Raw genomic sequence first — 72,089 nt, 5'->3', positions numbered from 1 at the left:
AATGTTCCATAAATTCAGATAAAGAATAGAAGCAGTGGTCAAGCAAGAACTGTTTTAACTTAATTTTAAAGGCATTTAATGTTGGTATGCATTTTAGGTAAGAAGGCAAATGGTTATATAACATATCTCCAGTATGATACACTCCTCTTTTGCATAAGTTTGTATTTACTGTGTTCATGTGTATGTTCACCTTCTGCCTAGTTTCATATGTGTGTATATCGTAGTTGTGTCTGAACAGATTTTCCTTTTTTAACCTGCTACCTTTTGCAAAAAATAGTATTTTGTATATATACAAGCAAGGCAGTGTCAATATTTTGAGTTTTAAAATGGGATCTACAGAAATCCTTGCATTTAGCTTTTTTATCTCCCTGATAATATTTTTCTGCATTTTAAATCTTTTTGTAGAATATGTCCCGCAAAAAATTATTTCGCACATAAATAGCGACTGTATACTACAATGGTACATTGTCAGCACTGATGAGTAGCTTGTATTCTGAGTGAGGATTCTAACAGCATATGCTAGTGAATTCAGTCTCTTATTTAAATGTGTGAGGATACTTTTAGGGGGATGTTTCCTAGAAAAACATAGGGAAAACTACTATTACAGAGACAAAATTCTGAGTGAAGTGGCAAAATGGTGAGTAAAGAAACCAGAGGTCAATGACTTAGAACCAGTCCCAGGCCAGTCATTGATGGAGGCCAAGTTTCATGGTGGCTGCTTGCAGAACCATGTCACTCTAGTGCCTGGCATAGTTGTCCCCTCATAAATGGTGCAGCCAGAATGAGATCCCTTTGGCCAAAGATGGTCGATATTTATACAGATTTGGAATCTACTTGTTTGGACAAAGCACAGCTTCCAGCCACATACACTAAAACATGCTCATAGCTTGGTGATGTAGTAAATGGCCTGCTGATCCCACAATCTTCTTGCCTGTCTGCTATATTGATGTTACTGCCTTGACAGCCACTGCTCAGCCTGTCATGGGGAAATTGGCTGGTGGTGTTATTGCCTGTGCCACTGGACTTTCCAGCTCCTGTGGCCTTTTTGCAACAGCCAAGGTAGTACTTCTATTCTAGACAAAAGTGCTGTAAAATAGTGGTGGTGCTACACACCTCCCCTCTCTGGTAGGTCCAGATCTTGGCTCAAGGACTCAACATATATCCTCAAACTGACAACTGTGTACATTACTATTCCTTAATATTAACCAGTTTGACCTAAAACATTTATTGACAATATTTAGCCTATGGTATTAACCCACTGATTTCTCATTTACACACTGTCAGTAACTTCCTCAAATGTTCACTTACAAACTAACAGGATACTGTTACCCAATTATTTCTTAACAACAACTTTATAGTAAATTGGCTTAATGAATTCCCCACAACATTAGACAAAACACAAAAGAAATGCTAATGCTGCCTGTCACTGGTGCTTGTAATCAATGGCAAATCTTCATCATGTTTATACTCATAAAGTAATGAGTGTTACTGACGGGGGATGTCAAATTGATTCCATATTTTTAGATTTCCAGAAGGCTTTTGACAATGTTCCTCACAAGCTTCTTCTAACCAAATTGCATGCCTATGGAATATCGCCTCAGTTGTGTGACTGGATTCATGATTTCCTGTCAGAAAGATCACAGTTCATAGTAATAGATGGAAAGTCATTGAGTAAAACAGAAGTAATATCTGGCGTTCCCCAAGGAAGTGTTATAGGCCCTCTATTGTTCCTGATCTATATTAACAATGTAGGAGACAATCTGAGTAGCCATCTTAGATTGTTTACAGATGATGCTGTCATTTACCATCTTGTAAAGTCATCAGATGACCAAACCAAATTGCAAAATAAATAGATAAGATATCTCTATGGTGCAAAAGTGGCAATTGACTCTGAATAAAGAAAAATGTGAAGTTATTCCCATGAGTACTAAAAGAAATCTGCTAAATTTTGATTATGTGATAAGTCACTCAAATCTGAAGGCTGTAAATTCAGTTAAATACTTAGGGATTACAATTACAAATAACCTAAATTGAAGTGATCACATAGATAAAGTTGTGGGTACAGCAAACCAAAGACTGTGATTCTTTGGCAGAACACTTAGAAGGTGCAACAGGTCTACTAAAGAGACTGTTTACACCATGCTTGTCCACCCTATTCTGGAGTATTGCTGTGCAGTGTGGGCTCCGCATCAGGTGGGACTGACAGATGACATTGAAAAAGTTCAGAGAAGGGCTGCTCATTTTATATTATGATGAAATAGGGTAGATAGTACCACAGATATGATGTGTGAATTGTAGTGACAATCATCAAAACAAAGGCATTTTTTGTTGTGACTTGGTCTTCTCATGAAATTTCAATCACCAATTTTCTCCTCTGATCATGAAAACATTCTGCTGGCATCCACCTACATGGGAAGGAATGATCATCATGATAAAACAAGAGAAATCAGGACTTGCACAGAAAAATTTAAGTGCTCGTTTTTCCTGTGCACCGTTCAAGGGTGGAACAGTAGAGAGAGAGCTTGAAGGTGGTTCATTGAACCATCTGCCAGGCACTTTATTGTTAATAGCAGAGTAATGATGTAGATGTAGATGTAGATGTCATAACTTGCTTACAACCTCTATCTTTAGGCCTTTACCAAAAACCATATTTTTACCACTAATTGTAACAAATGGTCATGTGTAATACTGAACCAGCAATTAAAACCAAACTAAAGGTAATAATGGAAAACTCTTTATTTCTTAACAAATTATCCTTAACAAGTCATCTATAAAAGTACATGATCCAAGTTCATAGGAAGAAATGATCATCACGATAAAATAACAGAAATCATGCACAGCATCACCTTTTGTCTATCCTGTGGTTTCTTTACTCACCATTTTGGCACTTTGTGTCTGTGCCAGTAGTTTCCTTTATGTTTTTCTAGGAAACATCCCCCTATGACTATCCTCACACATAAATTTCATACTGTACAACCACACACAATATGAAGCAAGTGGTTCAACTTATTTCCCCATAATGCTAATCATAAATTGAATTCTCCTCATAATGCCAGGTTTTCTTGTACCATTGCTCAAAGTAATTTCCAGGTGCCTTGTGGCACTATGTCATGAGAATTAAGCCTTAGTCATTTTCCTGCAGTTTACTTGGTGTGACTCTTGAGATAGGCGAACTTTGCAATAGTATTTCGCTTGCGACAGTTTCCCCTGGCTGAAACAATGATGTCCCATGTGTTGCCGAAGGTCATATTGGGCTTGATGATTGAAAAGAAAGTTAACCCCTAATGCTTCACACTACCTACACCTACATTACAATTGTTGTGCACAGTCAGCTGTGGCTGTGTTGCAACCAACTTCCAGATGGCATCAGCAGCCCAGTGACAACACATCTGTAATCTTCCAATGCTCAGGCACACAGTCCTCAAAAGATTCAACCTTGTCAGCTTGATCATTAACCTTACAAATGCATTTCCTCTTTATCAAATTCTTGTCGGGCTTCCAGCCGGGTCAAACTGTCATCTGAGCCAGATGACAGTTTGATCCGGCTGGAAACCTGACAAGAATTTGATATACTAATACACCAGGAAAATCTACATAGTCGCATTTCCTCTTTCTTTTTCCAGCTCTTCCCTGCATCTGAGAAGGCAGCACTACCATGGGTGGCTAATCTTCATGCTTCAGAAATAAATGCATCTGTATCACTTCATTACTCACAACATCTGCAACACAATCAAACTCATTGATAGTTTCCTGTGCAGCCCTTTGCAATATTTACAACAAAATTACTGTCTGTAGTTTCAGTCAACATGATACAAAAATAATCTGCACATACACTTTCCTGTACACATGGCCCAGGCTGCACAAGCTCTAAACAACACCCATTATCAGATACTACTATACTTATATCACCCATTTTACTATCCTCACACTTATTTACTTTGGAACATCACACATTTACTTCATCTGACTACAGACGGTTCAGGCACTGGATTTTCACAAGATATTAGAGTTGATACTTCTACATTACTCTCTGTAACTTCTACAACACTATTACATCCACACAAGTACTACCCTATCTCCTCCTTTCAAGCTCCTTCAGAATGTTCATATACCTTTCCCCTTGAAGCCCATTTTTAACCTCTACTTGTGGAATTCTTCCTGCCCCTTCTCTGCTACTCTTCTGCACAAAGCTCTGAGCCTTTCCTCAGCCTTTAAATCATCAAATATACACGTATTATTAGCTTGCATCCAAGCTAAAATTCACACACTATCCACTCCTATACAATGAGCCACATCTTTTGCTCATGATAAGACATGGTGCCCATATTAACCAACAAAAACTAAAACTTATATTTACACATCCATATAACGCTTCCTGAGTTCACCTACCACATACTGAACCTACAGATGCACTTCAACCTCTGGCAAATGACTCACCCATTTCCCATGATACTTACAGTCAGACAAAAACATGAAAAGAACATGAAGCTCTCCCAAATGCATACAGATGCTGTGAGTTGCAGTTGGATACAAGATTCTTGATCCAGCTGCAGACATTGATTCCATTTCTGACACCAAAATGTAGAGGATGAGCTCTGTGGTGGCAGGGTTGAGTAGAGGTGCTGGGTTGATGTCAGGATTATGACTGGTGATTACACAAAGAATCATTATTAAGATGCATACATTTTATTAGCAAACAAATACAATTCTCGTTGCGGTGCTCTACAGAAGCAGCCCCCCCCCCCCCCCTCCAGGTGGTTGCTGACACCAGTGGCTCTGATGCAGCAGGTGACCAGAGGCCAGACTGACAAAGGTGTGGCAGGAATGCTGACATGTGGAGTACACAGTCTGTGACACACTTCTACCATGTCAGCAAGGTTCTGCAGCTCAGGGCAGGATGCCATGATCCTTGTAACAGAAGAAGACAGCCCTCAGCAGTGGCGCTAGCTCTTCCAAGTGAAGGTATACAGCATCATTCATGTTTAAGTTGTAAAGTGGCTTTACTGCCCTGGACTCAGACAGCTGCCCCTCCCCCCCCACCCTCCTCTCCACACACCCACTCCCACTATGGGGCAGAAGACTGGCTGTGGCCAGAGAGAGCCTGGAGGTGACACCACACACTCGAAGGTACAAAGTTCACAGTGGTGAACTTAGAACCAGTAGTAGGCCCATCTCTGTTGGACACCAAGTCTTGTAGTGGCTGCTTGCAGAACCACCTCAACTGGCACCTGGCATAGTCCTCCCCTTGCAGATGGTGCTGCCAGACTGACGTCCCTTCAGCTAAAACTGATGGGCTTTTATACAGTTTTGGTGTCTACTTGTTTTGCTAAACCACCACTTAAAAGCACACACCAAAACGAGCTTGTACCTTGGAAGGTGTAGTAAGTAGCCTTACTATCCCACAGTTTCCTTGATCTATGGACATTACTGTATCGCCAGCCTCCAGTTTGGCCACTATGTGGAAACTGACTGGTGGTGTCCCACACTATTGAATGGCTGTTGTGCCCTCCTGCTGAAGAAATTCATTACATAATTTATGATGTACAACTATAGGATCAGATCCCATCTCAACTGTGGTGCCAACTCCACTCACAAATCACATCAGAGATGCTACCTGACGTCATTCTGTGGACCCTTCAACTGGTTAAATTACCGTCTGATCTTCAACTACATCTCCTGTCTCACAAGTCTGCTGTTTTATAAGAGAAGCTCCACTTCACTGACAAAGCCTACAGTATTATCCAGCATTGCTAGCGCCTTCCATCTGGCAGCCCCCATGGATTCAAAGGTTGGCAATATTCTTCCTGCCTCGGTCCAGATGACTCCTCATTTGGCAGGTAGAAGTTGTGCATGTGGTGCAGCAGCTACCTCCAGTGCCACCTGATGGTCAACTTCCAGCATTACCTGCACCTCCAGTGCCCACCTCCCTCTCTCCTCCTGTGGTTGAGCAATCATGCAGTTTACCAAGCACCTTGGGGTCACGCAGCAGATGCCACAGCCTGTGTGCCTATTATATTGGTACCATGTAACTTTTGGCAGTTAAGCAGAGTCTTGTTTTCTACCATGTGCATACCCAAACTATGAGCACGAATCTGTCTAGGCACCACGACTTTCAGAAATACTGTAGGTTACTACCCCTCTACTCAGTCATCTTATGCACTGAATTCTCTCACAGCCAGGCTCTATGTTTTCAATCCTGCCAGCACTCTCCACTTCCTCATTGACACCAGGGCTGATGTCAGCATCATCTCACCACTGTGCACTCCTTTGAGTCTTCTCCCTCTGTGCAGCCAACAACTCAGAGATGCCTGCCCACAGCTCGGCAGACCTTCATCTACAATTCCCACCAGACCTGGTATTCTCTTGGACCTTCCAGGTCACTGATGTCAAACACCCTGTCCTTGGGATCAACTTCTTCAAACATTTTAGGCTCTCATCGGACCACCAATCCACCACTCTGCTTCACCATGCGTCAGGCTCTCGTATTCCAGGTATCTTTGCCTCCTAGCCCCTTTCACCCCCTCTCAATGCAACATGCTCATCTGTTCTACCTTCAAGTACTCATGTCTGACAGCAGAGCTTGTCAACTTGTTGACCCATCTTGTGACTCAGTGCCAAGAGATCACCAACCTTCATGCCAACAACAACAACAACAACAACCTGCATCAGCTCATCATCAATCCATCAGCCGATTTGGCATGTGCTCTCCACACAGTCACCAACCTCACCACATCACAGCCACATGACATCACTGAGGTTTTGTGTGCTCCTGACCTGCCTCTGCCTCTGCCTCCGCCTTTGCTGCAATCTCCACAGGTCAATGACAATCAAACTTACAGTGTTTTGTGTATCTTAATTTTGTCATCCAGTGTTATTACGCATGGGCCTGCCTCCATTATAGGTACTACTACTAATGGAATCTGTCACAGGTTATTTACTAGCAAGGGTCCCAGTCCAGTATAAGGCTCGCCACCTCAATGCCACCAAACTCCACCACACTAAGGCCACAGTACAAGATCTCTTAGATTCTGGAATTGTGCATCTTTTGGACAGTAATTCATCATCACCTATACACCTTGTGCCTAGAAAAGACAGATCTTTCTGTTTTTGTGGGGCTGTCTCAAACTCAGTGCTTGGATGATCCTTGATAATCGTCTAATTCCACATATCAAGGATTCAATGCAGCAAATGCATGGTGCACAGATTTTCAGCATTGCTGACTGCCAAAAGGCTTATCATCAAATCCTATGTACAGTGGAAAAATACTTAAAACAGCCATTATATGCCATTTTGCTTCTTTTAATACTACTACATGTCTTGTGGTCTTAAAGACATTGCACAGATGTGGCAACAATTTATTAACTTACCTTATTCCCTTTCTGCTATGCTTACCTTGATGATATTCTCATTTACTCTCCTTCTGCTGAAGAGCACAAGGCCCATTTATATTGAGTTCTCAAACCAGTTACCGCCAATGGTGTGGAGATAAACCATGTTAAGTCTAAGTTACATGCTACTAGTGTCACTTTCCTGGGCCTCACCATATCTACCAATGGTATTCACCCTACTGTGCCATGTTCAGCTGTGGTTTGGCATTACTTGAGATATTTCACATACTCCATTGCTTCCTAGGAATTATCAGTTTTTCCAGTGGCACATCCCTCATGCTGCAGTCCTACAAGCCCCTCTGACAGATGCCTTGGCAGGCAAGAACACTTCCAGTGCCCTCAAAGTATTATGGTCTGATGAGATGCAGTGCACTTTTGATGCACTTAAAACAGCACTGGCCAATGCTGTCATGCTAACTCACCCCATGACTGGTGGACACATTTCTATAAGCACCGATATGAGCAAGTCTTCAATTGACGTTGTCCTACAACAGCATGTAAGTGACTCGAAGCAACCCTTTGTTTCTTTTTGAAGGAATTGTCTACCTCACATTGTAAGAGGTCCACCTTTGATAGTGAACTGATGGCAACATATGAGATGGCCTGCCCATTTTATGTTGACATAGAAGGCTGGTCTGTAGCTATCTACAGAGATCACAAATCACTTGTGGATGCCATCCGTAATCCTGCTAACAACTTGCTGCCTCAGCGCCCTTCGTCACATGGATCTCATTTGCCAGTGCACCACTGATGCCTGTTAATATAAGGAGCCAAGAATGTTATTGCTGACTACATATCTTGTGTACACACCATGTCTTCACTGTTGGACTCGGACAAATTGGCATGGCTTCAACAGGACGATCCTGATATTGGCCATTTATTATGGGACAACACTACATAATTGATTATCGAGCTGTGACGCCTACCTGACTCTTCACACCACGTGCTATGTGATACCTTCAGATGTACCCTCTGCCCCCCTTGACCCTGCCTCCTTACACTACAAAGACTTCTCTGTGATCCACGACCTTGTTCATCTGGGTATTAAGGTTACTAATTGCCTTGTTACCAAACGTTTCCTTTGGATGGGCATTAAGTTAGACTGTCACACCTGGACACGTGCATACCCTCCTCCATTCTAATGCACTAATGTTGGCCACCACACCCACACCCCTACCCTACCCTCCTTGATAACACCAAAGGATCATTTCAGCATGTTCATCTCGACCTTGTTGGTCCTCTGACCACCTCAGATGGTTGCAAATACATTGCGTCCATTATCAGTCGCATCTCTGGGTAGGCCAAGCTCGTTCCTTTCCCAGATATTATTGCAGATATGGTTGCTCATACATTTGTTGCCTCTTGGATTGCTCACTTCAGTTGCCCATCTTCTTTTACTACTGATCAGGGGCGACAGCTCAAATCCGTCCTTTTCGGCAGTCTGTGTGACTTTTTCTCTGCCAATAAATTTTGCACTATGGCTTACCACCCCAGAGTAACAGGTTATGGTGATCCCCTGATATTGCCTGCTGAATTTGTTGAAGACTGAGCCTCTGCCCCCTTCTGAGCTCTCAACTTTGGTTGAGCAGGTCCACACTCACACTGTTCACATGCACACCTCACCTCCATGTGCCCAGACTGTCCCAGGTGTCTTTATTCATAAAACCTTACAACACTGTGACTCTCTAAAGCTCAGCGCAGCACCATGTGGTCCTTTCTCAAACAGCCTTACTTGGGCCCCCACAAAGTGCTCCATCACACCACCTGCACCTTCAACATCCTAATTCATGCTGCAGATCCTCTCCATCGAGAGACTCAAGCAAGCTTGGACTCTTGATAATGACCTTCCACCCATCAATACCTTGATATTAGCTTCAGCAGATGAATTAGTTCCTCCCTCCTCCTCGCTGTCCACCTCTCCCAATGCTGATATTGCATGTGATCTCTGTGATTCATGTGTTCCAAGTGCTTCAGGTACCACAGGTGTCATTCGTTCCCTCTGACACTACCTCCATGAGTACTCAGCTTCAGCTTTCCACATTGCTTGCTCCCTCCTGCATTACACACTTCTACATCAATGTCTCTTCTCTCCTCACAGCTTCATGATGGCACTCTCTTTGTGCTTCACTTACCTCCTTGAATGGTTGACAACTCCACACATCATGTCATACTCCTGTGTGCCTTCAACATTCCTCGTGATATGGAAGAAGATGGCATCACTGCCACGATCAACACCCTCAGCCACCTTACCATCTCTGTGCCTCTTGCCGCACGCAGTTGCCACGGTATGGGACCAACTGATTTCCATCTCCTGCACCAGTGGATCATTCCAGTGACTGACACAGAAGTTTGAGAATATCAGCCTTGCCCATAGAGTTTCAACGAAGCTCAGTCTGCAGCATTGTCCCCAGAACAGATCATGGTCCCCTTGTTCTGAGTCAAGTGGGGGGCTTGAACCAGAGACTGCAAACTCTCTGTGTCAAGAATGCTACTGAAGTGCGTAGGACCCATGCAATAAAGGACTAATAGAGGATACTGAATGGAGACAAAGGAGAGCAGCATGAATGGTCACAGGCTAGCTCAACCCATGGGAGAGTGTCACTAAGATGCTGAAAGAAATCAACTGATAAATGCTTGAAGATAGACATGAACTATTCTGTGAAAGTCTCCTTAGAAAATTTCTACAACCAACCTTAAGTGATGAATCTTGGACTATATTACAGCCCTTCATGTATCACTTCCATAGAGACTGCCAAGACAGAATTACCTAATTATGGCACTGACAAATGCACTCAAGCAGTCATGCTTGCCATGTTCCATATATGAGTGGAACAGGAGAAAGCCCTGATAACTGAGAGAATGGGATGTACCCTCTGCCATGCAATTCACAGTGGTTTTCACTGTGTAGATGCAGGTGGTGATGTAGGCACTGATTGTATGGAGAAATACCTTTGTAGAGAAAAATAAATATATAGTGTAGCTAAAAGAAAACAGCATAATATTATTGTTTATTTAAAATGAGTTAGAAATTGATTTGTAATATCATTTTCACCCCTATACATTAACATTCAATCAATGGAAATTAAAGTACTCAGATCACCAATTTGATTAGACAAGACCATGAGAATACTAACATTATAGAACTTAACACTTCAGTATTAAGCAGCAATAAAAAAATTCTAACCACCTCAGCCATAGATAATTTTAATTAAATTTGCACTAATAAGTAAATATTCATTGAATAATTATATACTAGAACAGAAGAATAAATAGCAGATAAGGATTATATGTGCATTAATACAAAATGAAGGTTATAAGTAACACAGATTAATTGTATTGAAGCAATTGCCTGTAAAACATCTATATCATCAATCATGCAATAAATCTCCATAACTGAAAATATTAATAAAAAAATAAAGAGAATAATAATGATAGTCAGCTATCAGATTATAGATACACAGCCTAAGTTTAACAGTTTTTATCATGGCTCCTCACAAATCATTTCTCAAAATCTGATATACACTGAAAGGTCAAAGCATTATGACCACCTGCTTAATAGTGTGCTGGTCCATCTTTGGAACACAATACAGCAGCGATTCTGCATGCCATGGACTCAGAAAATCCTTAGTAGTTTTCCGATGGCATGTGGCATGAAATGTCTTCACACAAGTCACAAAATTCCCATAAATTATGGGTTGGTAGGTTATGGGCACAGAGATAACATCTAATAGCATCACAGATATATTCCACTGGGTTCTGATCAGGCTAATTTGACAGCCAAAACATTAATGTTGGTTCTCATTATAATCCTCAAACCACAGTAGCACAATTATGGCCATGAGAGATGGACAGCTATCCTAGTGTAAGACGCTAAATCTACCAGGTAAGGCAACAAGCATTAAAGAATGTAGGTGATCTGCAATAACATTCATGTAGTCCATATCTGTCATGATGTCTTTAATTACAACCACAGGTCTCATGAAATCCAAGATGAATTTCACCCATAGCATAGTACTACCCTTATTGGCTGTGCCCATAGTGAGGTGCATTTTGAGCATCCATTTTTCTTGATGACAGCCTACTATAACACAACCAACTACCTTGTGTAACAAGAAATGTGATTAAGTTTTACCAAGCACCAGGTCTCCATAGCTCGACAGTCCAACCTCGATGCTCCCGTGCTAACTGCAGTCATCACTGGTGATGTCCTTGAGTAAACATTGCAACATATGGACTTAAGGTGCACTGTCTATGGTGCAACAGTGACCGGCAAAAGCAATAGGACCCCCTATGGTAAGAGGTGCTGCTTGCTTGCGCATGTGCAGTTCAAGTTTTGGCTGCAATGTGTGGCTGGTACTGATCTGAGGATGTGAGGCAGTGCTGTGATGGAAGATGTACATCAAAGGCCTTCCATGTAGCGTTGTCACATGAAGTGTAGCCAAAAACTGTAATGAGACATGTACAGGATGTAATACTTCATGAGTTATACTGATTTTGAAAGACTATCTATGATTTAAAGCACCTTACGTAGAAGGGCACTGTGTTCCAGTACCGTCACAGTTTGAAAATTGCCATTTGGTCAGAACTTCTTTTGAGTCCTCTAGAATTTTTTCTGTTGAATGAACTGGCAGATAAATAGAATAAAGTTTCTAGACAAATGTGGACAGAACTTCTTCCACAATTCTACTGATGTATACTGTTGTGATTCAGAAGGAAAATACTAAAAATGGGAAAGGTTCTCCAGTTGCCAATAACCTGAAAAAAATATAATTAAGCTAGTATTATTTTATTTTTAATAAACCAATACTTCATGGTGTTTTAAGTGAAATTTTCATGAACATTTGGAGAAACATTAAGGACTAAAATCAGAGAAATATAAGAGAAAGAGAGCTTGGAACAGGATCTGATGTCTCTGTGAAACAAAGAAATGGCCTCTGTATAATCATTTGGCTTTCCCGGATACAATTCAGCATGAAAGACAATGAGTAAATTTGTTGATTTTAAGCATGTAACGTTCATTAGCCAATTGCTTTCACTTTTTCACCTCTGGGAATAACAAATCTGGCCTGTTAGTGATACATTTAGTGAACTACAACAAGAAGTATTTTGTTGCAGATCTGTCTCCAATATTTGACTCTCTCTGTCAGAAAAATAGAGTGACAGTATTATTTCAAACATTGTGACTGATTCTAAAGACAACACAGAATTTGAATACATATAACATAATCTGAAAGGCATGAAATGTATTTACAGTTGTGTATATGGACAACCATCAGTTGTATAATGGAATGGTGACAATGAAAATTTGTGCCAGACCAGGACCCGAACTTGGATTTCCTGCTTATTGTGAGCAATCACTTCACCATTAGGCTATACAAGCATGCTTAACAGCCAGATCCAAACTTAACATATGTCATCAATAATGTGTCTAAAGTCTGCACTCATACATCCATTATGTATAAAAACATTGCATTGTACTTCTGAACAACACAGGCACTGCAGTATCATATTTATTGGCCAACACCTCGCAAGGCAATTTCAATTAAAATGTCTCCCCTGGATGAGAATACACATCACAGATGTATGAGAGCAGGTTGTAGGTACATTGCTGATATTATATGGAAGTTTGGGTTTGGCTGCGAAGCATGCTCAGATAGCCTAATGGTAAAGTGACCACGCACAATAAGTGGGAAATCTGGGTTCGAAGCCTGGTCCAGCACAAATTTTCATTGTCATCATTCCATTATACAGCTGATGGTTGTTGATATTTGCAACTGGGAATACATTTCACATATTTCATAACAGCTATAGTCACCACAGTGCCTGTTCTTTTGGACATTGTGTCATATTCCTGAACAATACAGGCACTGCAATATTGTATTAATCTAGAAGAGCTTAAGAAGCTCCATCAAATGTTTCAGACGAACATGCAACTTGCCTGCAGAAAAACAGAGGTCCTGGTCCCAGCAGCACAAATTTATGGAAGAGGAAGAAAATGAGCAGTAAGGGCAAGATGTATCTCCTGCTTATAAAAAAAGACTGACTGAAAGGGAGAAAGCATCTTCAGAATTACTTAGGCAAATGCAAGACAGATGATATAAATTTATCTTTATCTCTACTGTACATAGGTATGATAATGAGGGCATCCCACCCCACTACAGTAGAACTTTATTCGTATGTTTTTGAAGGGATATGATAAAATAAATGTACAAATGAGATTATTTTTAATATTAAACTTTTTGATATATTTATATTAAGTTTAAATGCATGCAAACAGAAGATACATATCTGTAAATTAGTAGGCACAGTAGCCCAAATAGGCTTATGCCTAAATTATTGACAATGAAGACTACCTATACCTAAAGAATGACTCAATTGTGGTTTGGTTTTTGGAAGTAACACTGTATTCATAGAACAAGTGTTCATATGCAATTACTATGCACACATTGTCATCACTAATGTTTCTTGGTATTATGTAACACTGTGTTGCTTTCAATTTGGTACAAACTAGGACAGTCTACAGATTCATCATCCAATTCTCGGATTCCTCAGAACAATTTTTTTTTAATGTTAATTTTAATTTTTTATTTATTTATTTCTTTTTCAACTGATAGTGGCACAACTTCTTTAATTATTTCAACATCATTTTGCACACAATACACAGGAATCTCATCATCCAATCACCAAAATCATCAAAATCAAATCTACATCAAAATCTTCAACATTTTCAGGCTCAGCTTGAGTTCAACCTTCTGTGATGCCACCTTTTTCAAAAGCACTTCTGTACTGTGTTTGGCTTCAACAGATTCCAAGCAGACCTTAGGTACTGCATTGTGTAGATATGAAAAATAAATTAAAAATCAACATACATGTATCCACACCACATTTCATTTCATTTATGGATCTATTTGAAAAATTTTAGTGATGTTCAGAGGGAAATGTCTAATGAGTATTCTAACCTACAGTGCTATTCTTTGGCTTGCCTGCAATACTTCCAGTTTAAGATCTTCTTTCCCGAGATGTGCAGTGACAGACTGAATCAGCATTTTGCTGTATTTTGCTTTTGTGGCAGCAGTGATGCCCAAGTACAGAGGTTGAAGATGGCTCGTGCAATTTGCTGGAAAATATGCCTGTTCTCCACTGTCAAGTCACACTAATGTGACCCCTTGTCAAGAGCTTGAATAAACACCTTTTGCATCATGGACCACTGTGAGATGTGTAGGAAGAGAGTCAATGAGTTTGTGGAAGGTACCGATAGGGATGTGGAGCCGTGCCAACTCCAGTGACAGTGGCTAGCTGCGGTAGGTGCATGCAGCTTGATTGAGGTGGTCCCACTGATTCTTGATTGGGTTTAAATTGAGGAATTTGGTTGTTAAGGGAGTATGGTAAAGTCATCTTGGCACTCTTCGAACCATGGACATATGCTGTGAGCCATGTGACACATTGCAATGTCCTGCTGGTAGATGCTATCATGCCAAGGAAAAACAAACTGCTTGTAGGGGTGGACCTGGTCCCCAAGGATAGCTGCATACTTGCGTTGATAAATTGTGCCCTCCAGAATGACAAGATCACCCATGGAATGCCGCAAATATGTTCCTCGGACCATAATTCTCCCTCCTTTGAGTTGTACTGTTCCAACAATTGTTGCAGGGTGTTTTCTTACAGACATTTCATCCTGTACATGCCAATGACTATCTGTCCAATGGAGCATGTGGAAAGACCACCTGTCATCACTCAGTGGACAGAAAGGCCACCTGTCACCACTCAGTGGGCATACAGTTGCAGTACTGGCATGCAAATTCCAGCCTTCAATGTCAATGAACAACAGTCAGCATGGACGCATGAACCATGCACTACTGCGGAGGTCCACAGCAATTGCTGTATGCTCATTGAGAAGACACTGTTAGTAGCCCTTTGTTTCGTTTGGGGGGTCAGTTTCTCAATAGTTGCACATCTGTTCACCTGTATACATCTCCCCATCTGTCATTCACCCCTGTCATCTATGATCTGTGGTTCCCCACAGTTGACTCAGTGCCAGTTTTGAATAGTGCCATTTTACCATCACAGTATACTTTAAACCTAGTGGCAAGTGAACAGTTTGCATACTTAGCCATTCAGAAATGTTTCCACCCTTGACCCGAAAGCCAGAGATCATGCTTTTTCGGACATCAGATAAATCAGTCTATTTCCACACTATGACAACAACCACACTGTTTTTCCTGTCCCACAACACAGTTTATGTACCCTGCATTGCTAGTTTTGCCACCTGGCATCTGTGAGTGGTTACTGTACATTGATGTTGAATGTAGGCTGTGATCACATTAACGGTACTGGACCATGTATGTTGCTGAACTGTAATGCTGGAGGGTGAGCCAAATATTTGTCAGAAGCAAAGCTATTTTCCTCTTCTCATGATGCTTTTCAGGGTGACTCTTGAAAAGGTTTGCAGTCATCCATGCCTTCTTGATTTGACTCATAGCTGGTGGGATACAATTTTACACCAGGCTTTGCTGACTTCCAAGTCAGCAGTACTTAGAATTTATCAGAGCCATTTGTGTTTGCAGTAAAAAAAAATACCATCACTCTTTGCTTGCTTCTCTTTCCTCCAAATCAGAGGTCACTCATAAATGCCAATGTTTTGTCTGACAGTAAGTTAGAAAGAATGTCCCATTTCTGTGTTGTAAATATATTTCAGATGGTATTTTGCAGTTAAACTGAGAAGATCATGCTCTTTCCAACATTCTGCTGTGACATTATCTATGCTGTTAGCCTCCCCACAAACTCTGTGACCAGTAATGCCACATTTTAATTTGAAGTGGTGTAACCACCCAGAAGCAGGATGAAAGTTTTCAACATTTAACTTTTTTGTGAATTCTAAAGCCTTTGCTTTCAATATTCGGCCATGAATAGACAAATAAGCTGCTCTAGGCATTTTTCCAAGTCTGAAAACTTTCAGCCCTGACATGCTTGCATTGCTCACCACTTGGCCCCACTTTCGAAGCACAAAATCTGATCTGCATTTCATTGGCAATGTGGTAGTTAAGACAGACTATGGGATTTTGAGGCACTTAGCAATGCTCACATTACATTCACAAGGACTTCTTTGCACTTCTTCAATTATGTTTATTTTATCCTGTATTGAAAGACATCTTTTTTGTTTTTTAATGCACTCATCATTTTCACATACACAAAAATTGGAAACTACACTAAAAAACTAAATGAGTTCCAACCCTTGCAAAATCATTCATTGTTTCACTCAATGTACTCTGCACCTGCTCACACTACCATCAAATGCAACTACACACAACAGCTATAAACTGCCATTATTTGATGGCAGGCTACATTCCTCCTCCTTATCTCTGAAACCGACTCCCACCAGATCATGAACAACAGTGCCACCATGTTTACTGTAGCTACAGCCCACAATAATGACTGCAAGTTGGCATGCAGACAGCAAACCAACAACTACTGGCAACACCATATGCTAAACATTTCAGAATGACTTCTTGACCTTTATAATGTATAAGTGTGACAAAAATGACTGGGGGGGGGGGGGGGTGAGTAAAAATAATAGTGTAAAAATGCAAAAACATATTTACGGAGAATGTGAAAGAAGGGTAACTTCACATGCAAAACTGAAAAAGTGCACAACATACAATGTAGAAGTGCAACAAAAGGTAGAGGTGACAAACAAATAAATGTGATTTCACTGTATTTTACAATGTGCAACAAAATTAAAGGATCACTTTTTTGAGCCCCATAATTGCCTCCCATTGAGACTCATAAGTTTGAAATTTGGCTCATAGGTACCTAAAACCTTCCTCTGTAATGGCGAAAAAGCATGGTGCCCCCACCCTTGGGCTCAGTGACGTTTCAAACAGGAGGGCGTTGATGCATGCAGGAAAAAGGTGGTGTTGATTCCCAAACATCTCACAGTTGGAAAAGACAGTTTTCAGTGCTATGATCAACAGAGCGATGAGCAACAAGATGATGTTATTGACATTGTTTGACACTGCTGCATCCCCTGGGCATTTCAATCCTTCTCTAAGGACATCTTGGGGCTGTAACACCAGTGAATGTGATCTGACCACTTTGGAGTGTAATGCAACTGCAAATTTTGCTCTGGTATACAGGGTAAAACTTACTATATTTCATGATGACCTTTTCACACTCTGTGATGCACATGATTTTAACTCAACATTGCTGCTCACAAGCCATAAATTTCACTCACTTTCAGTTCACAGTTCACTTCCTGGTGCACCTGATTTCAAATTGCATTTTTTATCCTTAACATAGATTTTTCAATGAAATAGTTCATGTGCAAAATTCACTATGTCCACTGCCTGTGCTATCTGTAATGTTTGTTTTTTAGCAGGACTTTTCCCACACACAGGATGCCATGTGCAAACCTCTGTCGCAGTACCAAATCTTCCTACTAGTTTCTCAGTTCAGCAGTGATTCCATAAAAAGTGGTATTGGTGACATACAGTATACTGGTCAAACCTTCCCACCAGAGTGTGGTAGTTAAGATGACCCTTTCATGGATTACCTTAGTGAACCACAATGTAGTGTTTCCTTGTACCTGTTACCCGTGAAACCCTTCTGGATGTTATCTTTCAAAGCAGCTCTTGTAGTGCATTGGATTCTTCAGAAGATGTAAGCAGGCAATCTGTGATTTTATTTCATGTTGCAGATAGCTAATTTATATGAAATAATTCCTTAGATGCCATTCCAGTGCATTTCTTTGCAAATCCTGTAAAATAGTAACAGTTCAGTGTTATGAAATGATTCCCCTCAAAAAGTTAATAAAACCCAAGAGCATAGTAAAGCCAACTGTAACATAAGAAGAGGTTCAGCGTACATCTCATCACTGACTGTCACCTTTGAAAAAGTTCCGAGTACATCCTATTACAAACTGGTGTCATTGGTGGACAGCCAAACTCTCTTGCTTACATCATAAAACTTTGTAGCCCTTCATACATCTTTGATAAGTCAACAATATTCATATATTTACTGAATCTACTGGTTTACTGCACAGTGTTGATACTGTAGTGAAGCTCTGATGACCCACGGGCTTCTCCTAGCACCATTTATGCCAACAAAGGACTTTAATCATTAATATTCAATAAAGTAAAATCAATGTTTCTCCCAAAAACACTAGTGGTTCCCCTACATATTGTTGCTCTTCCACCATGTGTCATATGGTCTGATCGCTACCTCTGCTTCTGTGGGAACCAGTTTCCTACTTATTGCAGTCTTGTTCTGCAGCACTGCTTAATGCAATGAACTGACTTCTGCTGTATGCTGAGTTCCAGTAACTGTAAAATTTTGGAAAATGAATACCTTTCAAAACAGAGAAAACCAACTGCTTAATGCAGTGAATTGGCTTCTGTCTATCTGCTGAGTTCCCGTAAATGTAAAATTTGGAAAAATAAATACCCTTCAGAACAGAGGAAACCTCACAAGTCACTTGCCAGTTGTCTGGTATATTTTTTGTTTTCCAGATTCCTTCAAAGATTATTTATTCACTATACACACATCAAAAAAAGTTTTGCATCACCCCGACTCCCAGAACTCCTGAAAATAGACGTTGACTGTGGATATTGTATCACAGATGTAGTCCCTTTGACTGTTCAGAGATGTCACCAAACCTATCCAAAGATGTAAACAACCATGCATGAGCAGCGCCTATTAGACGGAGGGGGTCCGACAGCCAATCACTTCCAGTCATTCCACCAGGAAGGAGGTAAACAGCTCATGTTGTCTGTAGTTCAACAATGCCTTGACGGTCAATAATGTGCTTCTATCATGTCCGCATTGTTACTTTGTGCCAGCAAGGGCTCTTAACAAGAGAAGTGTCCAGGCATCTCGAAGTGAACCAAAGCAATGTTGTTCGGACATACAGGAGATACAGGAACTGTCAATGACATGCCTTGCTCAGGCCACTCAAGGGCTACTACTGCAGTGGATGTCCACTAACTATGGATTATGTCTCGGATGAACCCTGACAGCAATGCCATCATGTTGAATAATGCTTTTCGTGCAGCCACAGGAAGTCGTGTTACAACTCAAACTGTGCGCAACTTGACTCCTGACGTCCATGGCGAGGTCCATGTTTGCAATCACGACACTATGCAGTGTGTTACAGAGGGGCCCAAAAACATGCCAAATGGACCGCTCAGGATTTGCGTCAAGTTCTCTTCACCAATGAGTGTCCCATATGCCTTTAACTAGACAATCATCGGATATGTGTTTGGAGGCAACCCAATCATGCTGAATGCCTTGGACACACTGTCTAGTGAGTGCAGCAAGGTGGAGGTCCCTGATGTTTTGGAATGGCATTATGTGGGACCAACATACGCCGCTGGTGGTCATGGAAGGCGCCATAACGGCTGTACGATACATGGATGCCATCCTCCGACCAATAGTGCAACCATATCAGCAGCATACTGGTGAGGCATTCATCTTCATGGATGACAGTTCGTGCCCCCATTGTGCACATCTTGTGAATGACTTCCTTCAGGATAACGACATCGCTCGACTAGAGTCACCAGCATGTTCTCCGGACATGAACCAATCAAACATGTCCGTGATAGATTGAAAAGGGCTGTTTATGGATGACGTGACCCACCAACCACTCTGAGGGGTCTACACCAAATCGCCATTGAGGAGTGGGACAATCTGGACCAACAGTGGCTTGATGAACTTGTGGATAGTATGCCAAGACAAATACAAGCATGCATCAATGCGAGAGGACATTCTACTGGGTATTAGAGGTACTGGTGTGTACAGCAATCTGAACCTCCAACTCTTAAGGTCTCACTGTATGGTGGTACAACATGCAATGTGTGGTTTCCATGAGCAATAAAAAGGGCAGAAATGATGTTTATGTTGATCTTTATTCCAATTTTCTGTACAGGTTCCGGGACTCTCGGAACTGAAGTGATGCCAAACTTTTCTTGATGTGTATAGTTTTCATTCATTACAGAATACTCATACACTTTTAGAAGTCACTGGATGAATATCAGTTCTATTGTGTACAACATGTTTTTTTTCTGTCACCTATAAAATTTAGTTATTGTGGCACGAAAGGTCTTGTAACTCACAAACTCATTTATATGAAAATTTGAAATTGTAGAGTCTTCCCCTTTCTACCCTGGATAAATTTTTGGAGACACTCATGAATATGGGTTGTATACTTTAGGACCCAAGGGTCAACAGTGTCCGCTTAATAATTTTCCCCCAAATACTTGAGCTACCACCAGTATTGTACTCTGTTGTCAGATCTGGTACCAGCTGCCACCTATCCTGCTTTACAGAGTGAACAAACCTCCAGTCTCCACATACCATCATGTGTGGAACTTTTCATCTATATGTAGTTTCACTGTACTACAACCACTTTCCATAGATTCTTGTGACATTATCACATGCGTAGCGGACAAGCTTCACCATTTCCCAGAGCCTTGTTCCAAGGCACTTGGCCATAACATCCTTACTGCATCACATGCTGCAATGTAAACCAGATGGCATTTAATCATACAGTGGGCAGCAGTTGTAATGGCTTGGCTCATTACTGTATTTAAGCTATTAAATTGAACAGTAAATATTAGTGCTATAAACAAATGATGATATAGAAATATTCCATAAAAATGAATGATACTACCCTTATAAATAATGCAGTGTACATGTTTGAACAACATCAAAATCAACTTATATTATTTATATTTAATAGAATACTTTGCAAACTAATTTTAATTAAGAAACTGCATGCATATTTGATTATTGAAATGGTATTTAGTTCTGTTACAAAATTCATTAACCAGGTAATTAATTTTGCTCAACTATGACCATTCTAGGATCTCAGTAAATTTACTCAGGCCTGAAGATGGTCATTATTGACCCAAAGTAATTACCTGGTTATTAAAATTTGATGATCCTTCAACGGATTTGATAACAGAACAAATATTTCCCAGAACTCTGTAAAACCTTATTGTGAATATGTTGCAGCTAATGAACTACAATTAGCATTTGACTAATTATATCATTGAAAATTAATATCTTGCAGCTATTGTAATTTTCAACAAAAATAATATGTGATAAACCTGAACAACATAGCCGACCACGGCATAACAGCCCGGATAATTATAATGGACATATAATGGACATAGCCCATGTCTATTAAAGATAATAGTCTTATACAATCCACTCAATAGAAAAATTTCATCATAGAAAAATGAGGTAGATTTCATTGGACAAAAATCAGACAATGGAAAATCCAGGGTAGCACGTAACAATATTGTGGAAAGAAAAGTTACCATTCACCATATAGTGGAGATGCTAAGTTGCAGATAGGCACAACAAAAAGACTGTCACAAATATAGCTTTTGGCCAGTAAGGCCCATGTCAAAATTAGATAACAAACACACACGACTGCAGTCTCAGGCAACTGTGACCTCAGTTTGCATTAGTGTGTGTGTGTATGTGTGTGTTTGTCGCCTAATTTTGGCCAGGGCCTGACTGGCCGAAAGCTATATTTGTGACAATCTTTTTGTTGTGCCTATCTGCAACTCACCATCTCTGCTTTATGGTGAGTGGCAACTTGCCTTTTCACAATATCACTGGACAAAAAGTGTGAGAACCCTCCATATTCCAGAAAGAACTTTTCTATTATAAATTGTAATCTGTAAATGTACTTCATAGAGTTAGAGATTTAATGAAGCTTGGGGTATGCAAACTAATAAAGTTTGGCTCATGAAATTTTAAAATGATGACATCCACTAAGGAATTATAGAAGAAAATTTAAACAAATTTATGATGCTTACAAAAATAAATAATGTAGCCAATCTAACAAGTAAATTACAAAAAGAATCAACCAAAAACAGTTGAAATATACTGACATTGGAAACCCTAACAAAAAATCCAAATCAACAAGTAAATTTAGGAAAAGTTGAAAAGTCTACAAAAATTCATAGTCTTAAAATAATAAATGGACAATATCATTATGAAAATCAAAACAGTCAATAAAAAGTTGATGTGTAAAATGACAAATGAATAGATTTCCTAAGAGTAAATATAGTTTAATAATTTTACATTTAAAGTAAGTAATGTTTTGCAAGAAGAATAAAAACAAATTACAATATCACACAAACATCATGATATACAACTAGACACGCGTGACAGGGGGGAAGAACCAATCTATAAAGGATGTCCTATGGGGGGGGGGGGGGGGGGGGTCAAAGAAATCATCATAAATTAGCACTTTAGCATTAAAAATATATTGTATAATCTATTAAGGCTGCAAAAGCTGTAAAATAAAAAAAGCAAGAAATTCATATCCATCAGCTCAGTCAATAAGATATATAACAACTACCACAAATAGAAAGGAAAAATAAAGCACATTAATCTCAATAAATTTGTTCATGGATGTTAATGTTTAATTCAAACTTATCTAAACTACTTAAAATTTGTAATTATTAAAAATGGAATGTAAACACTAGATTTAATATGCTACAGAAAGCAATGGTACTACAAACTGAAATAAGATTAATTCTGATTTAAATGGTGAGAATATGGAAATTTTAATAACCATGATTCATAAGATAGGAACTTTTTTTATATATACTAGCTTTATTCAAGTATTGATCGTTTCATGTAGTTCTATAGAAACTATTGATATTAATAATACCACTTTTTACCAATATTTTTCTGTACAATTAAGAACAAGAAAACCATTGGAGAGGTTATGATCTTCATATAAATAAATAAATAAATACAATACAATACTAGAGAAGGAAAGTTGCTACTCACCATATAGCGGAGATGCTGAGTCGCGATAGGCACAACAAAAAGATTCATACAATTTAAGCTTTCGACCATTAAGGCCTTTGTCAGCAGTACACACACACACACACACACACACACACACACACACACACACACACACACTCCTCACGTAAATGCAACACACGTCTGCAGTCTCAGAGACCTGAAACCACACTGTGTGGTTTCAGCTCTCTGAGACTGCAGACATGTGTGTAAGTTGCGTTTACGTGTGTGTGTGTGTGTGTGTGTGTGTGTGTGTGTGTGTGTGTGTGTGAGACTACTGCTGCCAAAGGCCTTAATGGCCGAAAGCTTAAATTGCATGAATCTTTTTGTTGTGCCTCTCGCGACTCAGCATCTCCGTTATATGGTGAGTAGCAACTTTCCTTCTCTGGTTGTTACACTCCATCCTGGATTTTCCATTGTTTGATATATTCTATTACTAATATTACTACATGGGATGCTAATATTTCCATTTGTAATGAATTTTGATGTTATAGTGCATTCAGCAGTAAGTAACTGTAATTTAGAAGTTTAGTAGGGAATCAGTATAACAATCTTAATTATTCCTGAGAAATTAATAATTTTACACTTTTGAAAAAATTACAAGTATACATATCCACATAATTAATAAGGAATAATAATCCATCTTGAGAAATTACATAGTACAAATTAATTTTTAATATTATTATAGTTTAATGATAATAATTCAACCATTTTAGCATTGTTAGCAAAGAACTAAGAGATATTATGCTTCCATTGTTAGATTATTTTCAGTTATAAAAATAATTAACAGAATTACTGCTGCCTTTACATTCTACAGGAAATACTGAAATACCATTTAGAGTAGTTTACATTTTTGACTTGTTAGGAAAATTAAAACTATGACAACTCTTCATGCTTCTGGAGCATATATATTCAATCACTTGAATACATTTAGGATGTGATGTATTGCAAATTGTAGTTGTACTCTCTTGTCAGCAACTGAAATTAATATTGTCTTGTGAGCTATATTATCTGCTTTTTTATGATATACATCCTGCCTTGAGGACTAGTATCATTTTCATGTCCAGCCGTCTATAAAGTTTTCATCAATTATGAACAAATTTACTTTAATGGGTATAAGATTAACTGGTAGTAGATACTAATACAACTTTCAATCTGTTTTATAATTTAGGATTGCAGTTCAGTAAGTAAATGAAACTAAAAGGCATTTTGTCATGGAAAGAAAGTTTTTGTAAATAAATGAGATTAAGTTTTATGTATTCATCTGACAACAAGGGAAACAGTAAAATTGCTCAAATATACAAATATAAATGCAAACAAAATATAAATGTGTACAAAACACTCCTAAAGAATTGCAGCTATAAGTATACTCACAATAACAATTTTAGGCACTTCTGTTAATGAAATTACATTATATTTTGCAGTTATATACTGAGTACTAAATCTTGATACTTTCAAATTTACTTTCAGCAATTTCAAATGTAGTTAAATCATGTATTGATAAATATGAAGTTATACAAGCTGATGGGAATGAGATACTGAAAATTCTACATGTTGATAATTTTTAAAATCAACTATCGTATAACTCTGAAACATATGAGGGTAATCCCAAAAGTAAGGTCTCCTATTTTTATAAGTACATAGACCTGTTTATTTCTACAATGGTTTACATCAGTTTACAGCTTGAACATTTAGCTATTTTTCGACATAATCACCATTTTTGTTGATGCATTTTTGTAGAGCTGTGGCAGTTTTTGTATGCCCATGTCATACCAGCTCACCACCATGCTGTTCAGAATGTTATGAACTGGTGTGATTGTTGCTTAGTCTCGGGTGTAAGGTTGTATACCCAGGTTTCGTCACCTATGACAATTGAGTCCAGAAAGTTGTCTTGTTCGGCTGCAACGTGGTGAAGAAATGCGCAGGAAGCATCAACTCGTTGCTACATGTGGTCCTCAGTCAGCATGCATGACACCCATCTTGCGCAGACCTTCTGGTAGTTCAATGTTTCTGTTAAAATTCTGTGAGCCGTGCTTCGGGAAACCTGAGGAACCAACGTGCAGAGATCATCCAGGGTGATCTGCTGATCTTCACACATGCTTTGCTCAACCCTCAACACTGTCTCCTCAGAAACTGATGGTCTCCCACTCCTTTGTTTCTTGTGAATTTTGGTGTGACCAGCTGCAAACTCTCTACGCCACTTACAAACATTTTTGACATCCATGAGTGAGGTACCATACACTTCAGTCACTTGGCGATGGATTTCAATCGGCACAGTGCCCTTTGTGTTCAAAAACTAAATAACCGCGCGCAATTCGCACTTGGCGGTAACATCCAATGGGAGCTCCATTCTCAATGGCTGCCAAGCCAAGACTGAGCGCCTCAGCGTAGTGTGTGCATGTTTACACACAGCGTGTGAAGCACTCTTCATAACAGTGTGACCAACTGCCACACAAATAGAGTTCTGTACTTATAAAAAAAATAGGAGACCTTACTTTTGGGATTACCCTCATAATAACTAAGGACATTAATATAAAAAGAAAACTAATTCACATGACATAATTTGGTTAATAGAACACAAAGCTGTAAATAACACTTACGATGAATTTGATTAGTCTAGCAGTCAGTGTAGTACAAATGTAAAGGTTAGCAGAATGTGAGAATATATACACACAAAGTCACATTAAAATACAGCAGGGAACAACTGGTTAATTATTTATGGAAATCATACAGTTATAAACATGAAAACAATAATGATGAAGTCTTCTTGGGTTATCAGCTGAGTCAAGGCGTTGTTCTGCACCAACATTTTAACAAGTTTCCTACTTGTCATTTTCACCTTAAGATGACAATCAGGAAATTTGTTGAAACACTGTCACAGAATGGTGCCTTGACTTGGCTGACAATCAAAAAAGACTTTATCATCAAGATTTGCTGAGAAAGTCTAAATTTGCATAAGGGAAACAATAACTACACAAAATGAGATTAAGTTGTTCCTTGCCAATGAGCAGTATAGCATTAACAGGATGTGATTAACATCTACAATGCTTACATCATTTAGCCTCATCCAGTTTTGAATAGATAGATAGATATTCAGTGATCACAGGCCCTGCAGACTACGCGCTGTTTCCACAAACTGCCTCCATTCCTTCCTGTTTTGTGCCCAGTTCCTCCAGGTGTCTTCAGTTCCCAGGGCTGCTAGGTCCTTCGCCTGGTCGTCCATCCAGCACTGCCTTGGTCATCCAATGGGGCGTTTGGTATTTGGTTTCCCCGCTAGTGCCATCTTCGCCTGTCTTCCATCTGGCATATGGGCTACATGGCCCACCCATTGTATTCTTTTGCTCTTTATCTTCTTTAGGATAGTTGGTTGTCCTCGTTTTTCCTCCTCCTCCTCCATTCTCCGTTATCTAAAACTGGTCCCCATATCTTCCTCTTTACTCTTCTTTCAAATATTAATAGTTTTTCCCTTTCTCGCTTAGTCACGCTCCATGTTTCTGAACTGTACATTACTGCTGGGCATATCACTGTGTTGCAAATTTTCATCTTAGTGTTCACTGAGATCGATTTAGAGCCAAGCGTCTCTCTGAGGGAATGCATGCATTTCGTTCCCATTGCTATTCTTTCCTTGATGTCCATTTTTATGTTGTTGTCTGTGGTAAACCAAGATCCCAAGTATTTGAGCTGGTCTACTCTCTTGAACCTCTTGCCATCTATCTCAAGAAATTCTACCTGCTCTTGTCTTCTTCCTAATTGCGTGAACTCTGTTTTGTCTTGATTCACTCTGGGCCCTACCTTCTGTGCATAATTGTCCATTTTCTGGTACATTTCTTTCAACTCGTGCTTTGATTCACTTAATAGTACTATGTCATCAGCCTATGCGAGACGATTAAAGTTACCATCCATCTCTACTCCAGCTCACTCCTGTTGCTTACACTTTTTTATTACTTTCTCTAAGATGACATTGAACAGAACAAATGAGAGAGCATCCCCTTGTCTGAGACCTGTCACAATCTCAAATGTTTCTGATGTGGCTCCTTGGAAACATACCGCTGCCTTTGACCCTTCCATACAAGCTTGCACAATTCTCACTAGCTTCTCAGGGATTCTGAAGTCCTGCACTGCATTATATTGGCTATTCCTGTGGATGCTGTCATATGCATGTTGAAAATCTATGAACAGGCTGTAGATCTCTTTATCATATTCCCAATGTTTTTCAAACAATTGTCTTAGTGTGAAAATGTGATTTATTGTCGATCGGTTTAGTCAAAAGCCAGCTTGGTACTCCTGTATGTTGTTCTCTATGAATGGTTGCAATTTTTTGAGGATAATGATGGACAGCACCTTATACGTTACTTTCAACAAGCTGATTCCTCTGTAGCTACTGCATTCCATTATGCTTCCTTTCTTGTATATTGGGCATATTATAGCCAATTTCCATACTTCTGGCAGTGTATCCTTCAACTGGATCAGTTTATATATCTCTAAGTGTAAGCTCTCACCTCCCTCCTTTCCTGAAACTTCTTCTTGTTTTGGCTCTCTGCCTCAACTTGTTCTAGCAAACTGGTTAGATATATTCTCTTCTCTGCTCTTAGGATTTGCTTTGTCTCCCTTCTGATGTTGATAAAATGTTCCCTTTCCTGCTCATTCTCCCTGTCAGCTAGCCGCTTCTCTCTCATCTTACTTCTCTCTTCTGTAGCCGTCTGGCATGTTTCGTTGAACCATTTCCTGTTCTTCATTATCTTATTTCTTTCCAATATATCCTCCGCTACACTTAGTACCATGGACTTTATTTCTTTCCACCTTTCCTCCACATTCTCTCATGGTTCTAGGGTCTCTAGGACCTCAAAACGGTTTTTGATTTCTATAGAATATTGTTCTTTAATGGCACTTTCTCGTAGTTTCTCAACATTTAAAGCAGTTTCTAGTGTCCCCTTCTTCTTAAGCATGTAGGTGAACATGAGTTTAAGCCTGCAAACAATGAGGAAGTGGTCTGACGCACAGTCGGCTCCTCTATATGACCTGACGTCCATGACTCTATGGCTATAGCACTGGTCCACCAAGGTGTGATCTATCTGGTTGGTGGTTCTTCCATCCAGTGAAGACCATGTTCCCTTATGTATTCTCTTGTTTTCAAAGTAAGTTGAACTTTCTCTCAAGTTCTTTGAGATAGCTAAGTTGATCATCCTCTGACCATTCTCATTGGTCTCATCATGCAAACTGTGCCATCCTATAGTTAGTGTGTAGAATTCTTCTTTCCTGTGCCGGGATGGTTCCTCTGAAAGGGCACGGCCGATTTCCTTCCCCATCCTTCCCTCGCCCGAGCTTGCACTCCGTCTCTAATGACCTCGTTGTCGACGGGACGTTAAACACTAATCTCCTCCTCCTCCTCCTTCTTTCCTGCTTTTCCATTAAAATCTCCCAGCACTATCCTGATATTTCTAGTTGGTGTGCTCTCAATTGTTTGTTCTAGTTGGTGATAGAACTCTTCCTTTTTGTCATCTGTTTTATCCTCAGTTGGGGCATGAACATTGATGAATGTGATGTCTGACTCTTGGTTCCCAAGTACTATGTAGGATATTCTCTTGTTAACAGCTTTGAATTCCTTCACCGAATTTGCTGCTTTGTTGTGTATTACAAAACCAGTGCCGAATTCATGTTTATCTACACATCCACCATAGAATAGTGTGTATCCATCCTCTTTGTGAGTTCCTTCTCCTAGCCATCCTGTTTCTTGTACCACCACCAGGTCCAGTTTATATTGTTTAATTTCTGGGACCATAGTCTGGATGGTTCCTGGTCTATAATGGCTGTGAACATTCGAAGATCCAAAACTAAAATTTCTAAATCATGTGCTGTTTGTCCTTTGCAGTTTTTGTATTCCATTGTATCCATCCACGTCCAGGGCAAGTTTTGAATACTGCATAAAAATTTACATTCTAAGAGATGAAAAACATTTTCTTAAGTAAATGAATAAGTTAATATACAGAAATTTAAATAAATTATAATTCACCAATACAATCACAAGATATGATCAACACAAATAAATACTAAATTCAGCGTAGTAATCTATCAAAACATTGTAAATATTTCATCAAAATTATGTTAAAATATTTCATCTGTATGCACTTTTTGTACTTACTGTGCACAACATATTTCATTGTTTAGATATTGAATAAATATAATTATTGAGCTCCTCATCATACAAAATTGTATCTATTGCAGCTGTGCAAGCAGCCACTGTCTGAAGAGGTTCAGAAAGACTTTATTCTAAATTTTCGTGCACTGGAAGAATTTTCTTTTTATCTGCTCAAGATTTATTAGTTGATGGGAGACTGCACCCACAGCTCATGCTGATGCTGGAGAAGCATAGTTCTCAAGATTAATGGTTGCTGACCATTGGATGCCTAGCAAATGTCAGTGTAGTCGTTAATCAGTGGGCATGTGGGGGTATACTCACATGACGCCATGGTAGATGGAAGCATAGTGCCAAGCCCAGTCTCTGCAACCATCTCTGAAACTAGCAACATGCCTTCTCCTGCACTCTTCCTTCCTGCAACATATTTCCATCATCAGGGCCCCTTCAGACGGTTGACATCTTCCCCACATGTGCCCTCCATATTCCTAATCAAGAAACTTATCAGGCCATTTATCTAACAGACTTCCTTGTACTTCTTAAACACTATCCTCACTGGATTTCCTCATCCTGGTGCCAATCAATGGGATCTGACTCACCTTAAGGTCATTTAACAAGCTATACTTTTTTGTGACTGGATGCTGCAGGATGCATGCCGTCATGTTGAATTCCTGTTTGTTGCAGGATGCAGACATGCTGGCTGACGATGCATGTTACTCTAACACCATGTTGGGGTAGAACCCAGCCCGTAGCATGGTATGCAGTGAAGCCTCACCACATGTGAGCCACTGCCTGGGACTCAGACCCAACTGTTGCGGGATCGGGGGATCGAATCCGAGACTCCAGATGGCAGAGCTGAAGCCGGGACCCACCAAGCAAGTTCAAGAGCATCAAGGTGCAGTGCAGAGTGATACAGTAGTATTCGGTAACATTTGTTTATTCTGATAATTTACAGTACTTGATGGGTGAAGCGTAGTGTCAGCATGCCGTCCGCATGCTGTCCCGCGAGTCCAGCCAGCTCAGCAAACTCCTGGAATGCTGACACTGCTGCTGTCATCATCAAGGTTTCCCGCCAATGGAAGTCGGCCACGCTCTCGCAGTTGCCACCCACCGAGGCACTGTGACTGGTGCCGCTCCACTGCCCGCGATTCTGGAGACTTCTACAGTCCCTGGACCTTGCCGCCCTCTGCCCCACTTGGTCTGCTCTGTCCGACCATGGGATGAAGGTGGGTGTACTGGTCACCCATGGCCCTCGGGCCGCCGCTGCCCCCAGAACAGGACCGGACTCAAACCCACACCCTGCTGGACGCTGTGCCACAACTTGCCACTAGTGGTGCTTGCTGGATGGCAACATCTGCCATGGTCTCTAGCGCTGTCACAGCGCTGCTGTGCCTCCTGCAGTGTAAACTTCGCCCAGACCCCTGTACGCCAGGTGGTAAGCAAACATGGCCTGTAGATTCGAGTGGAACCGAGTCCCTCCTGGACCTGCTGCAGATGACTGTCACTGCCCTCCTTCAGGCAGACCATGCGATCTCCAAGTTCCAGGCTGCCGTTCCGTCCTAACCTGGTGTTGTGTCCCCGGAGGCGGAATATAGCCCGAACAAGAACATAGAAACAAAGTACAAGTTTATGCAGAATATTTATAACATTGCTGCAAAACTGGCCCCTATAAGTGAAGACCAGCGCAGGACCATACCAATGCTCGACTGACCTGGCACACACTGTCCCAAGCTAAAATTGTCCGTCTATTTACATTGGTTTCTCCCTCGCTTCTGACATAGTGTCAGAGAGAGACAGAAACTATGGCAGGGACAAATTCCCACACGTCAGCCACTTACAAATTGCCACTCTTGGCTCTGGCCTAGTGCCCCACCTCATACATCGCAATAACTTAAAGCAAAGCTGCAGTTTCCTGCCTTATTGTTGCTCCACTCAAAACAAATTGTGCGTGCAATACCTTCATCACAGCTCTGCGCCCGCGAATGCCATGTTTACCTTGTCTGGCCAGCTGACTGTTAACTGTTACCACACTCTGCCACAGATTTCATTGCCCAACCATGCCATCATTGAATTTTGACAAAATTTCCCTTTCCTTCGACTAGGACTAATACTAGCGCAGCACAACCATCACAGATTTGTTCTCTAGCATATGGCATGCACACCCTGCTGTGGACACATGTTGCCGCATCAGCCTCATTGGCCCTTGCTTGCTTCAAGGATATTCTGTGAGCTTGCCATCCACATGCATGTAGTGTGCTCACCTATGGTTCCTGCATAGTGTAGAGTGCAAGAATGAGCTGCATATGGGCAGCGTGGTTAACCTGCTGCTGCTGCCGTCACCCAGAGTTAGAACTCACCAGCTGTTTGTTGCCTAATGGCACCTCCACATCCATTGCTGTGTGACTGGACCTGCCGGCATCATTGCCTCGCTGCTAAACGGCCACCTGAATGGCCGAGTTGTCCATACCATGGTCCATGCTGTGTGCCACCCACTGTTGATGTAGGTTACCAATATGCAACCACCAAAACCTGCTCTACCTTAAGGTTCAGACTTCAGTGCTGAGGCGTCTCCTCTTCATTGTAGTTGTAGCCAGCTGTCCCTGCCAACTATGCTGCTGCCTTGCGGGTAGTGCATATTTGCAGCCACAGCCTCCTGCATCTACCACCACTCTTCGTGTGCAGCCCATGCTACCACCAGTCAAGCATCAAACCATACTACATAGTGTCTCATCACAGTGACTGTAAATGTTCCTGCACCAGTTATTGCAGTTGCCAACTGAGGGGAGTCATCTGCAACAGCCAAACAAAATAGTTTTTCTGCAGACATTGTGTGCCAAGTTGGGACAGTTTGTTGCTTGATGTTGTAACCTTTTATTGGACATTTTGCCCCCTCCTCTACTAAACAGAAGTATGACAATCACATGGTCACAGAAGGAGGCCAGTAATGAAGAGCCATTTGAGGCTCTACAGGGGTGGGTTGACACATTGACTATTAAAAATCTCATGTTAGAGACAAGTTAGCACAGATCAAAACACAATTATCTGTGTTAGAGAAAAATTTGTATGCTCACATTACCATTGAGGGGCCTATGGAAGCCCAAGGCAACACCAGAACCTCACAGTTAATATTGTGAGCATATTCACTGGTTTTACATTCATCCCCTTCTTATTGAGGGAATTCTCCAAAGATACATCCACCTATCTTCATAATATCCAGTAGATTGTTCACATTTTCTTGTGACTAGAGGGTTTCCTGTTTAACGTCGTGTAACTGAAGTTATGGCTCATGCATACTTATGTTGAATCAGTAGATATGTTGAAGAATGCTGAAAAGTTTGCAATTCTGGTGCGGGGGTTAATACAGAGGTATGCAGACAAGAGAACTGTCAGTTGTTATTATGTTAAGTTATCTACCCTCTGCCAAAGACCAGGTGAAGATTTTGAGACATTTGCCAACAGAATCCTGATTTTTTTGTGTTGTACTAATACTTTGGGAAGAGAAACTACTCATAATGATATCTTACTAGAGGAAGCTGCAGCGCACACAGCGAATTTATTTATTTATTTATTTATTTATTTATATCCCATAAATCCAATACTGCGAGGCATTCACATGGATGTAGGACATGTCAGAATTATTACAAATAATACAAAAGGAATACATAAAAGTACCTCTTGCAAGAGGATATCTGGTATAAGACAAAATACACATTAATAGGTATAGAAAAAATTACATTAAAAATATGGTAGATCTTAATAGCTAAATGAAAGACACAGTTATGATAACAGTGATTGTGAGTATCATAATGCACAATAGCACATCAAATTAGTAAATGTAAAAATCAATTACAGTTAACTCTACTGAAATATTCTTCTACTGAATAGAAGGAATCATCTAATAAATACTGTTTGAGCTGTTGTTTAAATTTGGGAAGCTCATGGATAAGTAATTTCAATAATGGTGGGAGAGCATTGAACACCTTGCAGCTCATGTAATAGACTCCTTTTTGTACAATAGTAAGATTTTTTGATTCATAATGGAGGTCCATCTTTCTCCTGGTATTGTGGGTATGGTATGAATCATTGGTTTTGTACGATCGTTCATTTTTACCAATGAAACATAACAGGGAGTAGATATATTGGCATGCAGTTGTCAGTATCCCTAATTATCTGAAAAGGTTCCTACAAGAATGTCTAGGCTGGACTCCGCTCATTATCCTAATAACTCTCTTTTGGGCAATGAATATTTTTTTGGATAGTGGCTGATTACCCCATAAAACTATGCCATACAGCAATAATGCATGGAAATAACTAAAATAAACAGTTTTTGTGGTTGCTCGGTCACATACAGTGGAAATAATACGAACAGCGAATGTTGCTGAGCTGAGTTCTTTGTGGAGGTGCAAAATATGTTCAGACCATTTTAGACTGTTGTCAATGTGTACACCCAGAAACTTGGTTGACTCAACTTGTAGTAACTCACTATCATTCAATGTAATACTTAATTGTTCCTCAACTTCTTTCCTTACTTGGAAATGCACAAACTGGGTCTTATTAACATTTAGTGATATCTGATTATTTACAAACCAATTTCATACTTCACTAAAGACAATATTGGCCGATTCCTCAAAATTGAGGTTGGGAGTTTCGTTGATGAGGAGAGTGTCATCAGCAAAAAGAGTAAAGTGAGTTTTAAAGCTAGTATGCAAGGGAAGGTCATTGATAAAGATGAGGAAGAGAAGGAGGCCAAGTACAGAGCCCTGAGGAACACCACAGCCAATAGAGCCCCAGCTAGATGACACAGAGTACCCCTCAGAGTCGTTCAACATGACCTTCTGATTTCTTCCAGCTAGGTAGGATTTAATCCATGAGCCAACTGAGCCACTTATACCATAATATTCAGCCTTTGCTAAGAGGATTCCATGACTAACACTATCAAAGGCCTTAGAAAGGTTACAGAAGATACCAACAGGAGATAATTTATTATTAAAAGACTCTAAGATTTGATGGGTGAAGGAAAATATAGCTTGTTCTGTTGATACACCCTGTTGAAATCCGAACTGGCTACTGTTTAATACCTTATAATGCATGAGGTGTTCAATAAGTCTTTTCTGAACCAATTTCTCAAGAATTTTAGAAAAGGTTGTTAAAAGGGAGATAGGCCGATAGTAGGTAATGTTGGCTTTATCGCCTTTTCTAAAGAGAGGTTTGACAATAGCATACTTTAGTCTCTCACGAACAATCCCATGCTGGATGGATTCATTGAATATGTGGCACAGTATTTTGCTTATAAGCTTATAGCACTCCTTCAGTTATCTTGAAGAGCTCTTCATCTCTCTCTAATTATATTCTCAATTTCATGTACTGTGACGGGAGACACTTTAATCTGCTTGGTTTTTTTATTAATAGCTTTTTGAAGGGATAACATGGCTTCATTAACAGAACATGTTTTTCCAGTTAGTACTGCTGATGCCAGAAAGTGGTTGTTAAAAATGTCAGTGATTATTTCAACATTCTCATGAATGGTATCATTTGTTTTAATTTCTATTGTGTTTTCTACAGCAGGGATTTTACCTGTTTCCCTTTTTATTAGGCCACATATAGTTTTAATTTTGTTATTAGAGACATCAATTTTTGATTTTATAGAAATACTCTTTGCCCTTCTTAGAACTTTTTTAAGGATAGAGCAGTATAGTTTGTAATGGTTTTCCTTTTCTACACTATAACTGGATTTGAGTGAGGCGTACAGATTCCTTTTCCTTCTGCAAAACGTTTTAATGCCCAGAGTTAGCCAGTTTTTATTAGAGTAGGTCTCGTGTTTGGATTTGACAGCCCTTTTAGGAAAGGCCACTTCTAATAGGCAGATAAATTCATTTAGAAAAGCATTGTACTTGTCATCAACATTGTCAAAGAGCTCAATCGGGTCCCAGTCTACTTCTTGTAGGGAATTACAGAAGCCATCGATAGGCTGTGTGTTAATTACTCTGAAAGTTTTACTGCAGGAATTGTTCTTACAAAGAGGGCTAACATTATCAATTGAAAGTAGTTGACCATCATGGTCTGAGAGCACATTCACTATATGTTTTACAGTTATGTTTAGAATTCTACTGCTGTCTAAGAAGATGTTGTCAATTCGACTTGTAGAATTAGCTGTGACTCTAATGGGAAAATCCACCAGTGCTGTTAAGTTAAAAGAGTTTATCAAATGTGATAAATCATTTCTTCCCATGTTATCTGTAAGAAAGTCAACATTAAAATCACCTACAATTATAATATCTTTTGTTTTTGCAAAGAAATGAGTTAACAGAGATTCTAACTGTTTCAGAACAATACAGATTTTGCCTGTAGGAGCCCTATAAAATGAAAGGACAGTAATTTCAGAGAAATCAGTACAGATTACGACTCCACAAACCTCACAATGTTGATCAATACAGTATTCACTCAAATCTGAAGATCTATAAGCTATTTTGTTCTTAACATAAATCACCACTCCACCCTTATCTAAAGAATGTCTACAGTAAAGAGCTGCTAGGTTATAGTTATTCAGTTGCAGTGTGTCACAACCAAGTTTAATAAAGTGTTCACTAAAACAGAATACATCAGTATTATTAATAAAGTCCTTATCTAAAATGTTAATGGATAGCTCATCTAGTTTACTTAATAAGCCTTGAATGTTCTGATGGTAAACAGCAAATTTATTAGCACTGGCTGGAGATTTGAGGTGGTTGATTGGGTTAGTCTCTCATAAAGTATTAACATTAGGCTTACTTGGAGGTGTAGTTATGACACAATTTTCCTTTCCTTGTGATGATACCATAAAAAATTCTCATTATGAACTGCAGCTTTTTTGGACCTCTGGCTCCTTTTCCTTGCAGGTGGCACTTCTCCTTGGGTTGGTGAAGAATCCTTGTCTGTTAGCTGCTCTGATGGTTCTGCAACAGCTGCAAATGATACTCTGGGTGCTGATGATGCTTCATCTTTTGGCTCTGGAACTATTCTTGATGGCAGTATATCTTCCTGAGGTGATGCTGGGAAAGCCTCTTCTGCTTGTGGGAGTGATGATACCCCTGATCTTCTTCTGAAATTGTTGGTAGGTCTATTCTGGATTCTGATGTGATTTCTTGAATGACCATTGGAGCAACATTATTTCTTGATGCAAGTACTGCTGTTGCAATCGATTCTGATGAGGGTGATTTTCCTTCAGTTGATTAAGGTTTTGCTGCCCTTGGTGAAGTCTCTGTTGTGTCAGCAATTAATCCTGGTAATGCTGCCACAGGTGTTGGCTCTCTTGAGTTCGCTGATGATGGTGAATTTTCTAATGCTATTAATAGTGAGTCCACTGTTGGGAATTGAGTTGTTGCAGTAATTTTGGAAAGTTGAGCTGCTGCTGAGGTACTGAAGGTTGGACTGTTCTAGGTGAGTAATTTGTTTTTTTGGTACTTACAGGCAGCGTTTCCACAATTTTTCTGCAGAGAAGTTTCTTGCCCTTTCTGTTAAGGTGCAACCTATGTCTCGTGAAGCTGTCTCTAAGTAGGAAGTCGACAGACAGAAACTGAGTATTTAGATACAGTTTACATATATTTTCGAACTGTTCATTAGCTTCGGTTATTTCTTTGTTTATGCATGATTCAAATGTAAGGTCATGTCTATGTGGAGTTCCCATGAGTATCATTGTTTTACTATTGTTAGAATCAAGTATCCTCTTCAAGTTTTGGACAGCACTCGACAATTCATTTTTATAAAGGTCGTTGGCTCCCCCCCCCCCACTATTACTGCATATTCATTTATATTTGTTGGAGACCCGTCTTTTATGTTTTTTCCGATTTCATACAAGGGTGCTCCTGGTTTCACATAACTTCAAACTTTAACATCATGATCTTCACGTAAGATTTTTGCTAATCCATGACCGTGACTATCCGAGTGGATGTTTACCTTAAGGTATTTCTTCCCTGACACACTTTTATTTGACAGTACAGCAGAAAATGAGTATTCACTATTTCTATTCTCTTCAAGAACACTGAAACAATTATTTAATGGCACTTGGACAACAGATTCATCTGGTTTTTGACGAGTGAACTTTTTAGGCCTATTAAACTCAGCACAACTTTTATTTGGCGATGTATTAACACTGTTCGGTGACTGAAGATATATCAAGTCGTGTTTTAGCTTTACTATGTCATCACACAGGATGTCAATGATTTTTTCTTTTGTTGCTAATTCACACAGAATATCATCCAAATTTTGTTGCAAAGGTCTGTGTTTACCGGGCTGATCACTAACACTTGTATATACACGAGAGTTTACATGTTCTTTTTTCCCCAGTGTTTTTAATTTAGATGTGGCATGGCACGCACATATTATCACACACTGCATTGTATTTTTTGCACAGAGAACACTTAAACATGTGATTTTTACTACTAAAAACAGAACTCACCAAATGTGTATCTTCTTTGGCCGCCATCTTACTGCAGTACCAATGATTTATGATTCATTTATTGTGTATTCACACCCAAGTGATGAACACATACCTGTATATAAGGCCCAACCACATAGTTGTTGGTGCTGTTTCAATTACTTATAAAACACAACCAATATGATGTAATATGTAACTGCACTCTTACGTATCATGTTTGAATGATTGTAAAGGTGGGAAAGTGGCGTTGGAAGTGTCTTGACAAATGAAAAAAATAGAAAGATTGGTCATTGGTCAGACATGTATTTATCTACAGTATAAAGCTGCAAATCATTGCATCAGGGTGCATGAAGTCAAGGTGGCATCACCATTCTCTTTAAATGAAGCAGTCTACCTCATGATATTGCATGAAGAAACAGAGCTATTTGTGACAACACCCTTAAGAAATAATGACCCTTACTGTGTGGCCAAAAGTGAGACATTTTGGAGATGATGCAGCTTGTTTGTCATACCGCCAACAGGTGTTAAGCTCCTAGTTATCCTAATGTAGTGAGGCTGGAAATTTGGGTATTAACTTCCCTCGATTGAGATGTAGTGTGAACTGCGGTCACAGTCAATCTCAGAATTAAAGGAGTAAGGGGATTATGAACCAGGAAAATGGAAGAGGGGCCATCCCTCCATGCTCCCAGTAAAATCAGCCCATCCTGTCAACTTCCATGGGTTTAAAGAAGTGGCAAACATGATTGGGGGAAAATTTGTGGAAGCTGAATACAAATTCTAGTTGACATGGGTGCTCAGGTGAGCATTATGTTCCTGATGATAAATGGGCACAAAAGCCGTCTCACTACTGTGTAAGCAGTTAAGGGGCTGAATTAACCCTGTTGGAATGTGTTATATCAAACTAGCCATTGATGAGAGAATGTAGCAGTTTGACATGGAAGTATTGAGGAAATGAGGGAAGGATTTTGATGTCATCCTGGGGAATATTCTTCCTCACTATTTCCAGGGTGTCATTGACTAAGAATTCTGAACTGGTCAGTTCAGTGAAGTAATTCATCATTTTGGCAGCAATAACACTGGACAGGATGTTTCGACCACAGTGCAGAAATGTCACTGGGAAGCGCTTGTACATCCTCCATGTAGTACTGCTCTTTTCCCACACAGTTTCCATATTTTTAGAGACCTGAAGAAAGATATTATCAGCTGTTGATTTGCTTCAGATGAAGCAGTGTGTGCTTTGGTCCAATCATCGTTCTGTAGACAACTGCAAACATTTTTCCACGATGGCATTGACCATCTTGTCCCACAACAGGACAAATGTATTAACAGATATGGTGTTTACTTTTGAAATACTAAACAATTTAGTTATTATTTTTCCCATCTGTCTTCCATGTCCACGCAAATGCTGGCTACATACCTAATTAATCATAAGCAGTGTACAAAGCTGACTTACAAAATCAATGATCAGGTTATAAATTTCCAGTCCAGATATGAATCGTCACAGATGGTGAACTCCAGGGCTCAGTCTCAGGCTCTTTCCTCTTCCTTGTATATGTGAATAATATAGAGCCACTAATCAACTCCCTGTTGGTAACCTACGCAGATAATACCTCACTGTTATTTGTTGGCAAACAAAATGATGACTTAACACTAGTTGCAACTGAGGGACTAGATCAAATAACTACTTATTTCCAGGACTGAAGTTTGAAGGTTAATATCAGCAAGTCACAGTTACTACCATTTAAACACAAAAATTCACACCAAACTGCTGTCAGTAATATAGGCGGAATTGAAGCAATAGATGCAGAAGACTGCAATTTTCTTGATATTTACCTAGATGAAAATCTACGATGTGTAAACCATATCAATTTTATATGTAATAAAATCAGTAGTTCAAATTAATGATATAAATAAAATAGCAAGAAACATTCCACATGGGAAAAATATATTAAAAACATAGATTCCATGACTTACCAAAAGGGAAAGCGCTGGTAGACAGACACAATAAAAAACACACAAACACGCACACAGAATTTCAAGCTTTCGCAACCAATGGTTGCTTCGTCAGGAAAGAGGGAAGGAGAGGGAAAGACGAAAGGATGTGGGTTTTAAGGGAGAGGGTAAGGAGTCATTCCAATCCTGGGAGTGGAAAGACTTACCTTAGGGGGAAAAAGGACAGGTATACACTCGCACAAACACACATATCCATCCATACATATACAGACACAAGCCTTTCGGCTAGGGTGAAGGCATGTTTGCAGAGGGAATGTAAATAAAATTTAATGGGGTCGTTGTAGGGATGTTGTGAGGGTGACATGGTATTAGAAGGTGGAAAGGGTAACATGAGGCTAAAGTGAAAATAAAAATATATAGGGAGAGATAAAGATGTGATAAAAGTCGAAAAAGTGTTGGTTTGAGATGAGCTATGTTGATGCTGTGCTGAACTAAGGTTGGTGAACAACGATGGGTACAAAGGTTAGGTAATTGTGTTGCCTCCAAAACATGTTAAAGGGTGGAGAAATTCTGGAAAATTTCGAAAAACTGCGTGTATATGTATTCAAAGGACTGGTTATGTACTGGCAGTTTATGAAAATGAGGCTAACAATTGTCTGGTGAAGAAATAATAACGTTTAAACCTGTGGGAAGCTGCTAAAAAATGTTCAGTTATGTGGGAAAAAACAGGAATGGAAATGAAACGAAAGTTGTTGGAAATAGCTGAAATGGTTGTTTAATGGGTGAAAGGAACTGAAGCTGTGAAATAGTATTCACGAGGTTACATGAAATGTTTATAAACTGGGAACAGTGGATTTTATAGCAGCGGTAATGTTGAAAGCGTTATAAATTTTTAGGTTATGGTTTGGAAGTAAATTACGTATTATTGAGTATATTTAGGCAGGATTAAATGTATGGTAGATTATGGGAAAAAGGGAAGATGAATACAAAGTGAAACTACTTGTACAAACAAAAAGAGAAAGTAAGATGACTGAAAAGATTTTGAAATGCAACAGTGACAATAACAAACATAATTGTTTGGTTCAAATTAATGATATAAATAAAATAGAAAGAAACATTCCACATGGGCTTGTGTCTGTATATGTGTGGATGGATGTGTGTGTGTGTGTGTGTGTGTGTGTGTGTGTGTGTGTGTGTGTGTGTGTGTGTGTGCGAGTGTATACCTGTCCTTTTTTCCCCCTAAGTTAAGTCTTTCCGCTCCCAGGATTGGAATGACTCCTTACCCTCTGCCTTAAAACCCACATCCTTTCATCTTTCCCTCTACTTCCCTCTTTTCTGACGAAGCAACCGTTGGTTGCGAAAGCTTGAAATTCTGTGTGTGTGTTTTTTATTGTGTCTGTCTACCAGCGCTCTCCCGTTTGGTAAGTCATGGAATCTTTGTTTTTAATATAAAATCAGTAGTTCACTACATCTAACTAGTCAGCTATCAAAACTAGTTTCTGAACAGGCATTAAAAACAATTTATTATGAGACAATTTGTGCTCATATTCATTATGGGATAGAGATAAGGAGCTGTGATGCTAACATACATTTGGACAGACTATTAACCATGCAGAAAAGAGCAATCAGGATTGTCCATGGAATAAGGTACAGAGACTCATGGAGGGAAATGTTTGTACATCATAGATGTCTCAATGTCTACTCACTGCATCGTACAAATTAATTACGTTTTTTGTGGCACACAAAAACAAATCAACCAAGTGCTTTGATATGCATGTCTATAACACAAGAAAGAAAGACTGCTATTACAAACAAAGAACTAAGCTAAAAATAACAGATGATAGTCCATGCATTAACAGCCAGATATGGTATAACAAACGGCCGAGCTCTAGAAGGTGTTGCAAAGGAAACTTGTTCAAAGTGAAACAAATCATTCTTGATTGACAAGTGCTTATACTCTTTGAGTGAGTACTAATATTAAACTAAATTGAAATCTCTTTATATTTGGTTATGTAAAATCTAAACATTGTAATAATTATGATGCAATACCGCATTTTTTAGTCAAAGTAAACTGATATTTGTACCATGTATAAGTTATCACTTAGGCATGTATGAAGTTATGTGCTTTCTGTTTGTACAAAATTGAAAATTCTGTTGTCTTACTTAGTAGATATGTATACATAACATACAGGCCTAAACAGTTAATAAAAAAATACAATAAATAAATTTCCATTTGACTCCCCTTATAAATTAGAATACTATTTTGTCATAGGCAATGCTGCAAAATGGTTCGAGCTATATCTCACTAATAGGAAACAAAAGTTCTCGATATTAGAGACCAGTCAATTAAACCATCAGTCATCATCAGACTAGGAAGTAATTACTTGTTTTGTCTCACATGGGTCCAACTCAGTCACTGCAATTTAATTTTGTGTGTGTGTGTGTGTGTGTGTGTGTGTGTGTGTGTGTGTGTGCGTGCTATAGCCAACTCACTGTCTTTGAACAGTGGACGTTGTCTCCAGTGGACGTGGCGAACACACAAAGCATGTTCAGGTCAACATCGGATGGGAGGGGAACACATTTCACCAGATGGCAGGGAATGACGGAGGTTGTGTCATGAGCACTGGATGAAGAGAAACACATGACAAACAGTGTATAATCGCACAGTATTGAGATGTCGTGGATTACGTCCAGGGGGACAGGCACAAACACCTCGAGGGAGGGCACGTTCAAGATGGGGGGCCATGAGAAACCTGGACAAGGTGAGGCAGGGGATCGTGGAGAGGTCGAAGGGACCGGCGAAGGGCCCGGCGGCGAGGGCGTGATCTTAGGTAAGCTCGATGTGGGGAGCATGTAGTCACTCGACGGAGTGCGTGAGACCAGAGTAGAGGGCGAAATCGGAGGAGAGCTCGACGATTGGAGCTGGAAGTCACTTGATCGAGTGTGTAAGTCTGACATGGAGGGAGTGGTCGGAGTGTCGTGAGCCACGACAGTGAGTGGCGTGGTCGTAGCCTGAAGGGGGGTAGAAGAAGGCTCGACATGAGCAGGCTTAAAAGTCTGTAGAGAGAGACTGTAACAGCTGAATCTTTCATCTGGATGTCATAGGTGTTGGCTGAGCGCCGGAGCACTCGGTATGGGTTGGTATATGGAGGTTGGAGGGGCGCACGGACAGTGTCATCTCGGAGCTTGACATACTCGCAATTGTCCAGAGATTTTGGGACGTGAACCTTAGGGCAGGAATGGCTGGTGGGCGGAGGGATATGGAAGTTGATGAAGTGGTGTCTGACATTGTCCACGAAGGAAGGTAAGTCAGACTGAGGGAGAGAAGTGGAAGGGCTCACATGTTCGTCAGGGAGAACAATGTTCTGGCCATATATGAACTCGGCTATTGTGCCTTTGAGATCTTCCTTATAGATCGCATTAATGCCGAGTAGCACAAGGGGAAGGGCCTCCATCCATAAAGAGTCGTGGCATCGAAGAGCCGCCTTGAAAGTGCGGTGCCAACACTCGACTAGCCCGTTACTTTGTGGGTGATATGCTGTGGTATGGATGCACTGGATGCCGCAAATGTTACAAATCCCATTGAACAGGGCCAACCCAAATTGTCTGCCCTGGTCAGTCGTGATGATAGCTGGACATCCAAAAGGCGATACCCGTGACTTGACGAAAGCTCGAGCAACAGTTTCTGCCATAATATTGGGGAGGGGGACTGCCTTGACCCAGCGAGTTGTTCGGTCGATCGACGAGAGAACATAATGAAAGCCGTTAGATGGGGAGAGAGGGCCAACAATGTCAATATGAATATGCTGGAAGCGCCCAGGAGGGACTGAAAAGGCGCCGAGGGGGGGTCAAGTGTGATTGTGTACTTTGCAGCGTTGGCACGCGATGCTGGAGTGTGCCCATTGCTTGCAGCCCTTGCTGACATTTCTCCACAGAAAGCACTCCGCTACAAGGTGGGCGGATGCACGAACACCGGGGTGGGCTAAATTATGCAATGCGTTTAAGACAGCTCGACAGAGCGTGGTTGGGATGAAGGGGCATAATGTGCGCATACTGTCGTCGCACCAGATCTCACCAGAAATGCCAGGGAAGGTGGTGCGGACGAAGTGTAGTGAAGAAGTAGAGTCTGAAATCAGGTTTTGTGTTTCCTCGGCGGCAGGTTGGAGGTTACGCAGTTCAGAGAGGTCTAACAGCAAATGGACGGCATTGACTAGTGAAAGGAAATCAGCAACTATATTGTCAGCACCCTTTATGTGTCTGTGATATGAAGTCCATGTATCTGAAGCGGCGAGGAGGCGGGTCAGCTGGCGGGTTTGTAATGGCCACAGTCAGGGGTTTGTAGTCCGTTAAAACATAGAAAGGGCGTCCCTCAACGTCAGTCTTAAAATGCTTGATCGCTTTGTAGACCGCGAGCAACTCCCTGTCAAACACGGAATATTTCCGTTGTGCATTGGTGAGCTTGCACGAGAAGAACTGCAGAGGCGAAGTTTGGCCGTCGATTGTCTGGCTAAGGACAGTGCCGATGGCAATATCGCTCATGTCTGTGGTGATGAAAAGCTGTGCATTGGAATGGGAATGAGGATGCACGATGGTGCAGGCCTCGGCAAGAAGATTTTTGAGGGCAGTGAAAGAGTCAGTCATAGCAGGGGTCCATGGAATGGGCCGAGATCCAGAAGTGTTGGAGTCTGCCAAGGCGTCCGTCAGTGGAGCCTGAATCTCTGCAGCCCAAGGTAGATGTCGGCGATAATAATTAACTGTCGCCAGAAAGCGCCAGAGCTCTTTGAATGACGAAGGTCTGGGTAGGGTTAGTATTGTTTGTACTTTCTCAGGGGGCGGTGAAATACCATCAGCAGGGACCCAAAAACTAAGAAAAGTGATAGCGGGTTGATGTAGCTGCAATTTTTCCTGGTTGGTCTCGATGCCTGCTGCCGTGAGAGTGTTCATAACAGTTTGGATGTGTCGAATGTCGTCCTCGACAGAGGAGCTGAACACAAGAATGTCATCAAGATATGCAAAGCAGAATTTTAGGTCAAATAGCACTTCATTGATGAAGGATTGCCAGGTCTGGGTTGCGTTTTTCAGACTGAACTGAAATAACCCAATTGGTGTGGTGATTGCTGTCTTCTTGATGTCTTCAGGTGTCATGGGGATCTGGTGGTAGGTCCATTTGCAATTAATGACAGAGAATGTGGTGCCACCTGTGAGGGAACTGGTAAAGTCGGCAATGTTGGATATGGGGCAGGTGTCCATAATTGTTCATGCGTTTAGTTGACGGTAGTCTCCGCACATGCGCCAGGACCCATCTTTCTTGGGTATCATATGTATGGGTGTAGACCAGCTACTGGCTGAGGGTTCAATGACGCCAGAGCTTAGTAGTTCAGAAACCTGATTTTTTAGGTCGGAGAGATGCTCGGCACATAGTCGATGTGGTTTACTGGAGATCGGGGACCTGGGTGAGGCGAAGCTTGTGAACCGTGCCTTTGGTGATGACGGAAATGTTGCCAGCGGCACGGGAAGCGGTTTGTTTACAATGCGTGGCAGGCGAGGCATGGTTGTGGTGTTTGGAGCCAGTCGGCAGATCCGACGGGAGCCGAGGTGGCAAAGTGTCCCAGGAGTCAACGCGACAAGATGGCCGCCGGCCCAAAGCAGTGGCACCGTGTTCGGGCGAGCTCGGTAGAGCTCGTGAGCCGTTAGTGAGTCCATTGTCCGAGGGCGCGGTCTGTGGCAGCACGGTCCCGGGTGAAATGCTTGGTGCAAGTGCACTATTTGTGTTGTCAGTGGCGGTCACACGATGGCACGCAGGAGCCAAAGTTGCATAGTTTGAGGTGCTGTCCACGAGGGGCAGGGTAGGAACCGTCAGTTCAGGAACACATGACGCTCATCGCGCATGCGTACTTGTGTCCGGCTGAGTGTCAAACACTGTCGTGTTAGGAGGGTGTGGCCCTGCAGAACTGTCAGTACATGTTATGGCAGTCTTGATAGCACAGTTGCGAGGGGTAGAGGGAGGTAAACACACAGAGGCTCGATTGCTGGGACTGCAAGCAGATTCGGCGCTCTTACTGACCTTGCTTTGTCCTTGCTGTAGTGTATGTAATTCCTTCACTGCATCGTACAGCTGGAGCTGTGTTTCGTGGAGCCGGAGGGAGAGCTCAAAGTTTTCCCTGCATAGGCGAGCAATGTGTTCAAGCTTGACAAGGCACTTGTGCGTGGTTTCTTGTAACGTCGTTGACAGAGACCAGCATGCACGGATGAAATGAGCCAGACCGATGTGTCACGGGGAGGGGGAGGGGGCGGGGGGGGGGGGGGGGTGTTGCTCGACGGAGCACAGGGGAAGTGAGTCTTGGACGGATGATGAAACATGGAATTTTGCACTAGGTCCGGTGAAAGTTTGTGGTGTCGCAAGAAGTCATTGCCTAGTATAGGTTCATCAATTTCGCGCACTAAAAAAGTCCTCTTGAGTTTGTGGTTTGTGGAGAGTGAGACGACGTGGGAAGTTGAACCTGAGCATTGTAGTTTAGTTGAATTCACGGCTCGCAGTGAAGTACGATGAGGGCTGGTGTTCGACGACGCTAAGGACGTAGGCAGCAGTGAAACATTGGCGCCTGTGTCCACTAGGAAAAGGTATCCCAACGAAATGTCTTTAATATAAAGTCGGCCGCATTTTTGCGGTCGTTCACAGATAGAATGGAGCACTGGGGGGGTGCCTGTCATGTTGCGCGCAGGAGACGGCATCTGGACCTACCTGCAGTTGGCGTTTGGGAAGTAGCAGGGTGGTGTGCAGTTCCGTGCTGCCTCACCAAACCGTGTGTGGAAGTAACAGTACGGGTAGTGCGGTTGCATTTCCTGCAGAAAGTTTGTTGCCAGTGGTGGTGGCCGAGGTTTGGTGGCTGCAGCAGATTCAGTTGCAGGAGGGGGCGTGACCGTGGGCGGAGCCAGTGACATCCCAGTTGCTTGTTTACTGCTTCCCGGAGCAAGCGGAACGGTAGGCACAGGCCGCAGGGTGATGAGCCTGAACCTGAGACTTGTCAGGTAGGCAGTGCCTGGTGAAATAGAGCAGTGATGCATTGTGTAGCTTGTCAGCAATTGTCATTCTTTGCTCGACAGGTTCAGGAGACCTTTGAGCCAGAAGCGGATGTGAGGAGATAGTTTATCTGACCAGATGGCGAGGAGAGCTGTGTCAGAGAATAGATCAGCGCTGACCAGGGCACGTAGCCATCTCCAGAGCTGGGAAGGTTTGTCGTTGCCTAGTTGCTCGATGTGGAGCACTTGCCGTATTGCTGCCTCAGTTCAGCATGCAAGCCGATGTAGAACTGTCTTTTTGGCTAGAGTGTACCGGGTAGATGAGTCTAGGGCGTCGACCAGGTCAGCAATCAAGTCCTCCTGGTCGTGCAGGTGGGTGATGAGGCACAGAAACATGGTTGACTCATCGAGTTTGTAATGGTCAAACATTTTGTCCAAAACTTTGAACCAGGTTGTTGCTCTGTCGGGATTAAATGGCGGCAGCAGTGGTAAGCGTTGTAGAATGTTCAGAAGAACAGGTTGAGTTGAGTTCGTTGGGGCACTGCCTGAATCGAGCTGTTGTTGCTGTAGTATTCCAGGAGAGTGTGCCTCCAGGGGATGAGGCAATGATGGCTGTTCGGGTGGCAGCGTGAAGGTGACACGTTGTGGTTAAGCGCGATCCGTCATGACGCAGAAGGCCGACGCAGGTGAGACACCGTAATGTGTCGATTGCAGTTGTGGAAGCTCAACATGTTGTGGGTGTGTTCGGATTGACGCGTCACGGAAGACCAACATGGATGAGACACCGAGATGTGCCGAGAATGGTAGCGGAAGCTCGACTGGAGCCAGTGTGGAGGCGACAGGTGAGAAAAAGTTCAAAGTTTGAGAACACGTGTTAGTCTGTGGAAAGCTCGACATATGATCAGAGCCGGGGCCACCTGTGTCGCAGGGAGGCTGCGGAGGTGTGGGCTGTCCAGAGGCACAGTGTGGGAAATGATGTCGAATGTGGGACAGAATGTGTGAATGTTCACTATTCATAGTCACTGCACTCAAAACGGTGTGCAGATAAGGTGAATGTTGTAGCACAAAACTCTGAGGCATAGCAGTGGGACGGAGGTGGAGGTCAGGCACAGATAACAAGTTATTGTTGCTGTTGCAGGCCTAGGTATTGAAGTAGGAAGGCATATGCTGATGCTAAACCGAGGCAGGTGCGGGCATGGTCGGATGCTGAGGAGGTAGACCTGTGAACGAAGCAGTTCCAGCCACGTGGCAGGTATCCGCATGGTACTGCTTGGATTGCGGCGTGGCAAATCGTTGGCCTGGCGGTAGTAGGTTGTCCGATGAAGCATCTGCAGAAATCGGCATTGGTCTCTCACTGCATGGAGATCCGTAAGAGGTAATTGCACAGTCGATGAGGGAGGGCACATGTGGTGGGAACAAAGGCGTTTGATAGCCAGAGTCATGCGCACTCCTAACCTCACTTATTGTTGCAGGCTCGAAAACATCCGGCAAAATTGGCGGAATCATCGAGTGTGAGGCATCATGTTGTAGTCCTGGCAGGTGTATATCACCCGCAACATGATGCATATTGATTGCAAAATCCGGCATTAGGCACTGGGCCGAAGTCATTGTTCGAATGCTGTGTCGATATAATACATGCAAAAATAACCGACGCGGAGGTCGTGGACACAGTAAAACAGTGAAAACGGAAGACGTTGCAACTCAGGGTCACCAGTAAGGGGGAATACTGGGTTGGTTACACCAATAATCACACCCATTTATCAATAGTTCATTTATTAACCTCAACACATACAAGGATCACAAAGAACTAAACTGAACATGGCAGAACAGCCAAAGATAATGCTTAGAGTACAAAGATGAATGCATGTCGATGTTGGTGTCGATTTCATCGGTGCCACAAGCCTTACTGCAGACAGTTCAATACACGTAAGAGGTTTTGCACCCAGTATATGCATAAAGTATGAAGAAGCACAATTAAAATAGATTCACATTGTTACATTTTTGGGATTACAACTTGATAATAAATTCAGTTGGGAGGGCTGTATTACAGAACTCCTGAAACACCTAAACAAATACTTAATTGAATGTGAAAGTTTCAGACGTGTGTGACATAAAAATAAAAGCTAGAATACTTTGCTTACTTTCATTCCACAAGGTCATATGGTATTATATTTTGGGGTAATCTTCATGTCAAATAAAAATCATGGAATACACTGTAAGAGCATGGAAATAAAGTACACAAACATTCACCCTACAGTGTTGTACACACTTCCCCCATCCACTAATTCCACGTGCACAGCTCATTGGACATGTGGAATAAAAGCCGATCTTTAAAGTTGGGTGGTGCTTGCGTCATCACCAGTCACGCTTCATCTGTGCTGTGTTTGATTTGATAGGCTGGCAGGTTGTCGACTGCTAGAGTGTATGTGTGTGTTATATTATTAATAAAGTTATGTAAAAGCAACTGCACCACGGCTATGAATACTGATAACCTGCTCACCCTGATGACCGCACACTCCAGCACCACTCATCCTGAACCAGGGATCCCATATAAATTGTTGTCAAAAGTGGGATTATCAGTGTTCCCATACCTGTCACTATTCCTGAGGAGAGAAGAAAACCTACAGTCTTCTATGGGGTTTAACAGAGATTTGTATTATTCATGAAAGTTTGTGTGTGGTATCTGTAGGCCTACATGGAACCAGCACAAGGCTGATGCAAACACCATTCTTCTGTTGGAGAGAACATCTCTTTGGCAATGCAGCAGAGCAGGATCTAGCACTGAAGATAGGACTGCTGCAGATACTGGCTGTGCTTGGTGTGCATGTGAACAGTAGTGGTAGCAAAGTATTAATAACTAGAGTAACTGGGTAATCAGTCATGATGGACACACAGCAAGGTGTGGATTTGCGGACTGTTATAGTGCAATTACACTTAAAAATTCAGCAACTAAAAGCAGTTACAGAAGGTAGAAGGGATGTGGGTCAAGTAAATAGCAGAGTTGGAAATATAACCATTGAAACTACAGTTGACTCATTGGTAATTAAGAAGAGTTTTTTATCCCTACAGTTCCCATCTTCTGTGGAAGATCAGATGAGGATGTTCAGATGCTTTTTAGTAAACTGGAAAATGCAGCATGTTAAGGAACCTGGAGTGACTCAGACAAAGTAACTATAGCAAACCTGTGAATACAACATGATGCACTCGATTTCATCATGTGTGATGGTGCATGCAATCTGTAGCATACTCATTACTTGTACAGATTTAGCCTTGGTACTTATGCCTCCATTGAATCTGCCTAAAAAGTTGGTGATGGGCGTGATATACTGCTAATAATATAATCACACTGGAAATGTGTAGTTCAAAAACTTTAGTCACAGTTAGATTTGAATAATTTGCTGTTTATGGCCAAATAGAGTCTCACCTATTTATAATTATAGGACAGGTACACATAGAGCCACATACTACACTTGGTGGATGTCTTATAGTGTTACTCAAGTGCCGTAACCTAACCCTGAGGTAACTGTTCACAAAATTTCAGGTGTGGAAAACAATAGTCATGAAATTACTATATAAAAAAAAGAAATGATCATCTGGCATTGATGGCTCGCAGGCCCCATCTGGGGAAGTTCGACCACCAAGTTGCAAGTGTTATTTCAGATGATGCCACATTGCGTGACTTGGGTGTCAGTGATGATGAAATGATGGTGAGGATAACACAACACCCAGTCCATTAGTAGAAAAAAAATCTCCAAGACAGCTGAAAATTGAGTCCAGGCCCACTGCATGGTAGGCAAACATGTTACCACTCACTGAACGGGTGGGCAATAAATTGCTAAAACACTGTCTTTCAGAACCAGCTTTCAAATAGGCATGAACGTGATGTGCACAGTATTTTCATTTGGAAAGAACACAGTTCACAGTGTGATCCTATTGACACAATAAGCATTATCGAAGTTTGACATAGTCCACAATAATAATTATGCATTCAATGCCCAATTAATCATTTAAACAGTCAATAAATCATTAAAAAACTCCTGGACACACAATTTAGATAAAACAGGGTAATTTTCAGAACAGCTGCTTGTACTAAATCACCTGTGGTACATTTTCCTGTGTTGTTAGACATAGATCTTGTAAGTTTCATAACTCTTGCAGACTGACCTACAATGGCATCCAACTCACATCTTTACAGTAACTAAAATCAAAGTTAGCTGTTGTTGTTTGCTAGATTTTCACAAATTACAAGTAAAGATTTACATTTTTGAGTAGCTGACTGGTAGATTGAGATTCATTTTAACAAAGACTTTCAGATATAGCAATAATTTCTGTTGAATTAATTAGTTTGCCAAAATATGGGATTCTATGTTTTAACTAAGGATGCTAATTACTCCAGATTTAAATGAGTGCAAATGTTGCTAACATATTTCATTATTGCTTGTAGGAGTAGCTTTATCATCTACTTTATCAAGGTATTAGTAAATGGGTATATGTTTGCATGTGAACAATGATAATGAAACTTGAACTTTCTGATTATTTGTAATTAACACATTTCATTGGCGAACTATCTATCTCATTAACTCTTGTTAACTAGAGTGATGTAATAGAGAATAAAATTAAGCTGGATAAGCCCTAGGTCAATATTTGAGGTTTTTAGATATTGTGCACCCACTGTATCAATGACAGTATTTAAGATATCACAGAGTTAAGAAAAAAAATAATAATATGGTGTGGGAAAAAGGGGAGCGAGGGGGGGGGGGGGGGGAGGAGAAACACATAATAGCTGGAAAGGATGCATCTCCTTCCTTCATTATATCACCTACACATTGATTTATATAGAAAGATACTGCCAAATAGCTGATTATATAATCCAGTGCCTTGACAATTACCTACAAATTTAAAAAAGTCACTTATTCATATTCAAAGTTGTTTTGGTTAGCAAAACTGGCATAAATTTGCAATACATTGGTACACAAACTGTTCAAAACACATTTTTCAAAATGCTACTTAGTGTTTCCCAATATTGGTGAGTGTACTCAAATGACTGTCTTTCATATAATTATTGACACATAATTAGCAAAACTATGTTCCTTTTACAGAGCATCATTTTTACTGCAAACACAAACAGTGAGTACTATTTGGATATGCAGCAGAATGTTATAAGTACTTCATCAAGATACCATTCTCTTATTCATTTTAGGAAAAATGAAGACACCGGGTGCAACTGAGAGAAATGAAATACATTCAATGGTGATAAGTGAAAATTTTGGCCGGACCAGAACTCAAACCTAGATTTCGTACTTTATGTGAGAGGCCACCTTAGCGACATTAACCATTCAGACATGTTTCACATTGGACCCAAATTCTCAAACAGATACGTGCTAGTAGCATCTATTGTCCATTAACCCCTTTGCTTACAGATTTTGGCTGAGTCCCACAAGATAACACCAATTAAGCTGAAACAGGCTTTCCATGTAAAATATTAAACGTATTACCTTATTGCAACTAGTTTATTGTAAACAGAAATTTGATTTAACTCTTAAGGCTTTGCCGGTGAGATCTTGACGTGTGGAGTAATCGGGTCTACTGCCGGATGTTTGTGTCGCTCTGGCACAATATTTCGGCCACGTAACTCGTTGCCTTCTTCAGGTGCTACCTGAGACTGCCATGTTGGAGGATCTTGTCCAGTATTTATGCCCAGAGGGCGCTGGGTGCTCTCTTTGCCGTCTGCACCCGCCTGGCACTGCTTGTAATGTGTTCTCTCTTCCCCGGTGTTCCCTCGGACGTGCGCGCCCGACTTGGGCACCATCTGTGGCAGCTCTCTGAGGCTTGTCATGTGTCGGGCGTTCTGTTAGCAGTCCGCGCCCGCCAGGTGCTGCTCCTGAGGTTTTTACCCCTCCCTGGTGCTCCCACGGACGTCCCCGCCCGGCTCGTCCACCATCTGTGGTCGTGGCAGTTGTCTGGCGCCGGACCCGCATGTGGCGTTCCGTTCATGGTCCGTGCCTGCTTGGCGCTTCTCCTGAGGTGTTGGCACTTCCCTGGTGCTCCAACGGACGTCCGCGCCCACATAGTCCACCATCTGCAGTTGTTGTAGCTGTCTGAGGCCCATCTCGCGTCGGGGGCTCTGTTCACGGTCCGCGCCCGCCTGGCGCTGCTTGTAATGTGTTGTTTCTTCCCCGGTGCTCCCTCAGACATCCGCGCCTGACTTGGTCTCCATCTGTGGCAGCTCTCTGAGGCCTGTCCTTTGTTTGGCGCTCCATTCGCGGTCCGCGCCCGCCTGGTGCTGATCCTGTGGTGTTGGCACTTCCCTGGTGCTCCGACGGTCATCCGTGCTCAGCTCGTCCATCATCTGCGGTTGTGGCGGCTGTCAGGGGCCCATCCTGTGTCGGGAGTTGCGTTCGCGGTCCACACCCGCCTGTCGCTCCTCCTGTAGTGTTACTACTTCTTGAGGAGTTTGTTGGTTCATTTCGTTGAGCCCTGATAAGCTCCAGAGCTGGACTCCACGCCGAGCTGAGCTGGTAACCGCTGTCTCGGTTTATTAGGTTGTCTGTGACTTTGATCTCGATGGCCTCCTTTATGACACTGTCCCAAAATCTTGGCGTCTGTGTCACAATTTTGGTGTTGCTATAGTCCATTGAGTGGCCGAGCTCCTATAGTCCATTGAGTGGCCGAGCTCCAGCCAGTGCTCCGCTATGGCAGATTTTGTTGCCTGTCAGAGTCTGGTGTGCCTCTGGTGTTCTTTGCACCTGACGTCCACCGTCCTGGTTGTCTGGCCAATGTATGACTTTCCACACTGGCACGGGATGTTGTAAATGCCTGGTTTACGTAGCCCCAGGTCGTCCTTCACACTCCCTAGCGTGGTCCCGATTTTGGAGGGTGGACAGAAGATACTCTTTATATCATATTTTGAAAGAATTCTGCTGATCTTTGCAGAAATAGGTCCAGCATATGGCAGGTAGGCCACCTTCTTCACCTCCTCTGGCTCCTCTTGTGTACCCTGTGGTTGACTGGTAGTACGAAGTGCCCTTTGGATGTCTGTGGAGGAGTATCCATTTCTGCTGAATACCAGATGTAGATGTTCTATCTCTGTGGCCAGACTTTCCATATCTGACAGAGCTTGAGCCCTGTGAACTAATGTTTTCAAGACTCCATTCTTCTGTGCCGGGTGGTGGCAGCTACTGGCTTGAAGGTATAAGTCAGTGTGGGTGGGCTTACGATACACACTGTGCCCCAAAGTGCCATCTACCTTCCTCTTGACCAGGACATCCAGGAATGGGAGTTGTCCATCCTTCTCTAGCTCCCCAAGTATAAAATTTACTATGGAGCTAGAGTCTGGCTCTGGAGCTTATCAGGGCTCAACGAAATGAACCAACAAACTCCTCAAGAAGTAGTAACACTGCAGGAGGCGCGCCAGACGGGTGCAGACTGCAAACGCAATTCCCGACGCAGGACGGGCCCCTGACAGCTGCCACAACCGCAGATGATGGACAAACCGAGCACGGACGACCGTCAGAGCACCAGGGAAGTGCCAAAACCGGAGGATCAGCACCAGGTGGGCGCGGACTGCGAATGGAGCGCCCAACAAAGGACAGGCCTCAGAGAGCTGCCACAGATGGAGACCAAGTCGGGTGCGGACGTCCGAGGGAGCACCGGGGAAGAAACAACACCTTACAAGTAGTGCCAGGCGGGCGCGGACTGCGAACAGAGCCCCCGACGCGAGATGGGCCTCAGACAGCTACAACAACTGCAGATGGTGGACTAGGCAGGCGCGGACGTCCGTCGGAGCACCAGGGAAGTGCCAACACCTCGGGAGAAGCGTTAAGTGGGTGCGGACCACGAACCGAACGCCACATGCTAATCCAGCCCCAGACAACTGCCACGACCACAGATGGTGGACGAGCCGGGCGCGGACGTCCGTGGGAGCACCAGGGAGGGGTAAAAACCTCAGTAGCAGCACCTGGCGGGTGCGGACCGTGAACGTAATGCCCAACACAGGACAGGCCTCAGAGAGCTGCCACAGATGGCGCCCAAGTCAGGCGCGGATGTCCGAGGGAACACCGAGGAAGAGACAACACATTACAAGCAGCGCCAGGCGGGCGCGGACAGTAAAGAGAGCACCCAGCGCCCTCTGGGCATAAATACTGGAAAAGATCCTCCAACACGGCAGTCTCAGGTAGCACCTGAAGAAGACAACGAGTTACGTGGCTGAAATATTGTGCCAGAGCGACACAAACATCCGGCAGTAGACCCGATTACTCCACATGTCAGAAATGTGATTGTATTTAATTCTATTCATATACCCTGCAAAATGTAAGTGTTTATAAATAAAAAAGTTCAGGAGTTACATCTGTGTGTGCTCTATAAAATGCATTGTACGGCAATGTAGGTGCATAGTAATCATCATGACTGAGTGGATGAAACATCCCTATCTAAAGAGTCATTTAGTAACCAACTGGTCCTGCAATGATGATGCTGGAAACCGGAAGAAGAGGAATGGCTCATTACTTCATGTGGAGATTGCAGGAATAACTCACAGTATATTTTTATGATTATAGCAAACTATTGTATGTTCTAGGCATCTGTAGCTATGGTAATACATTTTACAAAAAGAACATTGTTTACAGCTGTACAAAATTATTTAACAAGACATGATCAGAAACATCCTGGCAGATTAAAACTGTGTGCCCGACTGAGACTCGAACTCAGCACCTTTGCCTTTCGTGAGCAAGTGCCCTACCATCTGAGCTACCGAAGCACGACTCACACCCGGTCCTCACAGCTTTACTTCTGCCAGTATCTCATCTCCTACGTTCCAAACTTTACAGAAGCTCTCCTGCGAACCTCGCAGAACTAGCACTCCTGAAAGAAACGATACTGCGGAGACATGGCTTAGCCACAGCCTGGGGGATGTTTCCAGAATGAGATTTTCACTCTGCAGCGGAGTGTGCGCTGATATGAAACTTCCTGGCAGATTAAAACTGTGTGCCCGGCCGAGACTTGAACTCGGGACCTTTGCCTTTCGCGGGCAAGTGTTCTACCATCTGAGCTACCGAAGCACGACTCACGCCTGGTCCTCACAGCTTTATTTCTGCCAGTATCTCGTCTCCTACCTTCCAAACTTTACAGAAGCTCTCCTGCGAAAGGCAAAGGTCCCAAGTTCGAGTTTCGGTTGGGCACACAGTTTTAATCTGCCAGGAAGTTTCATATCAGTGCACACTCCGCTGCAGAGTGAAAATCTCATTCAAGACATGATCAGTTTCATGACCTATAGCCCATCCTCAGGTGTACATGTTACTTTTGTTCATTAAAGATATCATTGTAGCGTGGGAGATGAACCAAAGCCATCCGCCATAAAAATGAGATCGAACAGATTATTCAGATGCTGGCCATATGCACAGTGACAACATAATGTGGGTAACTGCCATTTTACCAGCAAAGCTTGGGTCCTCTTTCCACCATACATTGATATCTTTAATGACTAAAAGTAACATGTACACCTAAGGGGGTGGCTATAGACCATAAAACTGGTCATGTCCCATTAATGAGTGTTATACAGCTACAAGCAGTATTCTTTTTTGCAAGATGTTTCTAGTCATTAATACAATAAAGTTATTGAATGAAGTCCAATATAGATGGAACTTTGATGAGATTCTGCCTAAAAGGCAGTGTACTGAAATGTAATTGCGAGTGTACATTGTAGTCTATGAATAAATTTGCACGTGTGCAATGTGCTTATTCTGATGGGATGAGCACAAGTCAAACATTTGTTTATATGTCAACAGAAAAATAGAGACAATCAGTGCAACATTAATGGAATTGGACAGCAGTGTCAAGGCAGCAGCTGCAAGAGGTGGAACTCTCCTGAATGATGAATCCAATGAAGTGAGTAAACAATCAGCATAAGGTTAACATAATTGGATAGCATTATCAAAGCATCAGTTACAAAAGTTGAATTATAGAATCTATCACCATGAGGCATATGTTGAGGGAAAAAGTGAAGGACTCTATTGAAGTGTCAATGCACAGTTAACAGAATTGGATGGGTTTATAAATGCAATAGGTATGAAAATTGAACTGCACAAATCCCTGAAGGGAGGGACAAATGATAGAGTCCATTGATATGAATCTGAGACTGAAGAGTTAAGAGGGTGACCAAACCATCAGCACAGCTAGGCCTCCAGAGTATATAAAATGGCTATGAACCCCAAGTCGATTAAGTACATGACATAATGTCAAAAAATACTAAGCCATAGAGGTGCGGGAAGCCATTTGTCACAAACTATGCTACTTGTTGGAGGTGGTTATCCTATGTTATTTTACATGGAAAGCAAAACAAGACTTCTTACTTTAGTATGTAGATAATTACCATAACTAAACCTATAAGAAAATATTATATATCAACTGTCACAATAGTTTACTTCAAATAATACAAAGTAGTAGGATGTGTTTCATGTTATTCTGTACTTCAACTCAAGTCACTATTTCACATAACTGAACTCAAAAAGTAATTTTTCAGTGTCAAAAAAACACCAAGCCATAGAGGTGCAGGAAGCGATTTGTCACAGACTGCAACTCTTAAAACTGGGATGTCTGGAGTGTGAACAGTGTCTGTCTGAAATGTTTAGATCTGTAACAGAAAGTATTAAACAACTCTTGCAAATGGTGGTGGCAGATGGTGGTAGAAGTAGTCAAGAAGAAGTGGCTGCAGAAGATGAAGGATATACTATCACTGATTTCATCAACCGTCACAGTACTAGTGAATTAGATACGACAAAAGTGGTCAGCTGAGATCAGTCATATATTTTGGAAAATCTACATATATGCTTAAAGGAGGACAGAATATACATTAAAAACAGGGAGTCTGAATGGACACCTGGGTTAGTGGAGCAAATACTGCCAAAATCTTCAAATCACCAGAAGTATTTGCTGAGAGAGAAGAGATCATATACTGAAATATTACATATGACTCATGCATGTAGGCAAGACAATGCTCCAACAGAACAACTAAAAAGCACAAATTGTAGGACATACATTAACATTATTTGGCCAGTTTTAAGCAGTGAACATAAAGAAGGCCAAGGCGTTGATATTGAGCATAAAAAGCTGAACATGCTATCACTGAAGTATGTGTACTAAGATGATTCTAACAAAATCACTACAGAGAATACAGCTGAAACAAACAAAATATCATCATTCGTTTTGGAGGTTCAAGAAAGATGCAGCATTGAATTATAAGAATGGAGATGGTAGTCCATGAACTCGACAGGCCCACTAGCAAAATTCTCCCATGCAGATGAGTCATCAAATGTGGTTTGGATGATTTATGGCAGACTGATGTCATGGATATAACAGAATATTCATGATAGCTTAAAGGGTTCAAATATATGTGAATGATTGTAGATATGCATTCCAAATTTGTCTGGGCCCTTCCTGTGATGACAAAGACTGGGAGGGATGTTGACAGGTGTTTGAACAGTTGCTGCAGACTGGACAGAATTGGTGTTCTGACATCCTGCAAACCGATTGGAGAGGTGAATTTTACTATGAGTATTTCAAGTCAGTACTGGAGCAATACAGAATACACCACTAATCAACATTCTCCCACATTAAAGTGAGTATTGTGGAATGTCTGAACAGGACAACTAAAAACCATATGTGGATGCAATTTAATCTTCATGGTTCATATGCATGGTTTGACACTCTCTCACAAATTATTGGGGAGTATAATCAAACCAAACATTGTATGATTAAGATGAGACCTAAGATTGCATGTAACAATGGACTTCTAAATACAGCACACAATTATACTAAGATGGTGCATCCATGCAAGCAGAAGTTCAATGTAGGTGACCTCGTGCTTATTTCAAAATATAAAACTGCATTTGAGAAGTGTTACCTCCATAACTGGTCAATGGAGATATTTACAGTGTCCAAAGTACAGAAAACTTACATCTTAAAGGGCAACTACAATGAAGAAATCACACAGAGTTTTTTCACAGAGGAATTACAGAAAAGTTCTCAACCAGATGTTTTTATTGGAGAGCATATCATAAAGCACTGCGGGAACAGAGTTTTTGTGAAATGACTTGGCTTTCTAGCACCACAAACCAGTTGGGTGAACATTTGTAATTTGCTATGTAACAGGTTGCATAAAACTTAGACAGTAAAACAGCATAGTATGACTGCTAGGAAACACATCAGATGTGGTTATATTCTCAATAAATTGCCAGCTAAACTTCATATTCCTGGATACAATTTCTGTGAGCCTGGAATAAAACTGAGAAAGCATCTTGTTCATGGTGATGAAGGAGTTTGATCTACTTGAACCAGATGTTTTTATTGGAGAGCATGTCATAAAGCACTGCGGGAACAGGGCTTTTGTGAAAAACTTGGCTTTCTAGCACCAAAAACCAGTTGGGTGAACATTTGTAATTAAGGTGTGCAAGGAGCGTGATTTAGCATATGCTCCAAATCAAGTTTTGGCAGAACGTAATGTTGCAGATCGAATTTTAGCCAACAAAGCCAAGTATATACATCAAACAAGGAATATAGGCATAGGATAGCATATTGCAGCATTTGCAATTGATAAAGCAATGTGTGCCAAACTTCAATTGGGTGATGGAATAAATTCCAAACAGATTGTTAAAATGGTTCATCATATGCTAAAGAAGAAGGAATCTACAGGGTGTTGAAAAATTGTTTCCTATCAGTGGTGGTAGTGGCGAGAAGTGTCTAGGAGATGAATAAGAAGAAGAAAGGAGTAAGAAGCTGTGTTGAAATGCCTAGCATCATGCCATCACCTAAGACTTCTGGTAGAATTATCCCGTTTCTAATTACAGCATTAACAGGGTTATCAGCAGTTGGCTCATTGGCAGGAGGAGCTGTTACCATGTCCTGAAGACTGCAGAATGCACAAAACATTGAGGAAAAACTACAGAATCTAAAAGGCAGACTAGGATGATGGATATCATCACTTTCAATAAAGAACTATGTTTAAAACCATGCTTCAGTTGTTTAATAGAAAAAAGTCCTCTTATGATACTACCAGACAGACCACTTTCCATTATTGATCCGTTTAAATTCATCAAGAAACTCAAAATTCCAAGATTTTGTTGTGTTTATATCTAATACTTTGCCAAAGATGATTGGAAATGTAGGGAATGTGGGATTATAAATTTAGACATCACATGAGGATGTCCGCAGCTCATGGTCGTGCGGTAGCGTTCTCGCTTCCTACGCCTGGGTTCCCGGGTTCGATTCCCAGCAGGGTCAGGGATTTTCTCTGCCTCGTGATGACTGGGTGTTGTGTGATGTCCTTAGGTTAGTTCGGTTTAAGTAGTTCTGAGTTCTAGGGGACTAATGACCATAGATGTTAAGTCCCATAGTGCTCGGAGCCATTTAACACATGAGGATCTGGAACATACTGGATTTCTGTACTTTGACTCATTTTGGGATTTATGCCTGCTGGAAGAATTGCACTACTGCTTCGTCAATAGTCTTCTGTCCTACAATTTTATAAATGACAAAACACCTAATAGACTTTAACCAGGAAGGCTCATTAGGATCAGTACCCATTTTCTCCAGAGGTTGAATTTTGGCTAATAATACCAAGAAATTCGGACTATCCAGTATATATTCTACCTGTAGCACAATATTTGTCAAGTGTAATATCATAACAAATTCATACATTGATGACCAATTAACAAACATTATCTACACGTTCTTCCCTACAGTCTGATTGGAATTCCATCTCATTGAGGTCCCCAGCAGTCCAGTGTATCTCCCAGTGACTGTTCAAAAATTACACCATCTCTAGCTGAACATTGTTGATGAGGATAGCAATCTGTTTGATTTTTGAGGAGAGGAAGTCATGGTACACCTTCATTTGAAGTAGAAGCAGCACTATGGGAACAAAGCATAAAACCAGCCCACGCACCTTTTAGTCCTCCACTCCACAGCAGGACACAGTGATAACATGTCAGAATTATAAGTTCCTCAATGTGATAGGATCTAAACTTTGCAATTATGTCACTCAAAATAATAGCTCCATTTAAATATGACAAACAAATTACTCATCAACAGTATATCTCCCACAAACCAATTCCTTTGGCAGCAATCAACAATAATGATGGGATAAGAATTCTGATTCAGCATAAAGATGATTTAAGAATTCCAAGTAGCAGTTTCCTAAACTTGGAAGGTGCATTTATGAAGATTGATGGAGGCACCCCAGTAGAAACATCGCAACTTATGCATAATGCATTCACCTTTCTGTTACAAGAAACATGATATGAACTTAATGTCGTTGAAGTTGACTACACCAGAAACACTGAAATCACATCAACACTCAAAATTTATGTATCTACATCAAATTTGGACCTGAATGTTCTACAAAATGCAAGAGGGTTCATTGGTGGATCAGTAAGTAATCACTTTAGTAAGAGTATCCCTCTCAAAATGCTTTGGGGTTCTTTGAAGGTAATAATGAGCCTTTATGAATGTCAAGTGGCAACAGATTCTCATTTGAAGCACTACAAAAAATAATGCATTCACTCAAGAACCACAAGCAGAAGAAAATGAAATTGTTTTTGATGAAGTAGTAAAGCATGTATCCATATCAAATATGATCCTTCCAAACCTTTCACCTGTTCTACTTTCTGGAATTTAGCTGACATTAACTATCTGTTCATGGAAAACCTGTGAGTATCCAGTTCTACCAATGATTTCAAGACATAGCTGATCAATTAAGACATCTGTTCAGTTAGAAACACTTCAGTTCCTTGTTCTGGGGCTCCAGACAGACAGGAGAGGGAATGCGACTAAGGATTCTAGCAAATTCAGCAACTGTAACTATACAATGCAAAACCGTTCCTGAATTCAGTATATTACCTGCATAATAATCTACAAGTTGATTGGAACAATGACAATAGTGGTCTACTGTACGACATTTCACCCTTATGACTGTAAGACATTTCACCCTTCATACTATGCGGGAAATGAATCTGATTGTACACTCAACCCACAGAAGTTTAAATAATTAGCATCAGTTGTCATGATTGACTACTCAAGGCAAAACAAAAGCATCAAGGCATGCCTCATAGACAACTGTATTCAGTTTGAATTATCAGACAATTTTGAATCATCATATACATTATTGTTGCCTGACTGTGCTATTAATTACTCACCTCCAACAGGAACTGCACAGAAATTAGTATAAACGTGGCAGTGCTGCTTCTCACCAGAGCCATTCCTTGATGGAAACTCATAGTGTGAATATAGTTGCTGTTGTGCAAGGCTCTGATGGTGAATGTGAACAATTTGTGTTTGAAGAGGTTGCATGCCTTGCATTTAACAATACTGGACAGGCATTGACAACATTCTCAACAACTGTCACTTGGCCCAAACCATTTAGAACAGTACCGAGTGCCAAGAATTGACAGATTGCACTCTGGTTAACCCACAGTTAGCACAGAAAGCTGTGGGATGATGATGGGCTGCAGTAAAAAGAAATGGTGACATCTCTCCAAATACACTCCTGGAAATGGAAAAAAGAACACATTGACACCGGTGTGTCAGACCCACCATACTTGCTCCGGACACTGCGAGAGGGCTGTACAAGCAATGATCACATGCACGGCACAGCGGACACACCAGGAACCGCGGTGTTGGCCGTCGAATGGCGCTAGCTGCGCAGCATTTGTGCACCGCCGCCGTCAGTGTCAGCCAGTTTGCCGTGGCATACGGAGCTCCATCGCAGTCTTTAACACTGGTAGCATGCCGCGACAGCGTGGACGTGAACCGTATGTGCAGTTGACGGACTTTGAGCGAGGGCGTATAGTGGGCATGCGGGAGGCCGGGTGGACGTACCGCCGAATTGCTCAACACGTGGGGCGTGAGGTCTCCACAGTACATCGATGTTGTCGCCAGTGGTCGGCGGAAGGTACACGTGCCCGTCGACCTGGGACCGGACCGCAGCGACGCACGGATGCACGCCAAGACCGTAGGATCCTACGCAGTGCCGTAGGGGACCACACCGCCACTTCCCAGCAAATTAGGGACACTGTTGCTCCTGGGATATCGGCGAGGACCATTCGCAACCGTCTCCATGAAGCTGGGCTACGGTCCCGCACACCGTTAGGCCGTCTTCCGCTCACGCCCCAACATCGTGCAGCCCGCCTCCAGTGGTGTCGCGACAGGCGTGAATGGAGGGACGAATGGAGACGTGTCGTCTTCAGCGATGAGAGTCGCTTCTGCCTTGGTGCCAATGATGGTCGTATGCGTGTTTGGCGCCGTGCAGGTGAGCGCCACAATCAGGACTGCATACGACCGAGGCACACAGGGCCAACACTCGGCATCATGGTGTGGGGAGCGATCTCCTACACTGGCCGTACACCACTGGTGATCGTCGAGGGGACACTGAATAGTGCACGGTACATCCAAACCGTCATCGAACCCATCGTTCTACCATTCCTAGACCGGCAAGGGAACTTGCTGTTCCAACAGGACAATGCACGTCCGCATGTATCCCGTGCCACCCAACGTGCTCTAGAAGGTGTAAGTCAACTACCCTGGCCAGCAAGATCTCCGGATCTGTCCCCCATTGAGCATGTTTGGGACTGGATGAAGCGTCGTCTCACGCGGTCTGCACGTCCAGCACGAACGCTGGTCCAACTGAGGCGCCAGGTGGAAATGGCATGGCAAGCCGTTCCACAGGACTACATCCAGCATCTCTACGATCGTCTCCATGGGAGAATAGCAGCCTGCATTGCTGCGAAAGGTGGATATACACTGTACTAGTGCCGACATTGTGCATGCTCTGTTGCCTGTGTCTATGTGCCTGTGGTTCTGTCAGTGTGATCATGTGATGTATCTGACCCCAGGAATGTGTCAATAAAGTTTCCCCTTCCTGGGACAATGAATTCACGGTGTTCTTATTTCAGTTTCCAGGAGTGTATATGATCATAACAACATTGTTTATGTCAAAGGCCATGAAAAGATTTGTGGCTTCATGACATTTTCAAAAGTGCATCAATAAGGAACCTTAAAGATTATAATTGCCCATCTGTTTGAAGACTCAGGAAATAATATGGCAGTGGGCATATAGCTGATTATATTTGTGCTGCAGATAGTGTACAAATACTTTCAAGTTGGATTATCAGTAAATCATATTGACTTTTTTAAAATTGTGTTTTCTTTTTTATTTATCCACATCCACCTCCTCCTCTTACAAAGTTCAGATAAATATTCATTATATTCTGCCTGTGTAAGTCATTGAGTACTGGAGGTACAATTCTAGAAGCCTTCTCAACACATTTCTGGAAGTGTCACCCATCCACAGAAGCCAGCATCCAAAGACCAACTCATGCCTCTCTTTCAAAGGTAAGTAGCAAAGCATTTCATATGTGAACTGAGGTACATATCTTTCTGGAAAATGTACATTCTTCACCATCACTGTTACTTCTATATCAAAACCCTTTCTTTATATACAGATGCTTGTAAGTGCAGCACTTCACAGCTAATACTTAACAACATGGTCAGCCAGCACAGGGCAGTGACAGGCATGTTGCACAGGCTGCCAGCAAAATCACCCAAGCAGCTGCTGCATGGGCAGGACTCAGCTGATAGTGGCCTCACAACCTCACTGACATGGGAGTGACTAGGTAGTGCTTCTACCAGTAACAGGAAAGTCTTGCAGACCACTGGGAGAATATCCACTGGATGTGCTGTAGCCCACATATGACCTCAAGTATGATATACTGCACTGAAATATAATAACGCCAATTTAATAGTGCTGCTGCAAAGCAGTGGAAGAAGGTAGTTTTCTTTTGATCATAGGATGCTGCTGAATTCCACCAGTATGATAGAGGCTGACCATTGACTCACTCACATCTATGCATGCGGGAATTGACCTGCATACACAGTGAAAAGTGTAATTCCTATTTACTGAAATATGTGGCTCTCACCTATAAAAAGGGCCACTTCACTGCCAATGGTCATTCTGGTCTGATCACTGTCTGGAATCACTTCCCCTCCTTCCACCAGTGAGTAGATTGGCTGAAGTGACTCTTTGGTGCTTCTCAGTAGTTATCCAAGCATTCATTTGCTATTGGGTAGACTGGTTGGAGCAACTCTCTAGCACTTCTTGTTAGAAAATGTGTAAAAGAAAGACAAATTTGTTTGTTGTATATGTTAGAAACTCAGTGATTTACCTTCTTTGGTTCTCATGAAACTTTGAGTGTGTATTTGTTTTGCAGCCCAATATCTTTGATTTTTTTGTACATGTCCAATCATTCTGAGTATCATGTGTGCAGCTGTGCATCAACTAAAATCCAAGAACATCACATTCAATGTATTATTTTGTAACTCAGAAATAATCTGTTCCAACAGGTTATGGGCCCAGGAATGGAAGACAAATAATATTTTGTTAGAAGTTAGTATTGGATGTGAAATGGGAATTCAAATATGACCTCTGTAGCAGTACCACCAGATCACCATCATCAGATGTGTGGCGACATGCATAAAAATGGACAGAAGGACATGTCCGATGTTCTTTGTAGGCAAGCTGTGGATAGTCTGATGTACACTCCTGGAAATTGAAACACCGTGAATTCATTGTACCAGGAAGGGGAAACTTTATTGACACATTCCTGGGGTCAGATACATCACATGATCACACTGACAGAACCACAGGCACATAGACACAGGCAACAGAGCATGCACAATGTCGGCACTAGTACAGTGTATATCCACCTTTCGCAGCAATGCAGGCTGCTATTCTCCCATGGAGACGATCGTAGAGATGCTGGATGTAGTCCTGTGGAACGGCTTGCCATGCCATTTCCACCTGGCGCCTCAATTGGACCAGCGTTCGTGCTGGACGTGCAGACCGCGTGAGACGTCGCTTCATCCAGTCCCAAACATGCTCAATGGGGGACAGATCCGGAGATCTTGCTGGCCAAGGTAGTTGACTTACACCTTCTAGAGCACGTTGGGTGGCACGGGATACATGCGGACGTGCATTGTCCTGTTGGAACAGCAAGTTCCCTTTCCGGTCTAGGAATGGTAGAACGAGGGGTTCTATGACGGTTTGGATGTACCGTGCACTATTCAGTGTCCCCTCGACGATCACCAGTGGTGTACGGCCAGTGTAGGAGATCGCTCCCCACACCATGATGCCGGGTGTTGGCCCTGTGTGCCTCGGTCGTATGCAGTCCTGATTGTGGCGCTCACCTGCACGGCGCCAAACACGCATACGACCATCATTGGCACCAAGGCAGAAGCGACTCTCACCGCTGAAGACGACACGTCTCCATTCGTCCCTCCATTCACGCCTGTCGCGACACCACTGGAGGCGGGCTGCACGATGTTGGGGCGTGAGCGGAAGACGGCCTAACGGTGTGCGGGACCGTAGCCCAGCTTCATGGAGACGGATGCGAATGGTCCTCGCCGATACCCCAGGAGCAACAGTGTCCCTAATTTGCTGGGAAGTGGCGGTGCGGTCCCCTACGGCACTGCGTAGGATCCTACGGTCTTGGCGTGCATCCGTGCGTCGCTGCGGTCCGGTCCCAGGTCGACGGGCACGTGCACCTTCCGCCGACCACTGGTGACAACATCGATGTACTGTGGAGACCTCACGCCCCACGTGTTGAGCAATTCGGCGGTACGTCCACCCGGCTTCCCGCATGCCCACTATACGCCCTCGCTCAAAGTCCGTCAACTGCACATACGGTTCACGTCCACGCTGTCGCGGCATGCTACCAGTGTTAAAGACTGCGATGGAGCTCCGTATGCCACGGTAAACTGGCTGACACTGACGGCAGCGGTGCACAAATGCTGTGCAGCTAGCGCCATTCGACGGCCAACACCGCGGTTCCTGGTGTGTCCGCTGTGCCGTGCGTGTGATCATTGCTTGTACAGCCCTCTCGCAGAGTCCGGAGCAAGTATGGTGGGTCTGACACACCGGTGTCAATGTGTTCTTTTTTCCATTTCCAGGAATGTATTTGTTGATGGGAACATGGACAGACATAACTTTCAAAGTCGGCAGCGAAAGTCAGCATCGTGAGAAACCAATGAAAATTCACTGGAATGCTGTGAAAAGGATCTTTAAATATGTTGCTGTTATTATGGACTATGGAATTCATGTTCCTTCAAAACAGGAAAATCACCTTCATGCCTACAGTGACACAGACTATGCTGGTGATTTGGAAACTAGAAAATCCACAACTGGTATATTATTAAAGATTGGCGAATCCATTATTACCTGTGGTTCAACAAAGCAGAAAGTGGTAGTGCTTTCTACAAGTGAGGCTGAATACATTGCAGCCAGTCATACAGTGAGAGAAACTGTCTGAGAGAGTTTGCTCAAAGACTTATCTTTTTCTGACAACATTGAAAATTGACAATTTAAGTGCATTGAAACTTATCTAAAAGCCATAGTTTCATCAGAGAAGTAGGCATATTGATGTATGTTATTATTCTGCATGCAATAAGTACAAGGAGAATAAATTTTTACTGGAACATGTTCCATCCACAGACCAGCAAGATTATTTACTAACCAAGCCATTGCCAGAGGTGACATTTTACGTGCAGATGCAGATGAAGATGCCGATCATCTGAAGCTTTCAGAACATTCTTGACAGAGTGCTAAACACTTAATAATAAATCTGAGTCCTCCTTACGTGAGTTTGTTAGAAAATGTGTACAAGAAGGACAAATTTATTTGTTCTATACGTTAGCAACTCAGTGATTTATCTTCTTTGGTTCTCATGACTCTCTGCTGTGTGCATCTGATTTGCAGTCTAACCTCTTTGCTCTTTTTTTCTTGTACATATCCCTTCATTCTGAATGTTTTGTGTATGTAAGTGTATATCAAATAAAGCCCAAGTTAATCACATTCAATGTATTAGTTAATCAGTTCCAACACTTCTCACTAGTAAGCATCCTGGCATTCCCTTCATTACCACTGAGTACCTCTCAAAAGAAATAACTATTACCCCTACTCTTTTTTTTTAAATTCATACTTAGACTTTGTCAGTATTGCGTGTACTCAGAAGTGTCATATTGCTGCTGATGATGATTGTGCTGCTCATAAGTGGCCCATATTGACCTCTGATGATGCTTCAGCAGGTAAAATCAAACGATTTAGACTCCAGGTTGGAATATCAACAATGTAGGAAAAGACAGATTGCTACTTACTGTAAAGATAACACATTAAGTTGCAGACAGGCACAATTAAAAGACACTTACACATAGGCTTTCTGCAACAGCCTTCATGAGAACAATAAAGAGAAACACACACCATTCAGTCACACAAGAAAGCACACCTCATGCACACATGACCGTCAATTTCGGCAGCTTGGACCAGAATTCTCTTTTTTGTTCTGATGAGGGCTGTGGCCAAAAGCTTTTGTGTAAGTGTCTTTTAATTGTGCCTGCATGCAACTTAAAGTGTCATCTTTATGATAAGTAGTGATCCATCTCTTCCTACATTGCTGATTCTGTAGAGATGATTTTAGTTCATGCTGCTTATGTGTTTGCATATATATTTGTTCAGCTGTAATCTGATAATTAATTTATTCTTCTCCTTCCTCTTCTGTTGTAGATAGCAGCATACCATCACTGTTGTTGAGCAATAGTACTCTGGAGAATCTTGCAAGGCATCTTGGCGTTTCACAGGATGGTGGCTGGATAAATCGTGATTCATCTGAAAGTAAGTACTCATTTCTCCCTTTTCTTCTCTCTCCATGTGTGTGAATAATGCAGTTATATTATGCTTTTGTTTCTGTCTGTTGTAGAAACCTTCAATGAGATAGTGGCTATGGGGATGGATTCAGTGCTGCATCTGCATCCCATAACTATTGACTCAACGCCACCACAGTTGCCCATATTAAATGATAATGATTTGCACAGGAGCTCCATATTAGAGCCAAAGACATCCTCCAGTGTGAGCCCATGGAGGATGATGCCAGTAACTGAGGATTTAGTACAGAAGCAGTAGTTTTTTCTCTTCCTCTTCTTCTACAATGATAACGCCCAATGCAACAGCATGCATGCATTACTAATGTGATGTGTTCTTGTTTGTTTCTTGGTGCACCTGATGATATGAGCATCAGAACAAAGGCAGACATTGATTTAATAATGCTGGAGATAGAAGTCAGTAAGGTCCTATGGACTGATTCATACACGGTGAATTCTGAATGTGAGTAGTACCATTATAGACACCTACATATAACTGTTTATTTTATTATGCATGATAACATTTTTCTTTCTTTGCCAGTGATATGGAGGAGACAATGTATGCATGGCAGCTGGACATGTAGCAGTCCAGTCCAGCAATAACAATCATCTGCAATGTACTCACAACTGGACCTGCAGCAGTCCCACCCACCATCTATGATGTTGTACCCTTGACCAGACAAGCAGCAGCAGCAGCCTGTCCACCTGTCCATCATCTGCAGTGCAGCCCAGGATATTGATGCCCCAGCTGATCCTTCATTGTATCATGGCATCATGAAGCCAGCCCGTTTGCCGTGATCTGGGCCACACTCTTCTCACCCTAGCCAAACTCGTGACTGCTACCACCACAATCAGAGATCACTGAGATGTTAAGTTGGATCTAATAGCAGCAGCAATAATCCTGCCCTCACTGTTATGGATCACTGAGTTGAGTAAATTCTGTGGCTGCATTGGACTACTCCATAGTTGCCAGCACATTTCAGAACAGGATCTCAGTTGCCCACATTGATGACTTCAATGCAGACTACTGAAGTTGTACCTCTTTCCTTAATGTTTGTCAAGCATTTCTGGAAAGGGAGCTCACCAGGTATGTCAGTGAGTTACAGTACCCCACCATTAAGTGCAAGGCAGCTCTGTACTGTCAACTGATGCGCCCCCCCCCCCCCCCCCGCCCCAAGGGGTCAGTGTTGATGATGTTGATGAGAAGGACATTGTTCAAATATTTGGGAGGCTAAAGGCATGCCATTGTGGAATGGGTCAATCCCAGAGTGTTTCAGAACTTTTACCAAGGGAGTCATACTGGATCATTTTTCCATAACATAGGAGAAATGGTCTGGTAAGATGACCAGTCATGTACTCCATGTCAATAGACACTCACATATTTTTGATCCAATTACTGAAAGGTCCAGTTACATCCCTCCTCTGAAAGATATTGCTAATAGAAAATTGCGCATCTTGATAAGAGGGATGTATATTGCCTTGCATGAGAACTTCAGGGCAGCAACAGAAATTACCCAACAAACATAGTGCCCCTAGGTACATACAAAACATCTTATGTCCAAGGGCATTACAATTTCCAAGGCATTTGAATCCCATAAAACTCCAGGACATTCTAAAATTCAAGAGGCACAACTCTGGTTATTCAATTCACATATACAACCTGGATATTTATAAGCCAGATGATGAAGATCATGAGCACACTCTGCAGAATAAAGAAGTCAAGCATAAAGTAGTTGGAGTCACATGTAGTTTGAGCCATTCATTGTGTTGCTTCTTGCCTCCAGAGATTAGCAACAGATCTACATATTTGGGTTTCTGACAGGCTAATTACAAAAAGTAGAATATTTTTCCTAATCAGTCAGTCACCACCCCAAGCATGTAGACCCGTTGTTAATCTCTCAGGGTGAGAAGCAACTCTACATGTGTATCAAAAATATATTCTTCCTACATAAACCCCAAATGTCAAAATGTAATGGGGCAAAGCATTTTTGCTGTAAATGTCTCAGCTCATTTACCAAGAGTAAGTACCTTGAAAGACTTCTCATTGATTCCTTGAGCCAGGAATTGGTAGGTGTAGAAATGCCTATCAATGATAAACACTGACTTTGAGTGCCTCTTAGTTTCTGTGGGACATTGTGATGGTGACTCCTTAGCCTTCCACACTACCTTCACACAACAGCACCTATCATACATGCCACCTTATCAAGTTGTATAATTGTATGACTCTAGTTGCAACAAACTTGAATCTTATGTTGGTGATAATCCTGTGAGGTGGTTGCCCACTGAACTCAAAAAACTTGTGTGAGAAGCTGACCACATTTATCACAACAACATCCCTATGACTTACTCACAGGAGAGTGATGCCTTGTATGAACAGGCAGTTGTGTGTCATATTTCTGGGCTGCATTTGGATGGAAAAGGGGAGAGTATGTAGAAGCCATTGTCATCTAACAGGGAATTTCCATAGTGCAGCTCACAATACATGCAATTTTAAGTACCAATCACTATGACATACACCCATCTTTTTCCATAATTTCAGTGGGTTATGATACTCACTTTCTCATTCAACACTTGAGTGATTTTGCGGTGAAGGATGATAAGGGCAGTGTCATGCTGACATCATTGAGAAGTACATTTGATTTTCCAAAAAAGGAACTTATATGAATATTCAAAGCAAACCACAAATACTGTATTTATCAATTACTTTAAACAATATAAACAAATACTTAGACAAGTTATAACAAAAGAAAAGAAAATGGAAAATGAAAAACAAATAAAAAATTCCAGGAATAAGACTAAAACAACCTGAAGAATCATAAAAAGAGAAACAGGTACTACATCATTATCCCACAAAAACATAGAACTTCATGAAAACAACAATAAAATAATCAATGCCACTGTAGTGGCTAATAAATTTAACAACTACTTTTCTAAAGTAGCACACCACTTGATTACCAAACATTTCAACTCACAACCAGACAGCAATACACACCAGTCAGATACAAAAATTCTTACAAGAACCCTATTTATGTCTCCTACTACACCTGAGGAATTATCTGTCATTATAAAAAGGTTACCCAATAAGTATTCAGCAGGTACTGATGAAATACCAGATATTATCATCAAAGCAAGTGTAACATCTATTGCAGAACCATTAATGGATATTTTCAGTTCATCATTCATGAGTGGTATATTCTTGAAAAATCTGAAAATGGCAAAAGTGACAACAGTGTACAAGAAAGGGGACAAACATGAAGCATCAAACTAAAGACCTGTATCAGTATTGTCAAGCTTTGGCAAAATTCTTGAAAAACTATTTCTTAGAAAGCTGACAGCCTTTCTAAATAAAGAAAACATAATAAGTGATGCGCAACATGGATTCAGAACTGGCAGAGCAACACATTCAGCTATTTATACCTTCTTAAATAAAATTCTAACTGCAGTAGATAACAGGCAACATGTATTTGGCATATTTCATGACCTTAGTAAAGCCTTTGATGTAATTGATCGTAATACTCTGTTGCAGAAGCTAGGTAATTATGGAATACGAGGCCTGCCAAACAAGTGGATACATTCCTACCTTCATGACCATCAACAGACCACTCAAATAAAATACAAAGAC

The 72,089-nt window shown here is 41.7% G+C and overlaps 1 protein-coding gene across 1 annotated transcript; it reads right to left on the bottom strand.

The window, feature by feature from the left end:
* Positions 1-28,575: 28,575 nt before the first annotated feature.
* Positions 28,576-52,841, bottom strand: LOC124556237 (craniofacial development protein 2-like). Its single transcript, XM_047130226.1, has 3 exons — positions 52,627-52,841; positions 36,161-36,424; positions 28,576-29,020 (listed from the first exon to the last, which is right to left on the bottom strand). Exons 1-3 carry the CDS (start codon positions 52,839-52,841, stop codon positions 28,576-28,578), a joined length of 924 nt encoding a protein of 307 aa, XP_046986182.1.
* Between the last annotated feature and the right edge of the window lie 19,248 nt (positions 52,842-72,089).

The sequence above is a fragment of the Schistocerca americana genome, chromosome X (genome assembly GCF_021461395.2).
Source record: "Schistocerca americana isolate TAMUIC-IGC-003095 chromosome X, iqSchAmer2.1, whole genome shotgun sequence".
NCBI lineage: Eukaryota > Metazoa > Arthropoda > Insecta > Orthoptera > Acrididae > Schistocerca > Schistocerca americana.
The sequence above is the reverse complement of the archived record's forward strand: the minus strand, read 5'-3'. Positions and strand labels throughout refer to the sequence as shown.

Bases quoted from the DNA above. Each gene is read 5' to 3' on its own strand.
- LOC124556237 (XM_047130226.1), bottom strand. From the start codon at position 52,841: ATGGGCCTCAGACAGCTACAACAACTGCAGATGGTGGACTATGTGGGC. The intron at 36,425-52,626 runs GTAAAAACCTCA...CAACAATTTCAG, and splicing joins CGTGGGAGCACCAGGGAGGG to AAGAAGATCAGGGGTATCAT. The intron at 29,021-36,160 runs GTATCATCACAA...GAATGTTCACAG, and splicing joins CATAATGAGAATTTTTTATG to CCATTATAGACCAGGAACCA.